This window comes from Camellia sinensis, chromosome 13, assembly GCF_055761805.1.
Source record: "Camellia sinensis isolate YWXY chromosome 13, ASM5576180v1, whole genome shotgun sequence".
Taxonomy (NCBI): Eukaryota; Viridiplantae; Streptophyta; class Magnoliopsida; order Ericales; family Theaceae; genus Camellia; species Camellia sinensis.
Genome location: NC_138973.1, coordinates 101,556,707 through 101,628,795, shown reverse-complemented (window position 1 = coordinate 101,628,795; position 72,089 = coordinate 101,556,707). Strand labels below are relative to the sequence as shown.

At 38.0% G+C, this 72,089-nt stretch overlaps 2 protein-coding genes, 2 long non-coding RNA genes and 1 pseudogene across 4 annotated transcripts; all 5 read right to left on the bottom strand.

Annotated features, from left to right (window-relative positions):
- Positions 1-5,100: 5,100 nt before the first annotated feature.
- On the bottom strand, positions 5,101-7,359 carry LOC114264348 (lachrymatory-factor synthase). The gene is given in 2 exon segments (XM_028204952.2): positions 5,101-6,160; positions 6,822-7,359. Coding segments are annotated over 2 exon segments (609 nt in total). The 5' UTR covers positions 6,888-7,359; the 3' UTR covers positions 5,101-5,617.
- A 136-nt stretch (positions 7,360-7,495) lies between these two features.
- LOC114264318 (lachrymatory-factor synthase) lies at positions 7,496-8,464 on the bottom strand. The gene has a single exon (XM_028204919.2). The coding sequence runs from the start codon at positions 8,316-8,318 to the stop codon at positions 7,803-7,805; it is 516 nt and encodes a 171-aa protein (XP_028060720.1). The 5' UTR covers positions 8,319-8,464; the 3' UTR covers positions 7,496-7,802.
- Positions 8,465-22,832: 14,368 nt separating this feature from the next.
- Positions 22,833-46,611, bottom strand: LOC114264347 (mitochondrial carnitine/acylcarnitine carrier-like protein pseudogene; annotated as a pseudogene).
- A 15,871-nt stretch (positions 46,612-62,482) lies between these two features.
- Positions 62,483-66,072, bottom strand: LOC114264317 (uncharacterized). Its single transcript, XR_003629940.2, has 4 exons — positions 66,023-66,072; positions 65,286-65,888; positions 65,081-65,211; positions 62,483-62,734 (listed from the first exon to the last, which is right to left on the bottom strand). It is a non-coding gene; the product is annotated as an uncharacterized LOC114264317 (long non-coding RNA).
- Positions 66,073-67,381: 1,309 nt separating this feature from the next.
- Positions 67,382-68,543, bottom strand: LOC145805932 (uncharacterized). Its single transcript, XR_014348249.1, has 2 exons — positions 68,252-68,543; positions 67,382-67,600 (listed from the first exon to the last, which is right to left on the bottom strand). It is a non-coding gene; the product is annotated as an uncharacterized LOC145805932 (long non-coding RNA).
- Positions 68,544-72,089: the final 3,546 nt, after the last annotated feature.

The window sequence follows — 72,089 nt, the reverse complement described above, 5'->3', positions numbered from 1 at the left end:
ATAAGGATTCAGGCTGAAGAGTGGTTGGCTGGAAAAACCAACACTTAGTCCTCTTCAGCCGAGATAAGGATTCAGGCTGAAGAGTGGTTGACTGGAAAAACCAACACTTAGTCCTCTTTAGCCGAGATAAGGATTCAGGCTAAAGAATGGTTGGCTGAAAAAACCAACACTTTGTACTCTTCAACTGAGATAAGGATCTAGGCTGAAGAGTGGTTGGCTGGAAAAACCAACACTTAGTCCTCTTCAGCCGAGATAAGGATTCAGTCTAAAGAGTTGTTAGCTGGAAAAACCAACACTTTGTACTCTTCAACCGAGATAAGGATCTAGGCTGAAGAGTGGTTGCTTGCAAAAACCAACACTTATTGTTGGCCTGATAGATTGGAAAGCTAAAGACCGGGATAAAGTATCTCGGAAAGAGAAGGTTATACTTCATTCAAACTACAGTTGGAAAGCAAAGTACATGCATAGAAGTAAATCGAAATAACAGTACAAAAGAAATTTCATTAATCATGCAAAGTCAAAGTACAAAAAGGGGACTTCAGCCCGGTTACCATTTCTTGTCAAAAAAAAAAAAAAAAAATACAAAGTCAGGCAAATAGGTCGTCAAGATCAGCATCTAGTTCAACTCGGAGCCCGATTTCAGTCAGGAGCATAGTTTCGGTCGGAGGCACGATTTCAGTGGGTTGCTCGTTAGTCAGGTCTTCCACCGTTGGCTCCACCCGAGCTGACTGATCGACGGGATCATTGACGACTGGGGTATCGATGGGCACGATTTCTTCTTCATCATCTGAAGCTTCGAGAAATTGTTGTTGAGTGGTGGCAGCTTACTCCGCAAGTGAGCTCGGTATGAAGTATTGAGGAGGATTGAAGACCTCGGTCTCAAGCCCATGACCGAGCTGCACTACAGCACCCCTCCACCCGTACTTAAAGAAGAGGTCCTTTGTAGCTTCACACTGCTTAATGTACAGGGCTTCACCTTCTTTAAAGCCACGGTCTTCCGCATCTTCCAGCTTCTTCTCAAGCTTGGTTATCTCGGCATTCTTTTTCCCTTCAAGCTTGGCTAGCTCGCGCAAATATTTGTCTTTTATCACAGCAACAACCTTTTGTTTGTCCGCCTCAGCCGAGCTAACAAGACCGGACAGACGACCATTCTCGGTTCGTAGCTCGGCCAGCTGCTTCCTGGTCTCTTCTAGCTTGGTGATTTTTTCAGTTACTTCGGCCATAGCCTGCCTTGTTGTTTTACGAAGCTCCAACACTCGCTTATGAGCGATATGGTTCTTTTGTATGGCCTACAAAGGGATGGAAAGAAACTTTTTTACATACGACCGAGCAGAAAGTTGTAAGAATTTGAAAGATAAGCAAGAGAGCTACTTACCGACACCATGGATTTTGTGGATGAGCGAAGTGCCTTTAGCTCGGTTAGGTGGTCGTGGTGCTCCATGTCAGGTGGAAGGCAAACACTTTTGGCTAGATTAAAGGCCATTAGGTGATCTTTTTCAGCGACCACCGAGTCTGTATCCCGTATAGCACGATTCTGAAAAGTGATTTTTGGAGCCCACTTTGAAGAGTTAGCTCGGTCAGAGCGCTCCGGTTGTGGGCTTCGTAGAGGGCTTGGTGGAGGAATGGTATCCTTTTCATCAACAAGGCATGGCTCGGTCGTGGAAGTCCGAGCACGCTTGTTTGGACGAGATGAAGAGGGTTGATGCGTCAGTAAGGCCACCACGGTCTCTTGGGGTAGGCTTGCTGGCGGTACCTCGGCTTGGTTTGTTTCGATCAAAAGGGCCCTCACAGCTCGTTTTTTGGCCATCTATTGCTCAGCAGTTAAGGGGATCAATCTGATTTGAGGCAAGTTTGGGTCCGGTTCAGGAGAGGCTTCCAATAAGAAATCAGTTACCTTGGTCTTCCGTTTGCCACTATATCGGTAGGTTGGTTAAAAGTCCAGTAGCTCGGTCCAACTTCGGTTTGGATATCACAGGGCGGCGCGAAGTATATTCAAGTTAGGGTAGTTGTATTGGGACTTGAGGAAGTTCGAATCTGCATAAAAAAGATAAACAGTTAGTACGGTTTAAGATGAGAAAATCGAAGTAAAGAAAGGCATAGTATGAGGCTGAAGTAACTCTACCGACTACACCCTTGTTCCAATTTATTCTGTCACCAGGGATCTGGGCCTGTTGGTCCTCAAAATTTCCAAATACCCAAAGGAAGTCATCATCATTTACGTCTTTATCCGGGGTACCCTTTATTATTTTTTCACACCGTCGTCTTATTCTTAAATAATAGACCCATTTATCTTCGGCGGAGCCTATAGAATATTGATGGAACAGCTCGGCTAAACTGAGATTAAGGCCAGCCTGGCGGTTTAGCTCGGCAATACCATTTATTATACGGTAAGAATTGGTGGAAAGTTAGGTTGGGCAAAGGTTGGTCTGCCTAAGGAATTCATAGAGGAGAGGCTGTACAGGGAATCTTAGTCTGGTCTCCACTATGGACAATAGGGTAAAGGGAACGAAGCCGTGTTTTTCCCATGGTATGATATCCAGGTCGGCTAGGGAGAGATGGATATCATTAGGGATGTTATAATCTTTTTGGAATTCGGCCATGGCGCCTGGTGAGTTAACTAAGAACCTATACTTTCCCATTTATGGTTTAAGTTATGAATAAATTAAACTGGAGTGTTAGCTTGGTCGAAGAGTGATGCTGAGTAGCTCAGTCGAGCGCTCAAAGGAGTGCTTGGACAGCCTAAGTCTGCAAAGTGAAAAACAAAGGTGTTAAGCACAGATCGATTGGACCATGCTAAAAGAAACAAAGGCAAGATAATTGAAGACCTAGCACGGCTATGTGAAATGCTACGGATCTTAGCTCGGTTTGAGCAAGTTGTTTGTTAGCCTGGTTGAGCCTCTAGGGGCAGCGTTCTTAGTTCGGTCCAAACTAAGAGGGCTGGTTTAGCCCCAAGCTGTAGCTCAGTCGTGGTTAAGGCATTCAAGCGCGGTATTGCGCAAACTTAGTACGGTTCGATAACTCGGCTAAGTGAATCAGAAGGTATTTGAGACCTATTGAAACTACGAGTAGGGTATGAAGTTTTAGGCCGGTTGTTTAGTTCGGCCAGGGTCGTACCTAATACAAATAGTATCCTAGCTCGGTTGGAGTGTGATTTTGGATCAAATGCAGTGTTTCTCAAGTTATTCGTGACATACGAGTGGTTCTATTACTTGGTGCTTCCCAGAAAAATGGAAGCAAACATGGTATGTATTTTGAAAAACATGTGAATACTAAACTATGTATTGCAAAAACAGTGCGAAATAAATGAAAAGGAAACAGATTCGAACCACTTACCAATTCAAGATAGAGGAACTGAAGAAAGGAGCGATGGCAGCAAGAACGCAAGTTTTGCAGGCACTGTGTTTGAGAAAAGAGAAAGCTCAGAGAAGAGGGTAAGAAGAAGGTGAATAGTGCAAGTGAAATGATTCAAAAACAAAGGGTTTGGTTTTGTGGAAAGAGAGAGAGAAATGGCGGGACTGTTCAAAAAACACGAGGTACGAAGACGGCATGACAGATACACGTGGCCAATAAGAGTTTGCCACATGTCCATGGAATGGAAATCGATTCAGTTACAGCGATTGAAAAGACGTTTTTGACCGGACAAATAGAGCCTAGTGTGAATTTAACTCGGCTGTAAAGTTAAAGAATTTAGCTCGATTGGTAGGCTAAACCTTTTTTTAGCTCAGCTGGTAAAAAGGTAATCCCTATTATGCTATACAGATGGAATTAAGGGGCAATTGAGAGGGTAATTTATATATAAATTGGGCCGAGCTGGGTAATGGGCCTCTGTGGGCCACAGTAAGAAGGGGTAAAAGGGTCTTGGCGTTAGCCTGGTCCAAGAGAGTCTTGGAGTTAGCCCGGTCCTAGAAAGCCTTATTGTTATCCCGGTCCAGGAGAGATTTGCGGATAGTCCGATCACAACACTCAGAGTTAGCCCGGTCGTGGCAAAATGCAGTTAGCTCGGTCAAACCTAGCCATTCGTTAGCACGGCCTAAGCACACTATGGACTAGTATGGTTTGTACAGAAGAAACCAAGGTACATGCAGTGAAAGATCAGGAATGTGATTCCTGGGAGGACTCTACATGGAGGAGTAAGAGTCCTACTAGGATTGTGTCATACGGAACCTATAAAGCCTCATAACATCACCTATGGAGAGGTAACACAACTTTGATTCTCGAATACACAGAGCTTTTATCTATTTGTCTATTTTGCTGACTTAGGCATCGGAGAGGTATCCGGCACACACCCGCCGGCTAGCTCACGTTTGTGTTTTCAGGGAGTAAAGTGACGTTGTACGAAGGAGGGCAGACTTGATCAACAGGATTATACGAGAAGGTTTTATTTCTTTCCCGTATACATAACATTGAATGTAGAGAGGGATTGTCAGGTTACTTAATTCTCACGTTTTATCTAATTAACATGGGGCTATAAATATGGCTTGATTTTTATTTATTTATTTATTTATTTTTGGCTTAGAATGATGTACAATATTTGATAGTTTCCAAGTGTATAAACATGGAATCAAGTGTATCTGCTTTGGTCCAAGATATTGAGCTGTCATACTGGATGAAGAACCAGATTGACAAGATCTCTTCTTCAATCTTTGCTGAAATTTTGATGATGTACACACTATATATCAAACTGCTAAAGATCACTCAACAAAACATTAATAATAATTCCAAGTTTCATTTACTAGGTTGGATTTTCTAATACTAGTTTTAGACTATAACCATTGATTTTTCAAATGGAATGTTATCTATACGATATTTTAAATGGAAGGTGATATCTTGATTTGATTATACCATTCTATTGCAGTGTTCTCTATTCCTGTGACAGATTCCACATGATTGGATGATGAGGATTATAGTATGTGAGCGTGCGTGCGTGCACACACACTATCTCCACTAGGAACTGAACATTATATCAAACTGCTAAAGATCACTCAACAAAACATTAATAATAATTCCAAGTTTCATTTACTAGGTTGGATTTTCTAATACTAGTTTTAGACTATAACCATTGATTTTTCAAATGGAATGTTATCTATATGATATTTTAAATGGAAGGTGATATCTTGATTTGATTATACCATTCTATTGCAGTGTTCTCTATTCCTGTGACAGATTCCACATGATTGGATGATGAGGATTATAGTATGTGAGCGTGCGTGCGTGCACACACACTATCTCCACTAGGAACTGAACATTTTATAAAAATGATAACAATTAGCTAAATATTCAAGAACATAATTGACACTTGAAAGACGAGCTCCTCCATTCACTATTTGCCGGGGCATGCCATAGAGCGCGAAATCATAGATAACAACCTAATCCTTGAACTTTCCTCCAGCCTTGTAATGGATCCACAACAAACGACCAATCCATTTCACAATCTGAACCTTCTGAGTCTCCAAAAGGCAAGAAATGAAATGAATTTGGTGTTATTATCCAAAATCTCATAGCTAAAGCACTTTGTTCAATAGGATCAAATGCAAGATGTGCTACAATTTAACAAGTGTTCAATTATTGTTGTTTGGATAAAGACATTCAGCACCTCATTATCGTGTCCAAACAAATGTCAATTTTGTTTGGCAGCTCCAAGAGCTTGTTTCATTCGCTGCGCCATGCCCTGCAGAACAGTATTGTAAAAAGAAACCAAGCCCTCCTGTGTCTGTCCCTCTACTGGATTCATAACAAATGACCAAACAATTTCAGATCCTTCTCCTTCAGTGCTTTTAATAGGCAACAACTTCATTGTTGCCATGTAACACTCAAACCCAATGTTGCTGTCCACAAACTCATAGCTCAAGCACTGCCCAACCCGATCAATATCTACCAACTTCTCCAATGCCCATTTTGAAACTGTTTCTCCCGAACCAGTATCGGATGTGGAAGCACAGTACCGGATGCAACCTGGTTCACCTGAAGTGCCTTCAACTCCATAACAAGTGTCTACCACTGAGACCCACTTGTGGACGTTGAAGAAGTCCTCCAAGAAAGGCCATATTTGGTCTGCCTTGAAACCTATTAGCTTGGCACTAACCCTGCCTTCCCACTTCTTTTCAACTTCAGTGGCCATGAATGAATGTAAGTAAGCTATTTGTTGCCCAGCTTCTTCTAGTTATAGAACAACATGAGCACCGAGTTACCAAAACATCCTCATTTGTCCACAGGCAAAGAGAGCATCTTTTGAAACTGACATGGGAATCGTTGTGATTGTAGAGGGGTTTTGGCATTTTTCTTTTGTAGCATCTACAAATTGGCCGACCAGGGAAGGTGCTAAAACAAGAAGGATAGTGCAAAGCAAACAACTGCAAGATAAAATAGTAATACACAATTGCCATTTGGTAAACGATTACAGTTTACTGCACAACTGTCCGTTCCCCGACTTAATTTTTAACCTACTTTCTAGGGATTGGGAGAATGAATCTGAGATGAACAGGTTCAATACACAAAGGCCATGTTTGTTTGGGTGGACATGAGCTTGGGATTGGACTAATAGTCCAATAAAATTATTAATCCGATATTTGGTTAAACAATTGAAGTACGGACTAATTATTTTAAACTTGACTTTTAGTTAAGATAGGATACATAATCCAACGGATTCGTAATCCCAGGACTATTAGTCATAGGAATGCTAATCCAGTCCGTCTAAACAAACATGTCCAAAAGGGATTTCCCAATTCATACTCATAGGCACTGATTTTGTTATATAAAATGTGCCAAAGAATCTTTTATTTGCTGATAATAAAATAAAAAAAACCAATGTGTCAAAGAATCACTGAATATAACAACACAGACAACAATTATGAAAGCAAAATGAATTCCCAATTCAAACTCATATGCATTGAATCTACACTTATCAATGTTTATTATTCATTTTCAATAAATCTTCTTATTTAAACATCTTAAATCATAGACAAAATAACATTAAATGAATCTTTTTCAGTGCAAGTAACAAAAGAATACTTCATCCACTAACCTCCTAGAGTGAGGTGTAGGAGTCCTAGCTATTTGACCTAGCCCCATTAGTTATAAATTTTATGCCCTTATTCAACATAAGTTATATTTACACTGAGTAGTCTTTCAAGTATTTTGATTTTTATTTAAAAAAGTTTAGAAACACATAAACCAAACATAGAGCCAAATACACAAAATATATGAATGGATAAAAGTTTACAAGATTGGGGTCCAATTATGGTATTGTAAAATCCTATACATCTAAGTATTTTCTATGTGCAATTCTATGTTTAGTTTTTGTGTTCTTTAACATATTTTTATTTTGAGATTGTTTTTTAGTTTTGGTACAAAAAGAGATTGTGACTAGGTATGGACAGATCAAAATAGGCGAATTGGGTGATTAAGATCTACGAACTGGATCTTGGAAGCAAGTGTTGTCTACTATACTATTTGTTGCCATAATCGTACCAACTTGACAAATCAACAAAAAAAAAAATACAAAACATAATCCAATGATTAAAAAATTAAAGTAAAATGACTTTAGGATTACACATTCGAAAATAACATATAAACCTCCATCATTAGATCTCCGTACCAAGATCATGAAACAGAAATACACAACTAGAAAACTTACTAAAATATATCTAATTAAAACAAACAAAAAAAAAGGTGATGTTTAAGTGAATAGCCTTGTATATGCCACTTTGAGAGAGCAAAACCTGCTTGCAAGACTCACTGATGAACATAACAAAAACTAGTACAACAACCACCAAATATGAGAAACAAGAACTTTAACAATGGCATCAATTACTTTCAATAGTAGCAAGAATAGCTTCCTCCATTCTTTGAGCCATGACTTGCAAACCTGACCCAATAAAACAATCCAAATCCTGTGGTTGCCACCCTTGTACTGGCTCAACCTCATAGCGCCACTCAATGTCACACCCCTGCTCCCCACGGGGCACCACTTTAACTGTCGACACATAAGAGTTGAACCCAACATTTCCATCTACTATGGAATAGCTAAAAGTCATATTTTTTGGATCGATGGATAGGAGTTTCTGCTTAGTCCAATTCACAATCTCATCACCACTGTTGACTGGTGTTCTAAAGCCAGAACAATAGCGCACGCAGCCCGGTTGGCCAGAGATGCCTTCAATAGGCAAGCAGGTGGTGAGAGTTGGAAACCACTTGTTTAGGCCAAAGAAATCTTCCAAGAGAGGCCATACTTGTTCTGCTTTGCTACCTTGTAGCTCCGCACAAGCCTTTCCTTCCCATTTTGGTTTCTTTTCATGGACCAATTGCTTAGAGGGATCCATGGGTTGGTCTAGCAATTACCAGATCAAGAATCAAAAAACTCTTTTGTTGTGTTTGCACAAGAGAAATAGGAAACTCTTGTGGGTTTATATAATAGCCATAAACCATGATTTAGGCATGCTACTAAACAATAGATTGCATGGAATTACTTTTGAATGATGAAGTACATGAATTTGTTATCCCAAGTAGGTAATTCAAGAGGGGTTAAATTGGGTTATTAAAAATGAATACACTATTTTTTTTTATATCAATTTAAATAATTGAATTTCAGCAAGCAATAGTAATAATAACAACAAAAGTAAAAAAGATAGGAAGAGAAAATTAAACACAGGGATTTATAGTGGTTCAATTTGCTGGGCCTACGTCCACTCCTCAAGGATCCTCCTCGAAAATTTCTTCACTATCAAACAAATTAATACACCACCAAGACTTCACCGAGCTTGTAGATTTTACACGTTTTACTCTTATCTGTTGAGTCTCACTCAACAATAAGGTGTCGTTTGGTAACACTTAGGTGTCGTTTGGTAACACTTACGTTTTCAGTTTTCTGTTTATATTTACAAAAATTTTAAAAACTCAAATAAAAACTTGTTTGATAAAATTTTTGATTTATAAATCAGTGGTCTCAGTTTATAAATTTGACCAAAAAATGAAAACACAAAAAATGTGTTTCCATTTTGAGTTTTCAGTTTTTTTTTTATCACCCAACATTAGCCACCATTTTCCACCACCGTCTTCCGCTATCACCACCCACCCTCCACCACCACCTGCCACCACCACTCACCACCCACCTGCTACCACCAGCCACGACCAGCCACGACCAGCCTGCCACCCACTCGCCACCACCACCTGCCACCACCACTCACCACCCACCTGCTACCACCAGCCACGACCAGCCACCACCCACCTGCGACCCACTCGCCACCACCACCCACCCCTTGCCGCCGCCGCCACCACCACCACCACCACCCGCCTGTCATCCACCCACCACCTGCCAGTACCATTCACTACCCGCCACCACCACCTGCCACTTGCCACCACCACTCACCACCCACCAGCCACCCCCTGCCACCACCACCCACCACTCACTACCACCACCACCACCACCCACTTGCTACCACTTACCACCGGCCACCGTCACCCACCCACCCACCACCACCATCCGCCACCCACCTGTCACTACCACCTACCACCCACCACCACCATCACCACCACCCACTCGCTACCACCCACCATCCGCCACCACCCGCCACCACCCGCCATCCGCCACCCACTTGCTACGACCACCTACCACCCGCCGCCGCCACCACCACCACCACCCGCCACCGTCACCCACCCACTCGCCATCACCCACTACCACCAGCCATCCGCCACCACCACCACCACTACCACCCACTCGCTACCACCCACCACCGTTACCCACCCACCCACCTACCACCACCACCCGCCACCTATCTGCCACCCGCCATCGGCCACTCACCACCTGCCACTCGCCATCCGCCACCCACCTGCCACCACCACCCACCAACCGCCACCACCACCTCCCACTTATTACCACCAGCCACCACTACCAGCTACCCACCACCCACCGTCACCACTTTCTACCACCGTCTTCCGCCGCCACTTGCCACCACTTGCCATTTCTCACTCTTTTTTATATTTTAAATTTTTTTTAAATATTTTGTCAATTACCAAACGCGTTTGTAGTTTATGTTTTTCTAAAAATAAACAAAAAATAAACAAAAACCAGTTTATAAAATTTTTGTAAATATAATCTGAAAACGTAAACGTTACCAAACACACCCTTACGTTTTCAGTTTTCTGTTTATATTTATAAAAATTTAAAAAATTCAAATAAAAACTTGTTTGGTAAAATTTTTGATTTATAAATCAGTGGTCTCAGTTTATAAATTTGGCTAAAAAATGAAAACACAAAAAATGTGTTTCCATTTTGAGTTTTCAGTTTTTTTTTTTTTTTTTACCACCCAACACTAGCCACCACCCGCCACCATTTTCCACCACCGTCTTCCGCCACCACCACTCACCTCCACTACCACCACCCACCACTCACCACCCACCTGCCATCCACCCGCCACCACCCGCCACTCGACACTACCATCCACCGCCCGTCACCACCACCTACTTGCCACCACCACTCACCACCACCATCCACCACCTGCCACCACCAGCCACCCACCACTCACCCGCCATCACCACCCACCACCCACCCGCCACCCACCTGCCGCCACCCACTCGTTACCACCTACCGCTCGCCACTGTCACCCACCACCACCACCACCACCTACCCGCCACCACCCGCCGCCACTACCACCACCACCACCTACCACCGTCACCCACCCACCCGCCATCACCACCCACCACCGCCCGCCATCCGCCACCCACCTGCCACCACCATCCACCACCCGCCACCATCACCACCACCACCCACTCGTTGCCACCCATCACCTGCCACCGTCACCTGCACACCCACCCCCACCTACCACCACCCGCCATCCGCCACCACCACCACCACCCACTCGCCACCACCCGCCACCGTTACCCATCCACTCACCACCACCACCCGCCACCACCACCCACTTGCCCGCACCACCCACACCCACCACCCGCCACCATCACCCACCAACTCACCCACCACCACCCACTCGCTACCACCCGCCACCATCACCTACCCACCCACCCACCCACCACCACCAGCTACTCGCCACCCACCGTCACCACTTTCCACCACCATCTTCCGCCGCCACTTGCCACCACTCGTCATTTCTCACTCATTTTTATATTTTAAATTTTTTTTAAACATTTTGTCAATTACCAAACACGTTTGTAGTTTATGTTTTTCTAAAAATAAATAAAAAATAAACAAAAACCAGTTTATAAAATTTTTGTAAATATAAACTGAAAACGTAAACGTTACCAAACACACCCTAAATGTCTCAGCTTTACAGATTTTCTCTCACAAATCACTCAATAAGGATAAGAGGTATTTCATCCTTCTTTTACAACAATTTTTTTCTTTCTATAAAACACAGATATGAAAGTGAAAGAGCAGAGAGAATGAATAATATCTTAGAAAATTTTAAATCTGAAAATGAAGGTGCTGAGAGTGTAGCAGAAGAATGATGAAAGAATAAAGCTTGTAAGTGCAGATTTTTTTTTTTTTTTTTTAAATTCGTTATTTTTCGCCAAGCAAAATACTTATTTTATAGCCGAGAAATATATCCGTTAAAAGAGGGACTCCTCTTTTAACTTTTGCAACTCAAATCATGTGGAGACGGGCACACTACTACAACTTTTTCTCTTTCAAATTACTCCCTCCGTCCCAAAATAATGGTCCTTTTTGGGGAATCCAACTTTTTTTGGTAGTACAATTATTGCATTTGAAAAAAGTTGATTTTCCAAAATTATCCTTTTGATAGTACATTTTTTGGGAATATCAATGCATAATTGTACTTTTTATGTTGTTTACTAATTTAAAAGAAGGGTAAAATAGGAAATTTATATTATTTTTGTACTTGATTTTTGAAGAGGGACTAATACTTTGGGACAATGAAAAATGGAATAAGGGACTAATATTTTGGGACGGAGGGAGTATAAGCCAAAAATAATTTGCATACGGAGACAGCCGCTACTAACGCAGAAGACAGAAGTGTCACGTGCTTCAGCACATGAATCAAATATTTCAAATGAATAATACTTTGGACCTTCAAAATTTTTGACTCCCTAGAATTCCCAATTGATTTGTGACCATTTATTATTTTTATTTATTTTCTTCTCTCTCCTCTCTCTCTCTCACAAAATGTGTGAGGGTGTAGGGGTTCTAGGAGTCTCTATCACCACGGATTTCAAAAAAAATAATACTTGAGACCTCTAAACTTTATGACTCCCGCAATCCCTAATTGATTTATGACTACTCATTAGTTATTTATTTATTTATGAAAAATGTTTGGTAGCTTGAATTTGTGTGGCCTGAATGACCCGAATGTCTTAAAATAATGCCGTTTTGAGACATTCGAGCCATTCGTACCATAAAAATTCAGGCTACCAAGCATTTGTTTTCCTCTCTCTCCCCTCTCTCTCTCACAAATGTGTGTGGGGGTGTGGGAGTCCTGGGGGTCCCTATCATAGCTGTTTTCAAAAGAATAATATTTGGGATCCCCAAAATTTATAACCCTCACAAACCCCAATTGATTTATGATCACTCATTATTTATTTATTTATTTATTTTGTTTTCTTCTCTCTCTCTCCACTCTCTCCCAAATGTGTGTGGGGGTGTGGGGTCCCGGAGGTCCATATCATAATTGTTTTCAAAAGAATAATACTTGGGACCCCAAAATTTATGACCCTCACAACCTTCAATTGATTTATGACCACTCATTATGTATTGGGTTAATTACAAATACACCCTCTGAAGTTTGCTTAAAATACAAATTGCCCTCTGTTGTTCGAAAAATTACAAATACTTCCCAGTCAAAATTTTTTATTTAACAAAATTAATTGAAAAAGTGAAATTTCTATCTGTTCACCTATACAATAATAAAATTATCTGAATTATTAATTGAAATAAAATTTTAACATTATAAAAAAACTGTTAATTAATTTGATGATTTATTAATAAAATGACCTATTTGTTATGAAATTAAAAACCTTAGGAGACATAATGTAATTTTTAAAATCACAGGAGGTAATTTATAATTTAAATAAATTTTAGGAGGTGTGTTTGTAATTTGTCCTTATTTATTTATTTGTTTTACCCACTCTCTCCCCCTCACTCTCACAAATGTGTGTGGAGGTGTGGAGGCCTTGAGGGTCCCTATCACAGTTGTTTTCAAAATAATAATACTTGAAACTCCCAAAATTTATAACCTCCATAACCTCCAATTAATTTATGACTACTTGTTATTTATTTATTTAGGGCTATTTTGGGAAGTTGGCTTTTAGCCACTTTTTTTGGTTTGTAGCAAAAGTCAAAAGTTGACTTTTTTGTCTTTTTTTCCAATGGGGAAGTTAGTTTTTAGCCAATGGTAAAATTACAATTTTACCTTCATGGGTCAAAATGTGTTACATATGTGAAGTTGTAAATATTTTAAATAAATGGGGGAAGTTTGGTCCTTTTATTATGATTTGACATCATAAACAAACATTAATCAAAAAAGTTAAAAGCCACTTTTTACCAACTTTCCAAATCATTTGTCTAAAAAAACTAAAAATTTAATTAAAAGTCAAAAAACTACTTTTTATCATCTTCCCAAAATAATCCTTAGTGTTTTGTTTTCCTCTCTCCACTCTTTCACAAATGTGTGTGAGGTCTTGGCGTCCCTATGTTTTCAACAAAATAATAATACTTGGAATCTCAAAAATTTGACTCCCACAATCCCGAATTGATTTATAACCAATCATTATTTATTTATTTAGTTTTTTATTTACCTCTCTCCCCTCACTCTCTCACAAATGTGTGTGGGGATCTTGATGGTCCTATCATAACTATTTTCAAAAGAATAATAATTGAGACTCAAAATTTATAATTCCCGAAATCTTCAATTAATTTATAACTATTCATTATTTTTTTTTTTTTTTGTTTTTCTCTCTCTTTCTCTCCCCCTATCACAAATGTGTGCGGGGGGTGTGGGGGTCCTGAGCCCCTGTCACAGCTGTTTTCAAAAAGTTAGACACTGACTTGTCACATTATTTCAACCATGAGAAGTGAGAGAAACAGCAATGCTATGTCCTATTAAAAATGACGTAAAGTACCACCAATAAGTTGATATTTATTTTTTTTAAAATAAAAAATGAAAAACAAGGCACAAAAATATTATGATAGTGGGTTTCATCTACTGTCACATCATTAATGATAACACTAATTAATGCTCCCACTCATTTTTCGTAAAAGAAATTGCTTGGAAGTCACCTGAAAATAATTTTTTCAAACAATAAATAGTGAAAAAATCTATTAAAATCAAACTACACATGGAAAGGACTGTAAAATGATGTCATTGTTATCCAACTTGAAGATCTTATACAAGCATAAAGCCAAACAATCTCATAAAAGATGGAAAAAGTAAGCATGTGTTTGGTATGGGCTTTTTCAGGCTTTTTTGGCTATTTTAATCACAAAAAATAAAATAGGCTATTTTAGCCATAACAAACAAAACATCACATCTAACCTATAATCATTACTTTCTTCTCTCACAAAAAAAGTTAAAAAAGTCAAAAAGCCAAAAAGCCTTTCCCAAATCAAACTTTTTAATCCAGGCTAAAATAGCCAAAAAAACTAAAAAGTCAAAAATCCAACCCACTTTCCAAACGGAGGCTAAAGAAAGAAATGAGAATGCCGTCAAAAGATGGCAACCCACCACCACATGGGCTTGTTGCCCTTGTTCCTCTTTATCATTAATAATAATATAATCAACATATGCAAGATGCTCAAAGACTCAATTAAATTCATATTGGTACACTACAATAACATCTATTTTAATATTTTGCGTCAAATAATTATATATTAAAAATTTATAATTTATTTAATAATATCTTAAACATTATCAAAATCAACAACAAAAAATTAACTACTAACCAACAAGAAGGCAAATAAGTTTATTACAAGGAACAAGTGATCTCAAGTTTTATCTCTCATGTTAGGAAGTGACCACTCACATGACACAGCACTCAGACCATCTCCAACGGTTCATCAGAGTTGATATCAAATTTAAATTTTGATGAAAAAGTCACTGTTCACAGCTCCAACGTTGCACCAAATCAATATCAGATTGAGATTTCATCAAATAATTCATCAAATCGATGACAAGATACTGATTTTACCAAAACACTGTTGGTGACCATTGGAGGGAGGACCCGGTCGACCAACCGGTTGCCCGGCCGGTTGACCAACCGGTCGACCGAATTCCTTTGAAATAGATAGGTTCAAACCGGTCAAAAAAAGTTCAAACAGACAAAAAAAAAAAAAAAATTTTGGCTTACGAGTTGACCGGCCGGTCGACCAACCGGTCGACCCACCACCAAACTGTTTCAATTGATGCATCTATGAGAATGAAAGCTGCAACTGGTAGATGAATCAATGAGAATGAAAGGCAATTTCAATTGGTGGGTTTTCACGCCAAAGATATTGACAGCAACCAAACAATTGGTGAGTTTTCATCAATTGATATAATTGGTGGGTTTTCATCAATTCAAATAATTTTAGAAACATAGCGTTCTAAAAAAAAAATTTATGCTTATCGGTCGACCAATCGGTTGACCCACGGGATTTGATACAGGATTTGATGCACACTGTTGGAGGTAGTGATATCAAATTTGATTAAATGAGTCATTTTTTACTCAGATTTAGTGAAAAAAAAAGTTCACCGTTGGAGATGCTCTCATTGAACTCTTTCGATATGAGTGTATAATATCATGTTAGACACATACAAAGCACGTTGTAATGTAACTTGAAATTTAATGATAAAAAAATAATAATTTAATTTTACACTTATCATTTTCCTTTAGACTTTTGAAATTTGTCTTATATTATATTTGGTTATTAATTTTTGCATTAAATATTTATATATGTGACATATAATAATAATAATTTATTCTTATATATTATGGGTAAATTATACTTTATCCCTTTATGTATCATCATTTTTTCAATTTAGCCTTTAAAGTTTAGGTTTTTTTTTTTAAAATTTATTTTTAATTTATTTATTTATTTTTCTTCCCATTTTGACACACTTCGGGCCTGTTTGATAATCATTTCGTTTTTAATTTTCAGTTTACATTTACAAAAATTTTAAAAATTGTCATAAAAACTTGTTTGATAATTTTTTTTTTATTTATAAATAGTTGTCTCAATTTATAAATTTGAGGAAAAAATGTAAACTCAAAAAATGAGTTTACGTTAATTTTTAAACAGAAATTTAAAATTTTGACTAACAAATTTTTTTTCAAATAATTTTTTTTTTCAAATAATTTTTTTCCAATTAATTTTTTTTGATTAATTTTTTTTTCAATTATAATGTGTATGATTCCATTGTCATAAATAATAAAAAATAAATATAAATATTTTAGGCCTGAGCAAACATATTTTTTAGTTTATGTTTTTAAAATTTTTCAAATATGTTGTTCAAACCAAACACGTTTGTAATTTATGTTTTTCTAAAAATAAACAAAAATCAATTTATAAAATTTTTATAAACATAAATCAAAACGTAAACGTTACCAAACGCTACCTTCATTTTTCAAGTTTCTCTCAATTTATTTTAAAAGTTAACTTATGTCCAAAATTAGATAAAAAATGACACATTGATAGTGATGTGACATAAAAATATTTTATTATATATAATTCATACTTCTGACACAAACCCAAACCCAATATAATAATATATTTTTTTATATTATGTGACAGTTAACATGGCATTTTCTATCTTATTTCGAAGAGAAGTTAGCTTAAAAAGTAAATTGGAAGAAACTTGAAACATGAAGGATCAAAATAGAAAAAAATAAATTTCAAAGGCTAAAGTGAAAAAATGACCAACATAAATGGAGCAAAGTGTAATTTATCCTATATGACATATAATAAATATAAAAAAAAAAAACTATATATTTCAATCGTATACTTTAAAAAAATTAAGGTGTCAACATGTTAGTGGGTTCTCACATGTATCAAGTAAACAATTTTAAGATATAAATAAAAGTTTACCATAAACATTGATTATACACTTGTACATCACTAGACTTGGTATTTGTACCATAAAATAGGATCAACCTCCAATTAAAATCTGTATTTAGGTGGTACATCTCATTAAGCAGCATGTAATTAGCATGTTCAATGTGATACAATATAATATAAACTATATGAAATTTGTAGTGGCATGTCAATTCACCGATTACTTAGCCATGTCAAATTCTGTTGCTAAAAAAATAGTGTATGACTGTGAAATCATAATGCAATCACTTAATCCTAATCTATATTTTAGGATAAGTTTAATTCATAATGACAGAAAGCATATTTTTAAAAGAGTCATGATAGAGACCCCCTCTAATCACTACCCTACAACCCCACAGACACGTGGCGGGTGGTGATTGGAGGAGTAAGAAAAAAAAAAAATGTAACCAATGAGAGAGAGGGAGAGTCAAAGGGGGTGGGAGAAAAGAGGGCATGAAACATTTTTGTTTTTAAAATGTTCAGTGGTACCACCATTTTGCCTGATCTTGAGAGTTTCTCATTCATGGCTTTGACATTTCACAGTATTGTACATAGTTTACCATGAAAAAGAAACTTGCAGAGGTAATTTAGGTCAAAGTTATAATGAAAAAACCAATAAAATCAGAAGGAATGTCTAATGTTCCCGAGATGTTTGCGTTTTGTATGAAACAAAAGCTTATGGCCTCCGCACCTTCCATTTTTGTAGTTCTTGCTTTTTATATATATATATATATATATTAACATCTGGACTATGCACAGGCATAAAAAAGCAATAAAAAAATAATTTTAAAATTAAACAGTAATATAAAATTAATTTAAAATATATTGAATAAACTTTTTTTTGTAGAATGAATTAAATTTTAACTATTTTCACGAGACTAACATGCTTTTTTATTTTTTTGTTATGTAATTAAATGTGTTTTAAATTCTTAATAAGAAATACATGTCATAGTTTAATGAGAGATTTATTTATAAATCCTATTTAGTAGACTTACAGTCCAATAAGTTCATAAAGTTTTCTAATATTCCATCAAATTCAATATGTTTAGATTTGGACACTCGGTTCATAAATCTAATTTTGAATTTTTTTTTGCCTAAAAGTCTACTTTAAAATACTGTATCTATAAAAACAAACTCCTATAAAATGACCAAATTACCCATGTATATATATATTTAGGTTATATGGTGGAAAAAGAAAATCAAATCTTACCTCTCTCTTCAGAAAATCAAACCCTATGTCTCTTCTTTCTCTCTCTTCATCTTCAATACCACTATCACCATCGTCGTCTCAACTGCCACTCTATTCTCTCTCTTTCTCTTCATTTTCGACACCACCATTATCGTCCTTCCCCTCCAATGTCACTGTGGCTATCTTAACTGTCAACGATCTCAGATTTGAAATAGATCTACGATCTCTAATTTGCTCTCTTCAATATGGTCACCGCCTCGATCTCTGATCTCAAATCTGTTGTTATTGTTCGAGTTGGTAAGTTTTCATGAGTGATAGTGATTGTCATTGGATAAAGATGGGGTGATGGTCGATATTTAAACAAGAGTCACAGTTACAATGGAGGTGGATGAAACTTAGGTCCATTTATATATAAGAACACAAAGCAACAGTAAAGCTTACTATTCTAATTAGTCTCTTTTTCCATTGTAGAAGACAAAAGAATGAAGTAATAAATTTTATTCTAATAAAAAATTACTTGGAGAGAATATACAAGAGGCCTTATATAGGCGTAAGAGATCTTGGAGTAGGCACCAAGTCAATACAGATATGGACAGGGAAAACTATGTAAGGAAAAAAAAATATTTATGAAAGTAATACAATTGGAAATAATACAACTCATGCCAACACTCCCCCTCAAGTTGGTGCGTAGAGATCTCCTATGCCCAACTTGTTGAGTGAGTTATAAAAAACTTTCCCGGACACTGCATGTGTCAATACATCGGCTAGCTGCTCCTCTGATTTAACAAATGGTATAGTCACCAAATTTGTATCTAGTTTCTCTTTGATAAAATGCCGATCTACCTCCACGTGTTTTGTTCGGTCATGCTGAATAGGATTGTTTGCTATTTCTCGAGCAGCTTGATTATCACAATAAAGCTGCATAGCATTCTGTGGTTCAAAACCTATCTCGGTAAGCAACAACTGTAGCCAGAGAAGTTCACAAATTCCTTGAGCCATACCTCTGTATTCAGCCTCAGCTGCGGAGCGAGAGACCACATTTTGTTTCTTACTACGCCATGTGACTAGATTACCTCCCACGAATGTAAAGTATCCTGATGTGGAACGTCGGTCCGTAATATTGCCTGTCCAATCCGCATCGGTGTATCCCTCAACCTTCAAATGTCCATGCTTTTTGAATAGCAAACCTTTCCCAGGAGCAGACTTTAAATAACTCAAGATTCGCATTATAGCCTCCATATGATCCTCACTTGGAGAGTGCATAAACTGACTAACAACGCTAACTGCATATGCAATATCAGGTCTAGTGAGCGATAGATAAATTAATTTTCCAACTAGCCTTTGATATCTCTCTTTATTAGTTGGAACTTGATTCGGATATATGCCCAGATGGTGATTTTGCACAATAGGAGTACTCACGGGTTTACATCCTAACATACCCGTTTCAGTAAGTAAATCCAACACATACTTTCGTTGTGACAAATAAATGCCACTACTAGAGCGAGCCACTTCAATACCTAAAAAATACTTCAACCCTCCCAAGTCCTTAATGTCAAACTCAGAAGCCAAATACCCTTGCAGCTTTTGAATTTCATCAGTATCATCACCCGTAACCACCATGTCGTCAACATAGATAATTAACAAAGTAATCTTACCATCCTTTGTTTTTTTAATAAACAAGGTATGATCAGAATTTCCTTGATGATACCCATATTTCTTCATGGCATTTGTAAACTTCCCAAACCATGCTCGTGGGGATTGCTTCAAGCCATATAGAGCCTTACGCAACTTGCAAACTTTCCCTGAGCCGTTAACTATCCCATAACCAGGTGGAAAATCCATGTATACTTCTTCTTCCAAATCTCCATGTAAAAAGGCATTTTTGACGTCAAACTGCTTCAAAGGCCAATTCAAATTAGCAGCTAAGGATAGTAATACTCTAATGGTATTCATTTTTGCTACTGGCGCAAAAGTCTCATGATAATCCACGCCATATGTTTGTGTGTACCCCTTTGCTACTAACCTCGCCTTGTACCTATCAATCGTCCCATCAGCTTTGTGTTTGATAGTAAATACCCATCTGCACCCCACTGGTTTCTTTCCGTGTGGCAGCGAGACTACATCCCAAGTCTTATTCTTCTGTAGTGCTGCCATTTCTATATTCATAGCATCTATCCATTTTGAATCCTTCAAAGCCTCCTCAACACTATTTGGGAACTTAACAGATGTCATTTGATTCACAAAGGCTTGATATTGTGGTGACAATCTGTGAGTAGATACATATTGAGCAATGGAGTACCTTGTTTTTCCTTCGGGTGAGAATCGATCAGGTAGATGGCCTCGATTCTGTCTTGGAGGCAACTGATAAGGTCTGTCAACAATGTTAGGATTAGTAACAATATTAATGTCTACGTCACTTACCTCAGGGATATCCATAGGAGCATGAGCAGGTACGAGAGAAGGGGAATCAACAACCTCAAGAGGAACAGCCGTAGGCTCAACAGGCTGCGCAATATGCGAAACAGAATTCGGAACAGAATCTGGAACAGCAGCAGAATCTAGAACGGCATCAGCGTGTGAAGTAGACTCAGCCACTGGTTTGTTGCACACCACTCCTTCTCTAGCTTCCAATGTAACCTCAAACCAATCAGGTGGTTCAAGTGTATGCAACTCCCCCTGAAGCACCGGGTTGGACAAGGTAGGATCAAAAAACATCTCATGTTCTAGGAATGTCACGTCCATAGTGACATAAAAGCGCCGAGTAGGAGGATGGTAGCATCGGTAGCCTTTTTGATGGGGAGCAAAGCCGAGAAAAACACATCGAATAGCGCAAGGATCCAATTTGCTCCGCTGATTTTTATGAAGATGAACATACGCCACACACCCAAAAATCCGCGGAGTAAGATTTAATATAGATGAAAAAGGTACATGATGTGCTAAAGCTTCCAGAGAAGTGTGAAAATCAAGAGTCCGAGAAGGCATTCGATTCATCAAATAGATAGCATGGATAACAGCATCAGCCCAAAATTGTTTGGGGACCGAAGCACCAATGAGCAAGGTACGAGCAATCTCAAGAATATGTCGATTCTTACGCTCCGCAACACCATTTTGTTCAGGAGTTTGAGAACAGCTAGTTTCATGGATCATGCCAATGTCTTGAAAAAATTGAGACAGCTCAGAATTAATATATTCCCCGCCGTTGTCAGAGCGGAACACCTTGCTAGGTAGTGAAAATTGGGTTTGGATCATCTTATGAAAGACTCGAAAAATTGGACCAACATCACTTTTATGTTTCATGACATATAACCAAGTCATACGAGTACAATCATCCACAAAGGTAACAAACCATCGAATACCAGCATAAGTAGTAACAGGGGAAGGACCCCAGACATCAGAGTGTATTAAAGCAAATGGAACCATACTTTTATTAAAACTCAAAGGATAAGGAACACGATGACTCTTAGCTAAAATACAAATATTGCACTTAAATTCAGAGTCCTTGACATTATGAAATAACGAAGGTAGTAACTTGCGTAAATAACCGAAAGACACATGACCAAGACGACGATGCCACAGCCAAATTTTTTTCATCTTCTCAGTGTCTGTCCCACGCACCTGATGAACCCGACCTGATGCAACATCATCAACATAATATAATCCCCCTCTCTTAGTACCACGCCCAATGATCTCCCGAGTCTGGATATCCTGGAGCAAGCAAAACAGAGGAAACATTAATACTATACAATCCAATTGTTCTGTAACTTGGTTGACAGAAAGTAAATTATTGGATAATGTTGGAACAAGCAAGGTATGATGTAGGGACAATGAAGGAGTAAGAGCAATAGAACCCGCCCCTGTAACAAGGTCAGTTTCACCATTGGCTGTAACTACTCGATCTCGACGAGGAGAAGTTTCATATTGAAATAGAGATTTATCGTAAGTCATGTGATCGGTAGCACCCGAGTCGATTATCCAACCTGTGTCACGATCCTTGGAGGAGCTTAGAGCTTTTCCAGCAGCATCTTTTTGGGAGTCTTCTGAGAGAGAGAGCTCAGAAATGAGGGACAAACCTGGTGCTAGATGACCAGAATGTTGCACAGTAGGGGTGGTTGGTCTTGTGGTTGCAACTGCTGCAACCCCAGCCAGAGTGTCGGTAAGTTTCGCATGGCTTGAACGTCTAGTCGTGCGCTCAGCTTTGAGTTGCTTTCGACGCTCCAAATACCAGTCAGGAAACCCATGTTTCTTAAACCAATTATCGGCTGTATGTCGAGTACCATTGCAAAATACACAATGCAAATCATCTTTGTTTTCAATATCAGAGAAACGAGGAGTTCGGGATGTCGGGATGCCAGGGGATTTGGATACCATGGCAACAGACGGAGTACCAATGGCACCTGCAGAAGAGAGCATAATAGTCTGTCGTTGAGCCTCACGGCAGATATATGCAAAGGATTCCTCTAAGCCAGGAAGTGGCTGGATTCGCAAAAAATCGCTGCGAACTTTATCAAATCCATCGTCCAATCCTGCAAGAAAATCATAGATACGATCTTTCACAACTTCATCCCGACGAACTTTTATATCCGTAGCACAAGTCATTTTAATCGGGTGACGCTAATCAAGCTCTTGCCATACGGTTTTGAGCTCAGCAAAATACAAGGGAATCGGACGACCACTTTGTTTTATACGAGTGGCTTTGCAGCGTAGTTCGTAAATCTGTGATTCATCCGATCCATCATAATACATTTGAGAAACACCTTCCCAAACGTCAGCCGCAGTTGGTAAGCCAAGAAAGAGACCAAGTAAATCAGGTTCCATGGTTTTCATCGACCATCCTTTAACAATAGCGTCCTCCTTTCGCCACTTTGCATAACCAGGATCAGATTGGTCCACCCGAGGAGTCTCACCTGTCAAGTAGCCGAACTTGCCTTGCCCGACAGCATGTAATTCCATCATCTGAGACCAAATAGTGTAATTGGAACCATTCAATTTGATTCCAAATGGAATAGCAGAGGAATCATTCTGGATAGTCACCACAGGATTGGAGTTTACACCAGTTGTTATAGCAACTTGCTGATTATTATCATCCATCACGATGATTGGAGTATGTAGAAGGTAGAGTTTGTTTGGAGATTGGGTTTTTAGAGCAAGCGAACCAAGATCTAAACTGGGTTAGGAACTTGCTCTGATACCAAGACAAAAGAATGAAGTAATAAATTTTATTCTAATAAAAAATTACTTGGAGAGAATATACAAGAGGCCTTATATAGGCGTAAGAGATCTTGGAGTAGGCACCAAGTCAATACAGATATGGACAGGGAAAACTATGTAAGGAAAAAAAAATATTTATGAAAGTAATACAATTGGAAATAATACAACTCATGCCAACAGTAGAATATGAAGTTCATATGTATATATATATATTAGCGGGCGACACACGCGATGTATGCAATTTAGATAACTAATAATAAAAATAAATAATAAAAAATTTAATATCATAATATGTATGTTACTTAAGTGATAAGTATATTATTAATAAAATCCAAAGTCTTAGGTTCAAAACTTGATTACGTTGTGTATAATAATATATATATATATATATATATATATTTTTATTTTAGCATATATAAAATTACCACGTGGCATGAGAAGAAAAATGCTTCACTAAACCAATTTAGGCCTTCACTTAATAACAGTATAAATATATATTATGAGAGGGTAATTTTTTGGGAAAGAATTGGGCCGAGCTGTGAGTTGGGCCCTGCGGCCCAAAGTATGAAGGAATCGGTAAGAAGCCGTAATGTTATTTCGGCCCAGTAGAGATGTAGGTACTCCGGCCCAGGAGAAGTGAAGTTATTCCGGCCCAGGAGGGGTGTGGTTACTCCAGTTCAAGAATGTGCAAAGCAACTCCGGTCCGGTGGCAGTTTGAAGTGAGTCCGGCCTTGCATTTAGTCCGGTCGTGACATATTATGGTTAGGTCGGTCAGAACTTGCTACTTGGAAGATTGATCTAAACACACCATGGTTGAACAGGGGAAAGCCGAGATAAGGAGTTGGAGGAGAAATCCGAGCTAAGGATAGTTCGGCCTTCTCGGTAGCTCTACATAGCCAGTTTTTATTTCGGTTAAATGGTAGTTCGGCCATGGAGGAAACCATCCCACTTGGTTTAAGCAGTGGAGGAGGGTGTAAAAGGATAAGCATTATCCTTAGGAGTATGAATCCTAGGAGGACTCTGCATGGAGAAATACAAGCCCTACTAGGATTGTGCCACGGGAAACTTATAAAATCCCATAAACATCACCTTGGAGGAGGTAATTGAACAATTCTTTCTGAGAACATAGAGCTTTGTCTATTTGTCAAGTTTTCTGACTTAGGCATCGGAGAGGTTTCCGGCACACACCCGCCGGCTAGCTCACGTTTGTGTTTTCAGGTGACAAAGCGACGTCGTACGGAGGAGCGTGGACTTGGTCAACAGGATTATACGAGGAGAATTATTTCCTCCCCGTACATATTACATTATATGTATATATATATTGGTTCATTGTTAAAACATGAGTTTATAGTGGGGGTGGATGAGGCTTAGGGCCATTTATATATAAGAACACAAAAGCAATATTAGAACTTACTATTCTAATTAGTCTATTTCTTCATTGCAAAATAGGAAGTTCATATATATATATATCTATACATATATATTACATTGTATATATATATACATTTGATCTGTTTATTTATTTATTTTTTGGTGCTTTGGAATTGAAGTTGTTCATTCCAGATTTGGATGCATTTGATGTGTGTGTGTTTTTTGTTTGTTGTTGTTGTAGTTGTTGATTGTTGTTGTGTTGTTGTTGATGTAGATGAAATAGATTGCATATATAGACGTTCAACAAATAGATATGTTCAACAGATTCATATGTTTGGTTTTACACATAGAGAGAAAGTAGGTTCAACAGACTAGATATAAAAATTGAATAAATAGGTCAACATATTTAACAGCTAAAAAATAAGATCAAAATTTGTACAGATCAAAATTATACAGATGAAAATTTGTACAGATAAAAATATTGAATAGATAAGAAATTGGATAGGTAACCTTTGGACAGATAGAAAATTTGCACAAAAAAATTTGAATAGATGGAAAATTTAGATAGAAAAAAAAACAGATAGACAAAAAAAATTGAACAAATAAACAAAAAAAAATTGAACAGATAGATAAATTTCAACATATAAACAAAAAATTTGAACAAATAAATAAAAATTTGAACAGATGGTCAATGAAAAGTCAAACGGATAAAAAAAGTCAAGAGTAAAATTAAAAACAAAATGTCTTCTAGGTCTTCTCACCAAACTATTTCACAAAGTATGGACCTCTTAAAAAAAAAAAAAAACGCTGGACTTAATGCCTTAAACAATTGCTAAAGTGGATTTTTCACAAATTTTCCCTCTATTCCATGAAATCATTTTTCTTGATTTATAATTTTTTTGGGACTATAATACCCTTTTATTTTATTTTGATAATACTTATTCTATGTTTTCCATTTATATTCTCTCTCTAGAAATTCCATATATATATATATATATATATATATATATATGTATATATGTATGTATCACGATGCTCTGTTCTATAGCTATCGTTCTAATTGGACCAAATCCAAGCTTAAAAAATCAATTCCCTTCTTTTTCTCACCAAAACCATTTCAATTTTCTTCTGAAATTTTCAATTTCTTTTGAAATTTTCAATTTCTTTGCTTAATTCCCCATCAAAACCAGTATGCTTTCATTTAGATCATAGTTAACACTTCAACAAGGCTTGTGCTCTATAGTTTGAGATCGGACTATTCTATGGAAACCTCATCCTAGAAATCCCAATATGTTCATGAGTTTACCGTTATGGTAATTGATTTGTGTGTGTGTGTGTGTATTTAGTATAGATATATGTGTATATATAATTTTTTGAGACTTGGAGTTGCAAGTGTTTTCGAAATTGATGAAAAATGTTGAGAAGAGTTGAAATTTGTAGAAAGTATTGTGAAATTGGTGAAAATTGATTAGTGTCTTGTGATATATAGAATTCAACCAAGGTTTGGAGATAGATTGATATGGTATTATAGTTTGTCTTATTTGTTGAGTATTTCAGTGAATGTGAATGTTCACACTCAATGAAGTCATTATTGTTGTGAATTATCAAATTTTAATATTTTACATTTAATGATGTGAATAGTACAACATAGAGATGTGAATGTTCACATCAGCATCGCATTTACTACAGTGCCCACTAAATCAATGGTTATGTGTACACAATAACAAGTTATTACTAGCAATGTGAATGTTCATAGTGTCTCTATAATACCAAAATAACATGACAATATCAACAATGCATTACTCACAAATTATAATCAATGTTAATATTCACATTAAAAAATAGTCATACTAGCACAAATAATAATGTGTTATTTTGGTTACAAACATATTGTGTACATAGAGATGCGAATGTCCACATTAATTTTGTAATGCAAATAGGTAGTCGTACTCAATGTTAATGTTCACACATTCATGTGTACGGTTCCATGAGAAGATAATATTGATAATGTTGTGTTGATTTAAATGTAGTTCATTAATTTATAGGTTAAATGGTATTATTGAATTATCTGCTCATGCATTTTTTCTTTGATAATATTGGGGCTGTTTATTAGCTGATTTTGTCTTTGCATTGTGTTGATTTAAATCTTTCTTTCATTTGTTCTTTTTTTTTTATTTTTTTTATATTCTAGAATGGGAGAGAGATTTTATCCTAAAGTGAGAGAGAGATTTTCTCTATATAATAAGGGGGATATTTTCTCCTGGAATGAGGGAGAGATTTTGTTCCTAAAATGAGAAAATTTTCTTTTTATTTATTTTTATTTTTTTATTGTATCTTAGTTTCAAAATGGAAACACATGGAAAAAGTTTAGAAGGGTGATTTGGTCATATTATCCAAAACAGAGCCTAATGGAATACTAAAAAAAATAATAATAATAAAATAAAAATATAGATTAAATGGAACATAAGTCTTAAGAAAGGATTTTTATAGGCCAGTCCTATTTTCAAGGGTTATTACCCAACAGGTCCTTAATAGAGACTCTTTTACCTATAGGTCTTGAACATTTTTATTTATTTCATTTTTGCCCTCAGATTTTTATACTCAGATCCGAACATTTTTTGTCCTTCAAGGGTTATTACTCTCTCTCTCTCTCTTTCTCTCTCTCTCTCTCTCTCTCTCTCTCTCTCTCTCTCTCTGTGCACATTTCTCCACCAATGACCATCGGCATCTCCACCTTTGTCGTCCATTGTCGCCTCCATTGTTGTCATTGCCAGCGACCTCAACCGGCATCTTTTTTCACTTTCACCATTGTTTCCACCTCCACCTCCACCGTTGTTGCTGACCACTGTCGCCTTCACCTCTATAGTCGTCGTCGCCTCCACCTCTAGATCTAGGATCTAGGTTTTTTGCCGTCGAGTTCTCTCTCTCTCTCTCTCTCTCTCTTTGTATATTGGGGAAGATCCTTGATAAATCTGTTGAAACTAGTGATAAATTTGTTTAAACCAGTGACAAATTTTTTTAAACTAGTGATAAATTAGTGATAAATTTGTTTAAACCAGTGATAAATTTGTTTAAACTAGTGATAAATTTGCAGTGTTGAGTCTAGGGGTAAAAATGAAAAACACTATTTGATTTTTTTTGAGTAGGACATGTTGGGTAATCAGACCGGCCTATAGGACCCGCCCGTATAGCTCCCCCTCTTAACAATGAGATTTACTTAAAAGGCTCATTTTTCTGTCTTCAGTCTTTAGACAAGATTAATTTATTTATTTTTAAACCTACACAATTGGAGCCTTTAAACAATGGGGGTCGGTCCTAGTGACTAGACTTATTTATCTATAAGTTTGGCTTATGTTTTCATTATTCCCAAAATACCCTTCCATCATCTTCTTCATCCTTATTTTTAGCACTGATATGACTCCCCTTCCTCTACCAACAACTAGTTTCAGTTTGTCTCCTACATTCGGTGATTACCTCCAATTGCCATAACAAATCACCAGAGATCACCTCCGATCTCCGGCAATAATTTTTTGGCGACATTTTCAGACGATTCTTTAGACATTTTTTTCTAGCATAACATAAGTCCATCTTTGTAATAATTGATTTTTTTTTTAATTTTAATTTTAATTTTTATAATCCAACAATACACCAAGCCCAACAATCAAGATTGAAATTTAGTTTAGTTTTCTCTTTTTAGCTTTTTTTTTTTTTAATCACTCAAATCAGTACTTGTTTTTGCTTTAGTTTTTTTTTGCAATCAAACATAGGCATGAATTGATTAGAAAATTGCAGTTACAAATTGGAGTAACTAGAAAACTGTACATGAGAAAACGGTACTTGAATAGTCTCATAAATATGAGAAGCTAAATGGAATTGAAATATTTTAAAATTAGATAAGGGCCAATTATAATTTTCACTTAATACACAAAAACAAACTCTCACACAATTACACACAAAGTGAGTGATAAATTTATCATTTATAAATTTATTCATTTTGTATGTGATGCGCCATCTCACTGGTTGATAAAATACCCACACTAACACTTACAAACCTATAATCTAAGTAATAAATTTATTACTGAATTAAGTGATAAATTCATTAGATCAGTTACACAGGTTTTACAAATGCAAATCTTCACCAACACACTATGTAGAGAGTCTCGATTTCATCTGTGGGGACATAATTTTGGGTTATCCACGTGACCTAGGTGGTTAGCCGAGGTGCCATGTGAGTAATTTTCATTGGCTGAGGTGTGGTCAAACCACATTTAAATCCGAAATGTTTGGATGAGGGACTAGAGTCCTAGATGATGACAGGCACTATATTTGGATAGATAAAGACTCTTGAAAAAGTTAATCCTAATCCAAATTGGAGAAGTCCTTGATAAGTAATATCCTAGAAAGGCTACGAGTCCTATGAGCTGAGACTTCTAGGGGTGAGGGCATTGATGATTATAAGAGGTAAGCACCCCCGTGGGTTCAAAGTACGCTTGTGAGCTATTTGTTTAGCCAAGATCTTTGTGAGATTGTTTGATTGACTTAATCATCGGAGTATTCCCGGATAGACAAGCCACTAGTCTTGTTTTTTTCTGCGTGTAAGTGTTGGGTTTCTCTATTCTTGTACATATTTACGGCTTAGTTTCCAGGATCTCGGCAAAAAGATTCGATTTGATTGTGAGGTCAAAATTCAATACCCACATCACCGGTGACCATGTACACTACCAAATTGGCGCCAAAGATAGTTAGGGATGTTTAGTTTCTCCCGTTCCATTTTGCACCTGCATCTCCCACCTTGCCCCGCACGAATTTTTCTCGCCTCAGTTAAGAAGTGGGGTGGAGACGGGTTTTACTTCCCCTACCTCATTCCACCCAAACCTCGTCCCAATTATATTTATTAAATATATTTATATGTATATAATATATAATTTATTTAGGGAAAATTAGTGAAACTCTCCTCTCCAACTTTGTGTAGTAGGAAAGGTCCAAGATATATATATATATATATATATATATATTTTTTTTATTAGCTAATTAAAGAAAATTTTCCTAACTCAGAGAAATTTCGCCCAACTCAGAGAAACATCAGTTCCGATTCAAAGAAATTTCAAAATTTCTATTTTGACAAAGAAATTTCAAAATTTCTTTGGTATGATCACAGAGAAATTTTGAAATTTCTCTGAGTCGAGACCAAATTTCTCTCAGTTGGACAAAATTTCTTTAAGTTAAATTTTATTTGTGAAAATATTGAGGGAATTTAACTATTATGAAAATATTGTATATCATTTATCTTATAAAATCTTAATATCAAAGATCTTAAACAAAATTCCCCATTTATTTATTTTTCATTATAATAAAGTTAAAACACTAAAATTTTAAATTTTATTAATTTATTTTCTATTTTATATAATATAATTTTCATCAAGTATAAATTTTTATTCGTAATATACTACATAGTCTATAATTTTTATTAATAGTTTTATTTTTCAACTTACAAAATTAACCCGCCCCGTTTCCGCTACCCTCAATTTGCCCGCCCTCAATATGATACGGGGCAGGGACGGATTTCTATAAATCCGTCCCAAACCCGATCTGTGATCATCCTCAAAGATAGTAGATCGACATTGAAAACACCTAGATCTGAATCCATTGGTGAAGTTCAAAGTCGAAGACAATAGATTGGTGATAGAGGAGGATGGTGACAGTGGCGATGTCGAAGATAATAGATTCTAGAAGTGATGGTGATGTCAAAGATAGTAAATCGGTGAAAAATTGCAACAACGATGGTGATGTTGAAGATGGTAGATCCAGTAATGACAGCATGGTGATGATAACGGTGTGAGCGGAACAGTTGTGTTAGCGACGACGACATCAAGGGAGGAGGAAGACGGTGGTGTGAGTAGAATGGTACTAACCGCATTGAAGGGGCACGAGAGAGAAGGAAGACGGTGGTGTGAGTAGAATGGTACTAACCGCATTGAAGGGACACGAGAGAGAGAGAGAGAGAGAGAGAGAGAGAGAGAGCATAAAACTTTTTTTTGGGGCAACACAAACAAATACAAAATTCAGATAAAAAATATAAAAAGTAAGGGTTAAAAAAAAAAAAACAATAGATAGGACAAGACTAATCTTAGTTGCAAATATGAACAGGACCTACGCGTGATTGAGTCTAATAAGTGGGACCTGTCAGTAATTAATAAAGAATAAGATTTATAATTTAGGCTATAGAAAAACATGTTTTCACTATTCATGATTGAGGCCTTTTTTTATTTTATATCAAAGAGTAGAAAAATATTTATAAAAATGAGAGGGTAATTTATGATCTGGAGTTGGGCCGAGGTGACGGCCGAACTGGTTAAGGGCCCAACGGTGTATGGGCCCGAGCTGATCAACTATCCGCCCGGAAATGGGCTGCCAGAACTTGGGCCGGGCAGAGTTGGACTGAGTGTGTGTGCCACCCCGGACCGTACAGAAACCGCTCGGCCAGGAAGTGACCGGTCAGACCAGGATGGTCGGTCCGAGGATGGTCGAAACCAGACAGACCGAGAGACCGGCGCCCGGAAAGGCGCGATCAGCCGAGGTAGTTGATTGACCGGCAAGAAGGCCAACCAAAGGAGGTGCCCGGGCTAGGCTTTTTCGAGATGCCGCCTAGCCCGGTCCTTCATGTGTTTGTCCGGCTAGGCGCATGGGTTTGAAGCATGACATGGCCGAGGTAGAGCAGCTCGGCTGCCGAGCTCCAGCTGTGAAGTCAGGCAGTTGAGGTTAGGTGGTGAATGGCATGGTTTATGCTGACAGATGGGATAGCAGAGCCACGTGTCAGGAGATGACTGGGAGTGGATATGGGGCTCAGAAGGTATAAAAGCATGTCTGCGCCCCCCATACGCAGGACGAACACATCTGTAAGGATTTCTTACACTCAAACACTCTCTCCCTTCTCTCTATCCATCCTAAGGTGTGTGCTAACTTGACCGTCGGAGGGTTTTTCCGGCCACACACCGCCGGGTAGCTCACCATTACTTGCTCGCAGGTGATCGGACATCGACGGAGCTTGGAAGAAAGGAATACGGGCTTGCCGGAATATTTGCTCCCCGTACAATTGGCGCCGTCTGTGGGAAGTTTTCAGACAAAACCTTGTCTTCCAGGCTTGTCTGATCGCCGTCCATGGCGAACAACGACGAGTTTCCGTTGTCCGCCATCGACGGAGCCACCCCGGAGTATACCCGAAGGAGAGAGGGACCTCCTGCCGTCCATCCAATGGCTGACTTGGGGACGCCCACTGGAGGACAGTCAGGAGACGCGCGGGATAAGCGCGGAAGGAGTCATGGTCATTCACGGAGTCCAGACGGTCACCGGCGGAGGAGAGACTCGCACTCCAGGCGACTGGAAAACAAGTTAAGGGACCAAGACGCTGTCATCAGGCGGATGGCGGCGGAGATGGAGGATCTTAAGCGGCATGTCAAAGGGAAAGGTGTAGCTGGAGTGGGAGACCACAGTGAGCGCACCCCATCCCGCCGGACAGGCGATCAGAGTCAGCGACGTACTCAGTCCATTTCCATCACCAGGAGTTACCAGGTTGGTGATTCCGACGTGCATGCAGAAAAGTCTAGCGCGCAAGACAGCACCTACAAACCCTCACGTCCGGCGACGACGTCGAGATACTCTTATTCTGCTCAGTCAGAGGATCTACGGGCGGTATTAAAGGAGCGTGCTCGCCGGCGCGAGGCTCAGAGAATACCAGCTTTCCAGCGGCTGTCCTACGGGGTTGACGCCAGCGAGGAGGTCGGAATGCCTCCGCCCCGCCAAGCAGTGCCACTCTTTGAAGATATGGACTTGGCTAGGCTGAGTGCCACTCCTTTTTCCCTGGAAATAGAAACAACACCGCTTCCGGCAAGCTTCCACCAGCCCAAGTTCACACTTTACGACGGAAAAACCGATCCGTACATGCATGTGAGCCACTTCCGACAGGTTATGGCTGGACATCGGCGCAATGACAGACTTATGTGCCTAATCTTCCCGTCAAGTTTAGGCGAGCTAGGCTTAAAGTGGTTCGAGAGGCTGCCGGAAGGAAGCATACAAAGGTGGCATCAGTTAGCCGAGGCGTTTGTTACGTGCTTCAAAACCAACACAAAAACTCCAAAGGAAGTCGATCACTTGCTGAGTGTCAAGATGGAACCGTGCGACACACTGAAGGCATACAATTCAAGGTATTGGGAAACCTTCAACGAGATCCTGGATTGCCTGGTCAACCTTGCAATCACGCAATATAAGTGTGGTCTCCCGGTCGGACATAGACTGCGGGACTCGCTTACCATGCACCAGCCGACCTCCATGGGCCAGCTCATGCAGCGCATCAATGAGCACATCCGAGTAGAGGATGACGCGTCAGCTTCCACCGTGAAGGCCACTCCGGTCGGAGCAGACAAGAAGACAACAGGCAAAGTGCACGCAGTTGGGCAAGAGTCCAGCCGCTCAAATGACCGAGCAGAGGAATCAGACCGAGGTTCAAATCGTAAAAACCGGGGTAGAGGACGTCGGAATGACCGGGACGATTACCCCCGAGATGACGTTGAGGACGCAAACAGGAGAATGAAGGCGAGGACTGGCATAACCACGGTCTTCAAGATTCCAATCTATCGCATACTTAGTGAAATCCGAGACAAGGAGTATGTCCGGTTTCCTGCTAAGTTGGGCGATGGACAAAAGGGCTACAATCCGCGGTATCGTTGTACGTTTCACCGGGAGAGGGGCCACCGGACTGAGGATTGTTTGCCTTTGCGACAACACTTGGAAGAACTGGTTGCGGCCGGGCATCTGGACCTTTACATCGATGGCGGCGTGAAACCAAATCAGGCTCCGGTCGATCCCAGGGGACAGGATGACCGAGATGCACCCCCACAAGGAGTTATTAATGTCATCCACGGCATCGTGGAACCGGAGCGTGTTTGCGAACTCCGGGGCATGATCAAGAAGGCAGAGCATATGAGGGAAGTTTTGTCAGTACAGCCTGCCATCAAAAGGGGGAAGACAGAAGAGAAAGACGTGATTAGTTTCACCTCAAGGGATTTAGAGCGTATCCAGACGCCGCACAACGATGCTCTTGTAGTAACACTACGCGTCAAAGAATTTGATGTTAGACGGATCTTGATCGATCAGGGAAGCTCGGTCGAGATCATGTATTATGATGCGTTCAAAAAGCTCAAACTCCGTGAGACAGACTTGGCTCCGGCCACTTCGCCACTGGTCGGATTTAACTCGTAGCCGGAGTGGCCATTGGGAAAGATTATCCTGCCGGTCAAAGCAGGATCCGTGGTCAAGCAAGTGGAGTTTTGGGTGCTACAAGTGCCTTCAACATACAACCTTATCCTTGGAAGAGGATGGCTTCACGCCATGCAAGCCGTAGCATCGACCTACCACCAGGTGATGAGATTCCCCTCGGCTATGGGGGCAATCGAGGAGATTTGGGGTGATCAGGTCATGTCCAAGCAATGCTTCGTGGCGGTCAACGGAAGCCGGGCTGCCAAAGGATTCGTTCAAATGATCGAGGGACCGGAGGACCGGAGTGTCTTGGATGATGTTGGCACCAAAGCCGAAGACAAGGCTGTTGAAGAATTGGTTAAGGTGCGGATTGATGCCGAGCAGCCGGACAGATTCTTTTTGCTCGGTTCAAGTCTCTCGGCTATGGAGAGAACCGAGATGATTGAGTTTTTGATGGCGAATATAGAAGTCTTTGCATGGTCGCCCTACGATATGCCTGGCATTGACCCAAGCTTTATCTGCCATCACCTCAATGTCTTCCCTGGAGCAAAGCCAGTCATCCAGCGAACAAGGAGATCGGCGCTGCATCACGCCGAGGTAGTAGCAGAGGAGGTAAAGAACTTGCTTGAGGCACGAGCAATACAGGAAGTGCACTACCCTCGGTGGATTTCCAACACGGTAGTGGTGCCTAAGAAGAATAGAAAGTGGCGAGTCTGTGTCGACTACAAGACAGTCAACCGAGCTTGTCCAAAAGACAGCTTCCCTTTGCCGCGCATTGACCAGCTAGTGGATTTGACGGCTGGACACAATCGGCTCAGTTTCTTGGATGCGTACCGCGGCTATCACCAGATTGCCATGCATGGGCCTGACCAAGAGATCACCTCTTTCACGACTCCAAGGGGACTCTTCTGCTATCGAGTTATGCCCTTTGGTTTGAAAAACGCCGGGGCAACCTTTCAGAGGATGGTGACCAAAATGTTCGCTCCTTTGCTCGGCCGGACAATGGAGGCTTACATCGATGATATGGTGGTAAAGAGCCAACATGAGGCAAACCATTTGTCTGACTTAGCCAAGATGTTCGCCATTCTGAAGAAACACAAGCTGCGCTTGAACGCCTCGAAGTGTGCCTTTGGCGTGGGATCCGGGAAATTTTTGGGATTCTTAGTCACGAACCGAGGCATCAAAGCAGACCCTACTCAGCTCAGAGCCGTGCAAGAATTGAAACAGCCCAGCTCGGCTAAGGACGTGCAGCATCTGGCCGGGATGGCCGCCGCGCTTAATCGATTTATAAGCCGGTCATCAGATCGCTGCCGCCCTTTCTTTCAAGCATTGAAGTCAAAGTTCTCATGGGATGACGAGTGTGATCGAGCTTTGGCCGAGCTTAAGGATTATTTGTCTTCTCCGCCACTGTTGGTTACACCAGAGCCAGGTGAGGAACTCTACCTTTACCTTGCCGTCTCCCAGCACGCAGTAAGTGCGGTGTTAGTCCGGGCTGAAGGAATCAAGCACCTCCCAATTTTTTACGTAAGTAAGACCTTGCTGCCGGCTTAGACGAGGTATTTGCCGTTGGAAAAGCTTGCGTTGGCACTAATGATGGCTTCGAGGAAATTGGCACATTATTTTCACGCCCATACCATCGTCGTACTGACCGAGTTTCCCCTCAAGGCCTTGTTTGAACGCGCTGACTTTTCAGGCCGAATTTTAAAATGGGCGGTCGAGTTGGGACAGTTCGATGTGAAGTTCCAGCCGCGCACCGCAATCAAAGCCCAAACCTTGGCCGATTTTGTTGCCGAGTTCTCACCTAGCACTCATCCGGTAGGCCCGGTCGACATTGCCGAGGCAGATGATGAGACGCACGCATTGCCAACCGAGGAACAACCAGTTGAAGAAGGAAGCGCCCCGGAGTTAGTGCGCACCATCGACATTCCCTCAGTTTGCACGGTCATACCACCCGGCGATGCGATGACGGAGTTGTGTATCACCAACCCATCCACTCTGTCCGGTACCGCATCACCAAGGGGGGAAGGAATGGTTCCACACAGCTCAGAACTTGATGATTCGCCTACGGACTTGGGCATTCTGAACCAATTTGCTGAGTCCGGTGCCGAATCATCAAGGGGGGAAGGAATGGTTCCAGAGAGCTCAGAACCTGCGGCCGGCTTCTTACCGCAACCTGACGATTCGCCTACGGACTTGAGCATTACAGACCAACTTGCTGAGTCCGGTGTCGAATCACCAAGGGGCACTGAATTTGAACCGGTCAACACCAAACTTGACACCGCACAGCCGAGCAGTTGTGATCCCACTGCCCTTCGCAACTCTCAGGACCCATCTGACTGCTGGAAGCTTTTTGTGGGGGACATGTGGAAGCGTTTTGTTGATGGAGCGTCCAATCGCCATGGTGCCGGCCTAGGTATTGTTCTTATATCCCCGGATGGCCTAACCATTGAGCATTCTATCACACTTGGCTTCCCGGCGTCTAACAACGAGGCTGAGTACGAGGCGCTTCTCGCCGGGCTCAAGAGCGCAATTCAAATGAAGGCTGTCGAGCTCCTGGTATACAGTGATTCCCAGCTTGTGGTTAACCAAGTTTCAGGGATTTATGAAGCGAAGGACGATAGGATGGCGAAGTACCAAGCTCTGGTCAGGGACCATATCAAGCAGTTTGAGGCAATCAGAGTCCAACGGATTGGCCGGGAAGAAAACAGCCGGGCTGATGAACTCGCCGGCCTCGCTTCCATGGTAGATAGTACGTCTCCAAACCCCCTGTTGATTGACTTTCTTCCGCGGCCGAGCATTGAAAACGCCGGGCAGACGGATGTACTCTGCGCCGAGCTTGGTCCTTCTTGGATGGACCCCTTGATCTTGTTCCTCAGAGACCGGACTCTTCCAACAGACAAGAAAGAAGCACACAAAATCCGGGTGAAGTCAGAGCGGTTTTGGCTCTCTCCATCTGGCGCGTTGTATAAGAAGTCCTTCACCGGTCCTTATCTCAAGTGCGTGCACCCGAATCGTGTGGGGGCCTTCTTGTTTGAAATTCATGAAGGCATTTGTGGCAGCCACATAGGGGGCATGTCCCTAGCCTACCGAGCTATTTCGCAGGGATACTGGTGGCCGTGCATGCAGGCCGATGCGCAAAAATATGTCCGCAAGTGCGAAAAATGCCAGAAATTCGCCCATCAGATCCACCAGCCTGCCAGGGAACTTCTTCCCCTCACCAGTCCTTGGCCTTTCACCATGTGGGGGCTAGATATAGTGGGACCGCTACCAACAGCACCGGGCAACCGAAAATTCTTCATCGCGGCCACAGATTACTTCACAAAGTGGGTTGAAGCTGAGCCCTTGGCAACCATCAAAGAGAAAGACGTGAAGCGATTTGTCTGGCAGAACGTGGTCACGCGGTTTGGCGTCCCCAAGATTTTGATCTCTGACAACGGCACCCAGTTTGACGGCCGCCTATTCAGAGGATTTTGTGAAGATTTGAAGATAGAATTCTACAACTCCACCCCGGCCTACCCGCAGTCCAATGGTCAAGCCGAAGCATCAAACAAGACTATACTAGATGGGTTGAAGAAACGGCTGGAAAAGGCTAAGGGCAAATGGGCTGAAGAATTACCTAGCGTCCTTTGGGCATACCGAACAACCCCGCGACGTTCGACCGGGGAAACTCCATTTGCTTTGGCTTATGGCATGGAGGCGGTCATACCTTTGGAAGTTGGAATGCCCACCCTTAGAAGCGAAAGTTTCGAGCCCGAGCTAAATGCCGAGGCTATTGCCTTGGAGCTCGACCTAGCGGAAGAGCGCCGGGAGAAAGCCCTCATCCATGTGGCCGCCCACCAACAAGAGCTCTCCAAGAAGTATAACAAGACAGTGCACCCCAGACCGTTCAAAGTTGGAGATTGGGTTTTGAGGAAGATTATGGGCAACACCCTAGTGCCAGGAGAAGGCAAACTAGGCGCAAATTGGGAAGGACCCTACAAGATCACTGGTCTGGCTGGCAAGGGGGCTTACCACTTGGAGGATCTAGAAGGAAGAGCCATACCCCGGCCATGGAATGCGGCCAACTTGAAATTGTATTATTTTTAAGCTTTTACTTTCCTCTTTTTGTAAAGAAATTTTTTTTGGCTTGCAAAGCAGAATGTAATTCTTTTTGTCAAATTATAGAAGTAATTTTGATTTAGCACTTGGATTATTGTTTTAATGTTACGGGCCGAGATGATGTACTCCGGTTGGAAGAGTTGGTGTTTTGTCCAACTTTGGATTCCCAACCGAGATGATGTACTCCGGTTGGAAGAGTTGGTGTTTTGTCCAACTTCGGATTCCCAACCGACATGATGTACTCCGGTTGGAAGAGTTGGTGTCTTGTCCAACTTTGGATTCCCAACCGAGATGATGTACTCCGGTTGGAAGAGTTGGTGTCTTCTCCAACTTTGGATTCCCAACCGAGATGATGTACTCCGGTTGGAAGAGTTGGTGTCTTGTCCAACTTTGGATTCCCAACCGAGATGATGTACTCCGGTTGGATGAGTTGGTGTCTTGTCCAACTTTGGATTCCCAACTGAGATGATGTACTCCGGTTGGATGAGTTGGTGTCTTGTCCAACTTTGGATTCCCAACCGAGATGAGGTACTCCGGTTGGAAGAGTTGATTTGTTTGACTTGGTTCCAACCGAGATGATTATTCCGGTTCAAGAGTTTGTTGTTTCGTTCTGCCTAAGTACTTATGCATTCCGGTTGATTTTTACCGAGATATTTTGCTGAAGAGGAAATACCGTGCAAACACTAGGCAAAAATTTGAAATTTTCATTGATAAGAAATTCATTACAAAAGGTGGGGACCAAGCCCGGTTACATCAGCAGTGTTGAAAGCAAAAATACAAAAGAGAAGAAAATTAAACTAGAGGGGATAGATGTGTGAATTCGTCCTCGCCGGCCTCAAGGTCAATGGCTGGACCGGTATCTTGGGCACCGGGCTCCTCATTGCCGGGCTGCTCTTGCACCTCGGCCACTTCTTCCTCAGAATCTGTCTCCCCGTCCCCATCTTCAAGTCCCTCCTCGGCCTCAGCCTGTAAAGCGCTGAAAACATCGTTGGCATATGGCACGAGGTAGACCGGTAGTGAAGCTTTGGGAGGGTTGGCAAAAACGTCGGTGTCAGAGCCCTGGCCGAGCTGTTCGCAAGCGGATTTCCAGCCAGCCTTGAAGTATATGTCTTGTGTTGCAAAGACTTGCTTCTTGTAATTCTTCTCGGCCTCGTTGAAACCCGCGTTGTTGGCAGCCCGGCAAGCTTTTTTCTCCGACTTCTTCAAGGTATCCACCTCGGTCTGGAGCTCGCTTTGTTTTTTCTCGGCTGCATTCAGTTGACCGAGCAGCCTGTTATTATCAGTGTTGGCCATCTCAAGTGAAGCCTTAGCCCGGCCGAGCTCTGCTTGAAGGCTCTCGACCTGGCTGGCCGTGTCGTTGGCTTTCTGCCTGAGCCGGTGGATGCGCTCCAAAACCAGATGTTGTTTTTGAATGGCCTGCAAAAAGAGAAGTTGATTAGAAACGGAACCGGGCAAACACTTGTGAAATTTTCAGAAAAACGTCGACTTACCCTAGCCATAGACTTCACTGACGATTTGACTAACCGAGTGTCAGGAACGTGGTCGCTGCCGACCACGTCGCTCGGTAGTAGCAGGGCTTTGGACAGATCGAAGGCGAGCAGATGCTCTTTGTCAGCCTTGATCGAAGCCGTTGTCGGGATATCTTGACCCCGGTGCTTCAAATGTGGGCGCCAGGCCGGCACTGGCGCGGGCGCGTCTGTTGGGTGCTCGGTGGTAAGCTCGGTGACTAGCTCGGCGGACGGGTCTGCCCGAGCTCTCTTCCCGGCGCGCCTTGCAGAGGGTTCTCGGCTGGATTGCCCGGCGGATGAAGTGGCAAGGGCGACCACAGCGCTACTGGATTGGCCGGCGGCTGGCGACCGGGTTACAACGCTCGGCAGCTCGGCGGAGGTGGCGGTGAGAAGATTCTTGATTCTGCTGCGTTTGGCCATCTCTTGCTCCTCGGTCAGCCGGATTAGCGGGACGTCGGGTAGGGTTGGATCTGGAGGTGGCGAAGGAGCTCTGAGGAAGTCGGTTACTCTACTCCGGCGCGGGGCAGAATACCTGTACGTCGGGGTATAGCCGAGTAAATCGTTGCAATCCCGGTGACGGTACCTAAGCACGGCCCGAATTGCTTCGACGTTGGGGAATTGGTAGTTGGCTTGCAAGGCTTGGATAGCTGCAAAAGAAACAGGGAAACCGGTTAGTTAAACTAAAGAATTAAGTTCACCGAGCAAGTTTGAGTGGCTTACATGAAGAACCGAAGTCCTTGCTTATGAACTAGCCCGGCACCTCGACTGTTTCGTAATTGCCGGACACCCAGAAAAAATCATCGTCGTGCATATCTTTATCCGGGGTGCCGGTTACGATTTTTTCCTTGCCCGGTCTTATTTTCAAGTAGTAAGCTAGGCCGTCACCGGTGTGGCCCATTGTGTATTGCCTCAATATCTCGGCTAGGCCTAAGTTGGTGCCTAGCCGTTTGTTCAATTCGTGAACGCCGTTGATTATTCTATAAGTGTTGGTGGACACCTGTGTGGGTGCCAGCCCGGTGCGGCGGAGGAACTCGGTTATAAGAGGGTTGAGCGGGAAACGAAGGCCCCCTTCGACAATAGACAGCACGGTGAAGGGGCATTCCTCCCTACCCCAAGGCGTGGTCTCTTCTTCGGCCAGCTCGAGATGGACGTCGGCCGGGACGCCGTACTCCTCTCTGAAAGCGGCGAGCGCGGCCGGAGTATCCACTAGAAAGCGGAGTTTCCCCATTTTTGGCCGGCTTAGTGTATCCCGGCTGAGGGGTTTGGCTCTGGGTATTGGATGTTGCCCGGTCCTGAGAGCCTCAGGAATGACAGTGGTCCCCTTGGACTCTGCAGGAAAAGGATGGCAAGTGTTAAGTGTTAGCGCGGTCGCGCGAAAGGTGCTGGATTTTAGCTCGGTCATTAAGGGTGCCAAACCACCTCGGTTGTCTATTCTATCTAAGGAGCCCGGTTGCCCAAGCGGACCAGATGTTAGCCCGGTTGAACGGCCAAGTCCTTTTGTTATCTCGGTTTTTGCTGGGGTTGAAACAAACATGTTGTTTGCCCGGTTTGGTTGGTTTTTTGGATCAAAAGAAGGCCCAGAGCCCGGTTCACCCCAGTTCTTCAGCGTTCTTCAGGAAGACGAAGAACACCAAGAATAGTGGGGGGGTTTGGGACGGATTCTATGGCCTTTGCCCTAAATGCTACGTTTTTGTACCCTAATGTGTGTAAAATAAAAGAAAATGGCAACAGAATAAAGGTGGGATGACTTACCAAAAAAGGGGAGGGCCTAATCCCACAATCACGAAGAATGACAGTCGAGCTTGAGCTTCAGAATCGTCACAAATGGAGGCAGCAGTAGGAACAAATGGAATGGTGGGGGGCGAGTATACATAGGCGAAAGAGGCCGCCAAAATTCAAAACTCTGGCACGGGCGGCGGGTTGGCTGCCCGATGACCAATGGCAGCCCGCCACGTGTCCCTATTTATGGCGACGTCAGGACTGAAACGACGGGTTGAAGAGGCGAAGAGCCGGCCGAGCTACTTCTGGAGAAAAGATGTCAGCCGGGGAATATAACCGGGCAAGTTTGCAGACAATTATGTCAACTAGCCCGGACGAGGTTCGGCGTCTTGAAGACCGGAGAAATGTTATCTCGGTCGAAGTGAGTAATCCCAGTCACGCTTTCGCGGACGGAATTAAGAGGCAATTGAGAGGGTAATTTATGATCTGGAGTTGGGCCGAGGTGACGGCCGAACTGGTTGAGGGCCCAATGGTGTATGGGCCCGAGCTGATCAACTATCCGCCCGGAAATGGGCTGCCAGAACTTGGGCCGGGCAGAGTTGGACTGAGTGTGTGTGCCACCCCGGACCGTACAGAAACCGCTCGGCCAGGAAGTGACCGGTCAGACCAGGATGCTCGGTCCGAGGATGGTCGAAACTAGACAGACCGAGAGACCGGCGCCCGGAAAGGCGCGATCAGCCGAGGTAGTTGATTGACCGGCAATAAGGCCAACCAAAGGAGGTGCCCGGGCTAGGCTTTTTCGAGATGCCGCCTAGCCCGGTCCTTCATGTGTTTGTCCGGCTAGGCGCATGGGTTTGAAGCATGACATGGCCGAGGTAGAGCAGCTCGGCTGCCGAGCTCCAGCTGTGAAGTCAGGCAGTTGAGGTTAGGTGGTGAATGGCATGGTTTATGCTGACAGCTGGGATAGCAGAGCCACGTGTCAGGAGATGACTGGGAGTGGATATGGGGCTCAGAAGGTATAAAAGCATGTCTGCGCCCCCCATACGCAGGACGAACACATCTGTAAGGATTTCTTACACTCAAACACTCTCTCCCTTCTCTCTATCCATCCTAAGGTGTGTGCTAACTTGACCGTCGGAGGGTTTTTCCGGCCACACACCGCCGGGTAGCTCACCATTACTTGCTCGCAGGTGATCGGACATCGACGGAGCTCGGAAGAAAGGAATACGGGCTTGCCGGAATATTTGCTCCCCGTACAAAAAATATTAAAAGAATTAGTTTAAATTATCAGCTATGTAAGAAAGTTGAACAAACGCATACAGACAAACTTAATACCATCAAACACAATATTGATACAATAAAAGGCCCATCATAAAATAAATTAACAATTAAATCAGACTAGACAATAATAATTAATCCTGCTTTTGACAATGATTGCTCATGATCTCTCAATTGAGAGTGTACATGAGCAACTCAGAATGAGATTTTTTTTCTTCTTCTTCTTTTTGAATCTTTAGACAAGAAGATTTTATGTATTTGTCTATTTTTTGGGACTTTAGGTACGAAATATATTTTTCTAGTCTTGGATCTTGGGGGCTTAACTGTTGAGTCAGGCTAGAAACCCTCCCTCTGTAGCAGAAAGTGATTATCTCTAACTCAAAATAATGCCCATTTGATAATATGTTCATAGTTTTTGTTTATAAAAATTTTGAAAACTGTAAGTGTCTATTTTTTTATCTAAGAAATTATAAATACTTTATAATTTTACAAAATTATTGTAACAAAAATGAAGAAGTTATTTTTTCTTAATTAAAAGAAAAAATTATTTATTGCTCTTTCTCCCACCCCTTCCAGCAACCACCCCTTGCTCATCACCATATCCCCAACCTCCTCTAGTAATCACCTTCAACCATCACCTCCTATGGCCAGTAACCAGCTCTGGCCACCATCTGCGGCCGTCATCAATCACCTCCTGCCAACAATCACTTATGGCCACCCCCCTCACTTGTTTTCGAAACAAGTTTGTAAACAAGTGCATGTACCAAATTTTTTTTTTTCTGTTTTCATTTTTATCAAAAATAAACATAAACATAGCTTACTATTTTCTGTAAACAAAAGCAGTAAGCTGAAAATGTTATCAAATGGCAATTGTGTAAAAGTACTTATTACCAAACGACAATTGTGTAATACTACTGTCTCTTGCAGTTTGTTTGTATTACCCTGCTTCTTGTTTAGAAAACTTAGTGGTTCCACAAAATTGATGTAATAATTGATGTTTAGGGAGAGAGAGAGATAATCAATTATGTATATATTGATGTATTATTGATTGATGTATGTTATTTATTACAAATGGTGAGGGGCTCCTTATATAGGAGATGTAGTGGAGTAGGTGGTAGTAGGTGGTAGTGGTAGGTGTGTAGTAGGTGGTAGTAGGTGGTGGTAGGTGTAGTAGGTGGAGTAGGTGATGGTAGGTTTTAACAGCCTCCCGCAAACTCAAGGGGGATAGGAACTAACCAACTTGAGTTTGGAGAGAGTAACAAAACAAGAAAATAATCTGAAAAATAAAAAATGGATAGGAGACACTGTATGGTCGTGTCAGACCGTTGTAGAAGACAGTATGGTTATGGCAGACCGATGTAGAAGACACTGGCTCGTGTCGGACCGATGTAGAAGACAGTTTATGGGGTCATGTCGGACCGTTGTAGCAGACAATGTTGTGACAGTTGTTGTGACAGTTTACGGAGTCTTGCTGGAGCCTTGTAGAAACTAACCGGAATCGATGTTGGGACAGTTTACAGAGTCTTGTTGAACCCATGAAGGAGCTAACCGGAATCAATGTCGGGACAGTTTACAGAGTCTTGTCGGACCCTTAAAAAGTCGCACCCTCAAAAGGTGTGCCCAATCTTTCAAAAGGCGTGCCATCAAAAGGCGTGCCCAATCCATAAAAAGGCATGCCATCAAAAGGCGAGCCCAAGTCATAAAAAGATGTGCTGGACATGATGGCGAGGCGCGTTACCACATTGGCTTGCGCGCCCGTTTTGTCGTCTGGCATCAAGTGGCGCGCGATGCGCGTGTCTGCCTTGGCTATTTAACCAAGACGGATGCTGAGGCTGAGGCAGAGGCTAAGACAAAAAACTGGCTAAAAAACCTCTGAGAAACTCTTCGTTGTCTTGAGAGAGATACTCTGTAACACTCTGTAACCAACCCTTCTCTGAAACACTCAGCAACCCATAACATGGCCTCTTCGTCCCGTAGTCTGCTCACTCTCTTTCCCGACCTCAACGAGTCTACAAGAGAGGTAACTGGGGCGGTTGCCCGTGAACCTCAACCAAGCGCCCTTGAGTTTGCTCTGTTGACCTTTCCTATGCGGTCTGTGGAGCAAAGAATGGCAGCGCAATCAGATATTGAGGCGAATCAGTATACATTGAAGTCATGTGTTGAAACCATGACTGCGGTCACAAACTTGTCGCACTAGCTGCAGAGTAGGACAAATGAGGTGCAGCAGTTAAATGCCCAACTGGCTTTGCTCCAGCGCATGTATAAGGATGCGCGAGCAGAGATATGTGTGCTGAAAGCGGAAAACAAGAAGCTGAAGCGGAAGGCCACCGTGATGTTCCGATTTGGAGATCCGCCATATGCTGCAGTGGAGGAGCAGCGGGGAGTGAACGTGCTCGGTGGCGTGGGAAACACGGAGGCAACACCATCAAGGGCCGCGCAAGACGGAGGCAAGAAGAAGAGACCGGCGGCAGAGTAGAGAAGAAAAATCCCGCCTGTGGATGAGGAAGGTTGTTTTTTTTTTTTTTTTTGGTTGTTTTGGGTTGTGGTGTAAAATAGTGATCGGGTTTAATCCCAACAGAAATAAAACAAAGAGTGTGAGATGTGGAATGTGTTTGGTGTTGTTTTTGTTTTGTTGTGTTTAATAATAATAATAAGAATAAAAAATAGATAAAGAAAAGAGAGAATATTTTTGAGTGGAGGATGTTGGGGGCGATGGTGTAATGTTCAAAAAGAAAAGATAAAAAATAAAATAATGGTTTGAAAAACCAGTGATGGTGTGTGAATCTGTGAGTGGGATGCAAAATGTGAAGTAAAGGGTTGGAAAGTGGACAAAGTGGTGGATGTCCTTGAGTAGAGAGAGGGAGTGGGTTGATTAAAAAAAGGATTGTGGGTTTGAAAGTGGAAATATGAGATGAATCTGCATTTGCTGGAACACTTCGAGCCATGGCAGGTCCAAAAACCTTGTACAAGCCTTTCACTCCCTCCGAGGCCACAATCTTTCTAAAAGCATCAATCGAGCCAGAAAACTTGGGATTTTTGTAATCATCAACTTGAATTACGCTCTTGACAACATCGGTTGGGTAGACAGAAACCCAGAAGGAAGCTCCAGCCAAGCCTCCTGCTATAATCAAAGAACCTCTTCCCAACTTGGATGTGTCTTGCCCTCCTACAAGGTACTGCTTCAGGGCTTCGTAGACGCCAAACAGTGCAGCATTTCCAGGAACCTCTCGTGCCATAGTGGGAATTAAGCCCTTGAAGAGACCTCTCATACCGCCTTCTGATCGGAGAACATGCCTTGCCACGTCCATTGGTCCTGCATACTTCACTGCCACGGCAGCTGAACCAGAATCTGCTAGAGCACTCTGTGCTTGCAACCTGCACTTGATCAATTCAGTGGGGCAAGCCAAAAAAGAGACGGCAACTCCAGCCCCAGCCCCAGCAATTATCTGCTTTGTACAGACCACTTGGGCCTTCTGATGCTATCGTTTTTCTGACAGCATCCATAGCACCCGAGTATTTCAGAGGTTGACCTGGGTATGGTGTGGGTTGGCTTTGGAGTTTGACCTTGATCGTATCAAAGAGGTGTCCAACAATCAACTGCGCTGCCCCACCAACAGTCCCAGCAACTAGGTCCTTGGCTACGTCACCCATCGTAGCCGATTTTTCTTGACGCGGGTTGAAATTGCAAGGAAAAGAACAAGATCGAACCGAACTCCCTCTCTCTCTCTACCATGCAATTAGGTATTGAATCAGTGTGTCATTGTGATGGAAACCCAGAACAGAAAAGAGAGGACTTGGATGCAAATGAGGTTTGTAGAAGTGAAATGTAAGGACAACAAACACAAATATACATAAAAGATTGATGAGAGAGAAGTCGGATGCGACAAACTACAGTGGTGGTTGGTCGAGACTGAATTTCACTCAGATATATAACAGAGAGAGAGAGAGACGTGGGTGGGTGAGACGCGAACTAGAGAGCTAATCTCAACCTTTCTCTTCCCTCCAATTCGCTGGAGAGAGACAGAGCAATCAACAACTAAATGGTCTCAGATCATTGACCAAATGGAGGATCAAGTGGCTGCAATTCTCCAAGAAGAGAGGGAAGAGATGGAGTGAAGGCATGTGTAGAGGTCCGGCGGGCGGCCAAGGCGAGGCTGCCGCCCGCCGGTGAAGCAGAATTATCAGTGCACGAAATTCCCGCTTAAGCGGGGTTTGGGAAAGGGTAATTAATGTACGCAGCCTTACTCTCACAAGCGGAGAGATTGTTTTTGCGACTCGAACGCGTGACCACCAGGTCACCAAGGAGGTAGTTTTACCGCCACGCCAGGTCCGCATTCTGCCAATACTTGTCTACAATCACATATATTCCCACATTAGTCTAAGAAGATTCTCTCTTGCCTATGGACAAATTAGGATATTTTGGTAATTCCATGCTTATATTGTTCTATAACAAGAACAAGCTAGGCAATAGACAGCTTAATTTCATTCATTTATTCATGGCCAGTGAAGTCGAAAAGAAGTGGGAAGGCAGGGTTAGTGCCAAGCTAAACTGGTTTCAAGGTAGACCACATATGGCCTCTCTTGGAGTACTTCTTCAAAGTGGGTCTCAATTGTAGAAACTTGTTATGGAGTTGAAGGCACTTCAGCCCAACCGGGTTGCATCCAATACTGTGCTTCCACATCTGTTACTAGTTCAGGAGAGACTGTTACAAAATGGGCTTTGGAAAAGTTGGTAGACATTGATCGGGTTGAGCGGTGCTTGATATGAGTTTGTGGACAACAACATTGGCTACGGATCGGACTTGTTGTTGCCTTTTGAAAGCTCTGAAGGAGAAGGGATTGAATTTGTTTGGTCAGTTGTTTTGGATCCAGTAGAGGGGTGGACACTGGTGGGCTTGGTTTCTTATTATGATTCTATTATGCAAGGCATGACACAACGGATGAAGCAAGCTCTTGGGGCTGCCAAAGAAAATTGACTTTTGTTTGGATTGTAATAAGTGGTGTTTTAGAAAGTTAGTAAAAAGTTGATTTTTTGATTTTTTTTAAAACTTTTTTAATTAAAAAAAAGTAAGAAGATGATGCGCAAAAAAATCAAAAACCAAAAACCAGTTTGCCAAAACGCCTGTCTTTTACTCAAAAAGGACATGAAGGTGCACTGATAGGGCCGACCAAACCCTCAAGGATTCCTAAAGCAAAATCTCAATAGGAGGTTATTTTATATTTGAATAATATTTATATAAAGTTTTGGGCCTTTTTTCCATAATTTTTTTTTTAGTTAGACCTTAGGAGTTGGACAATTTTTGGAATTTCAAGAATTCCCTGGTGGGTCTGGGCTTTCTTGGAGTTGGACAATGGGTCTAGGAAAGTCCCTTTAGTAGGTTGAATTTTAATTAAATTTCAGAGTGAGAATCCTGTGTTGAATTTTCAGTTGGGGTATCTCAAATATTTACTCAAAAATTTCAAACCTATTTTGTGATTTTCAAATTTATGACTTAACCACTAATAAACTTTTTGCTCAAATTTATGCTCAGATATGATCATATCAAATAAACTTTTACTCGAGTTTGAACTATGAAACTCCAATCCTATAAAAAGTTATGTTTGGCATGGGCTGAGGGCATATCAAACCAAAACCCAATCCAACAAGAAGCAAAAAAAAAAATTTAGGTCAAAAGATAGGATAGATAAATCTTATAAAAGCAATTCTACAAGTACAAAACTATGCCAGACTGCCAGTTTACCGAACATTGCATAATTATGTCAACTTTTGTCAAATATATCTGATGAGCAATTAAATCATAGTTACCAACCCAACGGGTTGTAGCATTGTGGTAAGGCCTTGGGGTTTAAGCCTCAAGGTCACAAGTTCAATTTTTTCATTGGGCCAATCTCCGCCTGGGCGAAACACTGTTGGTTAGGAGGTTAGACCTTAAGTTATGTTGGACCTTAAGTTGTCTAGTCAGCACTTGGTGTGGATCCAATGCTCCCCCGCTGTGCGAGTCCTGACTTAAGCGGAGCTTGTCTTGGGAGGTCGGGGCAAGTTCTCAGGTTATAGTCTCCTCCTTGAAACTCGTTTTTGGAACAGAGAATTACACAAATAGTCCCTATATATAGTTTGGGGCTTGTGTCACCTTGGTCCCTGACTTTTTAATTGTAACACATTTTATTTTAAATTTTGAATATTGTTTCAAATAAGGACAATTGAAGATATCATTAGATTTTTCAAGGGTAAAATTGTTAATTTGATAAAATATAAACTAATTTGACAAAAATAAATGTCAAACAAATATTTTTGGATTTTTAAAAATTATTTCTACCTACTAAAAATAAAATTATGTAAAATTGATAAATCTTTTAGACGTTTATTTATTTTTTTTACCAAATTTATTTTTATTATGTGTTTGGATGATCATCATGTTAAATTCATTTTAAAAAATTAATCATGTAATTTTTATTAATTTTACATAATTTTATCATTGGTGGATAAAAATAATTTTTAAAAAATTAAAAATATTTTTTTGACATTTATTTTTGCCAAATTAGTTTACATTTTATCAAATTGATAATTTTACCCTTGAAAAATCTAGTGATATTTTCAATTGTCCTTATTTGGAACAAGATTCAAAATTCAGGATAAAATGTGTCACAATTGAAAAGTCAGGGACCAAAGTGACACAACTCCCAAACTATAGGGATTATTAGTGTAATTTACCCAAATTTTAAAAGAAACTTACACATTTCCCAAAACTAAGGCTACATTTATTTCGACATAAAATATTTTACATAAAAAAATATTTTTCTTATAAATTGATTTTACACACAAAAAAGATATTTTTGTTTTTGTTTTTTGGCTTTTGATTGACATTTGAAACAAAAATATTTTATTGCCCAAAAGAGAAATTTTTATTCAATAAAAGTTATTTATGTCTTTTTGGTAAGCTAAGATACTTATTTAAAAAACACTAAATGTGTTGAAAAGATAGTGAGTGATAGTTAAATTTGTAAAAATTGACTTATGAAATTTTAAAAGATAAGTTATTTTTGATAAAAATGATGCAAAAATATTTTTCTTAAAAAATGTTTTACTTACTTTTTTTTTAAACCAAACAACGGAAAATGAGCAAAATATTTTTGACAAAGACATTTTACGTCAAAATAAACGGAATCTAAAACAATGTAAAAACACTTGTTAGAAACTCTTAAAACTGTATTTGGATCATGAATTTGGATAAAAATTTAAAAAATGAAAAGAAAAAGATAGATGAAATATGAATGAGATATAACTATATTTCATTAATTTTTTCCTTTTTCCTTTTCAAATCGATATCAAAATTCATGATCCAAACGCAACCTTAGAAAACTATATGAAAAACTCCTAGAAACTTGTTTCTCATAGTTTTTGTTAGTGTTAAATACATAAATCTTGTGTATTTTTGGTCTCTGATGTTTTAAATGTGTCAATTTGACTCTCAACATATTAATTTTGTCACTAATCATTTCCGTCTACAATTGATAATGGAAGTACGGGTATTTTTGTCAAACCATCTATGATATTGAATAAGTTGGAGACTACACAATCGAAACATTAAGAATCAAATTAAAACAAATCACATACTTTAGAAACAATTTTTCTCCTATTTTGCTAATTCGTAAAAGGACCTTAGTTGTTTGATGAAGCAATTTATTCCTCATATATCCTGTGCGAGAATATAATAATAAGAAAGGGACTTATTGAAACTATTAAAATCTGGCGGTTGGACAAAAATGCTCTTACTTCCATTATCAATTGTTGACGAAAACAATAATAGGAATCATTCAGTGACAAAATTAATTTGTTAGGGATCAAATCAACACATTTAAAATATGGGAGACCAAAATGATAAAACACACATACTTTGGAGATTATTTGTATATTTAACCCTTTTTTATTATTTTTTTCTTCCTCATAAATCTTATTGTTCAACAATAATACATAATTGTTATAATAAGTTTCATAATTATTTGGTACCATTAGTGTTTTAAATTATCATGAAATTATTCTAATATTTTATATTCTTTTCTTAAGGTTGCTGAATTTTTTTTTATTTGATCTTATATATCACTTAGTGTTTCCTATTTCGTGTAATATTTTCGGGCCATGTTTCAACTTTCTATTCCTTATATCATTTCATGCTTCCCAATTTTATTAACTATGAATTTAACCCCGTGATTGGTTTTAGGTTATCCTAGTTAGGGCTTGATTTTTCTATTTTCTGTAATATTTTTGGATCATGTTTTACCTTTTTGTTCCTTATATCATTTCCTGCTTCAAGTTCTTATCAGCAACTTTGAATTAAACCATGGGATTGGTTTTAGGTCACCCTAGTTAGGGTTTGGTTATTCACAACACAAACCCTATAATTGGAGTATGGATATATATGCATTACCATTCAATCTGTAAGTTGTGTAATGTTGACAAGAATATCATTTGAGTAAAGCTTACCCAAGTAGAGACTTGGAAAGAACAAAGAAACAACATCTCCAAGTACATTGCCAGTAAAGCCGCGGACCACCAATAATTTAGGACTCAAATATCTAAATTAATTAATTGTATGGCCTCTTCAAAGGGTCAAAGAAAAACAATCAAAGTGGTGGTTGGATTGGTGGAAATAAGTGGTTCCTGTTGGGCTTGTTTGGACATAGCTCATATTAATTTGTCATCTTCATTACAATGGAACTCGAAGGCTGTGTTAGGATACAAAATTTCGGGTGTCATTTATGGAGCGAAAGAAAATTAAAATGGAAAAATGATAAAAAAAAAAAAAATTATCTTATATTTTATTCATATTTCCTTTCATTTTCTGTCCCTCCACAAATATTTTCTTAAATTCAAGATCCGAACATAATTTAAATAATAAACTAAAATAATCCTAGAGTATATATAGTTCTCATGTCTCACATACATCACGTAATTATTAAGCCAAAATCCTGAGGGGTATGCCGGTAAAACGAATCAAACTACTCGATCTTGACTCCTATTCAACATGCTAAAAACTCATTTGAAATTGACACATCATGTAAATAAATTAAACTTAAATATACTTTAAAAATCATTACGTTATCAAGACAAAACTAAACAGTTTACTACTTGAATCGATAAGGTTATACCCACTATAAAAATTAGGGCATTGATCGGGAGGTCCTATTTGAATAGTTCAACACCCATCTAATCTCAACATAAAATACTTGCACTAATTAGTCTTATATATTTTTAATTGTTATCAAAAAAAAAAAATTGAAAAAAAAATTTAAAGACTCCCAACACCCCCAAACCATTGCTGGACTTTCATCTGACAATCACCGAAGATTTGCCGAAATGTTCAATAGCACCGAAAATTCGCTGGAGTATTCTAAACCACATCCTCTCTAACACCACAAAATACGAAGAACAAAAAAACTCTTTATCATGCAGAGTACATAATTTTCAGTTCAAAAAACTTGTAAGAAATTAGAGTTTAAATTTATTACTTATCAAACAGCATAAATTTACAATTTTAAAACTACAAAAATTATCAGTTTGCTTGCTTGTAATTTATCAAAACACAATTTCACATGGAGATCTCAGATCAGCCGTTTCTAAGGGTTTGTAACTTCTCAGTTTATTAATATTTGCTGAATTATTTTTGTTATTTTAATAGAGTGAAAAAAAAGGCTAAAGTCGTAAAGAAAAGTATAAACGTATCTTCAAAACTACAAAATTTTGTAATTTTCACCGGTGGTAACTAAAACTCAAAAAATATTTTTTTAGAATTTGAAAAATTTCTCATTAAAACAAGAAAAGAGAAGTGTTTAGTAGAGAAAAAAAAAATAAAAAAATTGAGGGATTGAAGGAGAGAGACAACCATTTTTGGTTTAGATCTGGCAGGATCTAATGTAAATATACTCAGATCTGCACTAAATTTGAATATTTCTGTTAGGTTTTATTTATTGGCAATCCCATTTGACAAAACTCCTTTCAGTTGTATTTATTTTCGCACTTTTATTTCAGTGAGGCTATGAGTTTATTAGATGCGAATCCAAACCCGAATCGAACCATGCAGAGAAGTTTGTGATGTTAATGCTTTCAAGATTGCCACTTCGCTGATTATTACGGGGGTCGAGCTGCCCGGTCAGCTCGCGGCCGAAGCAAAATGCAAAATTGCATTCAAAATTGCATGTCCGTCGTTGCTCGCTCGAGCCAAGGAGTTCTCGCTCGAGCCAAGGAATGCACGCTCGAGCCAAGGATTGCGTCCATACAAAAACCTGAAAGAGTGTATTCCTCGCTCGAGCCAAGGATCTGTCGCTCGAGCCAAGGCACTAGTAGAAATCATGAAAATAACACTGCTCGCTCGAGCCAGAAAAGCTTCGCTCGAGCGAGCCTCAGAATCCGGATTTTTTCAAGGAGTTTGTTTTCTTCCAAATCTTGGATTACTTTTGGTTCTCTATAAATACTTGGTTTTCTCCCAAAACTAAGTGATTGATTGAAGTCCTCCAGATCTTCTTTTTGGTTCTTAAAGTTTATATCTGGGGATATTTTGTTTGTTTTCTTTGATGTTTTTATTGAGTCTTCAACTCATGATTTAAAGAGAGTACATCAAAGGTTTGTTTGCTATACACAAAAGAGAGAGTTATTCTTCAGTTGTGAATTCTGAAGAATTCGAGCCTGAAGCTTTGGTGGAATCCGGAGTGGCTCATCAGAAAGACAATTCTGTGGTGAAGATGGGGTTGGAAGAGGCACATAGAGGTTGGTTCAATTAGGCGTTGTGGATTCGCTAGGTAATTGAGAGTATACCTGTGTAATTCCTTTAAATCTTCTTAGTGGATTGTTCTTGTGGCTGTTGCCCGTGGTTTTTTTATCACAGTTGGAGGTGTCCAATTGTGGTTTTTTCCACGTTAAATCATTGTGTCTCTTTGTCTTGATTGTTTGATTGGGATTGTTATATTCTGCTTAAAATTGATACATAATCACAAATCAACATCTAGGGGATTTCTAGATTTTTCAATTTCGATGAATCTTGTCTTGTGTTGACCAGATCCGAGTAAATCTATGTCAAGAACATCGTTGGAAACTCATCTCCTTCGCTGTCAATAAAGGCAAAATAAGAAGTCGGTGGTCAGTGGTCGGTGGTTACCAGTGATCCTCAATTGATAGTGGTCATTGGTCGCTAGTCACCGGTGAGTGTATATCAAAAAGAGAAAGAGAAGAAGGAATACGCCTTAGAACTTTTGGATCTACACAAAGAGTTGTGAAACTAAGTAGAACACAGGTTCTTCCCACAAGAGTTACAGGTAATTTGCCCATAAAAAATTAAGTTACTCAAGTTTAGCCTATTATTGGCCCAATTAAAACTCATAGGAGATCAACTCAAAAAATAATAATCTAAAGCCTAAATGCAATTTAAAATTCGTTAAATTTTCAAGATAAATAAGTTACTACTCAACTCAATATTCATTTATAGCTCTACTAAGGGGTAGCTTTAGGAGAGAGTAAATAATAAAACCTTTAATCATTTCTTCACCTCTTAGTTAAAATTCATAACTTTTTATATGAAATCATATAATTTCAGTAACCCAATTGGTTTCAACTTGCATTCTTGATTAGCTTAATATCTCCTCTTAAGTATTTTTTATTCTTTAATTTTTGTGTATTGAAAGCTTCTAATTTGAGGACATAATGGGTCTGCTTGTGCCACATTAGTCTCTTTAATTTAGTTTTGGTTTCATATTAATTTTGATATAGTCATGGCCAAGCACAGCCTTCTTTTCGTTCTCTATTGTCATAACAATATAAATACATAGAATCAACATCAAATTTGAAGAAGATTGATTGATTATCAAGTCGACGGTTCATTTGTAGGCCAAGAGGGGCCCAAAATCATCGTAAATGGACGGCAATTGACAGTCGCAAAATAGTCTCTAAATAGTTTATTGGAGAAATACTGATTTAGTGTAACGTTAAAAAAAATTAATTAAGATCAATGATAAATTTTAATATTTGAAGTCTTAAATTTTTTTTTTATGAATTTATAATTATTTCGAACAGATGTGGTTGAATAGTAATTTTTCTTAATTTATAATGTAGAGAGGAAATTACAAATTAATGCACACAATACAAAAAAGGGAAAATTATTAGAAACTTCTATACGAGAATCAATTATTTCAATCAGTTCCATGAATTTTTTAATACACTGATCATACCGTGAGATCGTATTTTAAATTTTGGTATGATTTGGTAGACGTTTCTACCCTTCCTTATTGGGGGGACGTCATCTTAGAGAAGTTGGATTTAATTTTTGGATCACGTTTCCGTCACTTCAATGTAATACTCAAACATAACACTTCAACTTCACACTCCAAAAAAAATTTCTTAATGTATTTTTTTTAAACATAACACTCCAATACTAAAAAAACTCATTAATATATTTTTCTTAAACGTAACACTCTAATACTAAAAAATTACTTAGTATACTTTTTCTAAATATAACACTCTAACACTAAAAAATTCCATAGCGTACTTCCATAATGTAACTCTCTAATGAAACACTCCAATGTAAAAAACTCCCTAGTTTACTTTTTTCAAAAGTAACACGTATGCTTTTCCATAACGTAACACTCTAACGTAAAACATTAAAAAAACCTTAGTGTATTTTTCCAAACGTAATGCTCCAACACTAAAATATTCCTTAGTTTACTTTTTTCAAACGTAACACTCTAATGAAACACATTAAAAAACCTATTAGTGTACTTTTTCTAAATGTAACACTTCAACGTAAGTTCCCAAATGTAACACTCCAATATGGTGGGCAAATGAGTCATTACACATCCAAAATGACTAAATATATCACAAGAAAAAATATGAGACTATATGAGTTGCAAGATCAAAATATGAGATTTTTTGGTCAATCTCCCTACAAAAAAGGAGAAATTACTCTACAATGGGATCTTGAAAAAGGGTCCAACTTGTCTCTAGTTGGAGATCAAGATTGGACTCGTCTAGTTCGCACTGTGGGTCCACTTTTGGGTCTCGCTTCGATGATCCGAACTATTTACATTGTATGGTTCATTTTTAACATCATCTATGTAAAAAATCAAGTCGATCGGATAATAAAAATCACGTATTTGAATCAGTTTTATATGAACCGTTTATTTTTTAACTGTTCATTTTTTTTAATACAAAACTGATTCGAACATGTGATTGCCGTTATTCGATCGACTTGATTTTTTTACATGAATGATTTACTCAATGAATCTTAATATGTGAACGATTTGAATCATCATAGCAGAGCCCAAAAGTGGGCCCTCGATACAGACTAGACGGGTCCTGTCTTAATCTCCAACAAGAAACAAGCTGGACTCCTTGAAAAAATCATTATATATGCATGAAAATATTTATAATTTTAATTATTATTAGTAATAAAATTTATTATTAATTTGTAATTATTTTTGAGATTATACAGCGATTTGAAATTTTTTTCTAAAAAAATAATAATTACAGTCTCGTGAAGTGCAACACTTCCCATGTAAAAACAAGACAGCAAAAATTACACTCCAAAACGATTTTCACCTGCTAATTAATAATTTTCCCATTTGTCGCCGAATAAAAATCTCCCTTACGCTATGTTTAGTTGAGAGATTTAAGAAGAAATTTAGAAAGAAAAAGAAAAAATGTATGTAAAATTAGGTGAAATACAAGTATATTTTATTTATATTTCACCTACCTTTTTTATTTCTATTTCTAAATCCCTCCTCAAATTTTCTAACCAAACACAACGTTAATATAAAAGTCAAATTATGGATGACATGACAGTAGAAAAGAACATCACCGAATTTTTTGGATTTTTGATGTGAATGGAAAATGTAACCAAAATGAAAAATTACTTATATGCATTATTATTTTTTTTTTTTGAGTAATTGAATAAAAAATGATTTTTTTTACTAATATCTTTTTTTTCCCCCTCATTTTTCTTACCCAACTAAAAAAGTGAAACTTAGGACTTGTTTGGCATCTTATCCGGTTTTGTTTTCATTCTTCTTGCTTTTGAAAACTAAAATTAAAAATAACCATCATTTTCATATATATATATATATATATATATATTTCTTATGAAAGTAATTTTAACATTTTTATTTTTTATAAAGGGTGTGTTTTTAAAATGATAAAAAAAAAAAAAATCCCTAAACTGTTTGTCAAATGAGTTTTTTCTTTATTTTTTGGTATCATTTCTTACTTTTTCGTTTACAAGAACAGAGAAAAAAAAAAAAATATATATATATATATATATAAGGGAAGATAATGAAGTAACAGACGTTAGGGATTTTTTTTTTTTTTTGGAAAATCTAGATCCAAACATGGTCAAAGAGTAGGCGTCTGTACAAACAAATAAGTAGGACACTAGGATCTAATAAAAATTGGGTACAAGTATGTCCAAGCTAGAATCCTCCAATCACTTGGGCATTTCATGGTAGATAGATACTCCATGCTAGATTCAACACAAAGAGTTTAAAATTATTTTAAGAACACACTATGTCCTCCCATTAAAGCAAAAGCCAGCTCTCTACTTGTGTATATTATTGAAAAGTTGTAAACATTGATGGCCATTGGGCAAACTTTTTTTTATGTTTGTTGTTATAGTTTACTTTAACAACAATGTTACAGGGTCACAATTTTTGTGACCATAATAACTTAAAATTGTTAAAATAATATCATTTTGGGTGCAAAACATGCCAAAACGACGTCGTTTTAATAGTTTTGAGTCATTGTGGTCACAACACAAAAATTGTGGCGCTCAAATATTTTCCTTACTTTAATTAGAAAAAAGGAAGTTGAAAATTAGAGATTAATTTTATTTGCTTTTTGTTTAATGTTATGTCTGTTGTTTGTTTCAGACTTTTTTCATTTAAGTTTTTTTTTTGAGTCTCCACTCCCTTCTTAATTGATCTCTAACCAACATAATAGACCTGTGTTTAATGTGTGTCTCTGTACTTTGTTACATCAATCACATAGACTTGCCAACCTGTCTTTAAATTTTGGGAGAATTGTATTTCAGTTTAAAAAAATTAAAAATAATTGTAAAACTTTTAAAATGTAAGAGGATCACAGAGCACAAACTTCACTTGTACTCCCGTATTTTTTTAATCTGATCTTTATTATTATTATTTTTTTAAAAATGAAACTCAATCCTTTTAAATTAAGATCACCTCCTAAAACCCTACAATTGGTTTGCAAATAGGATTGAGTTTGTTTTTTTTAAAAAAATTGGAATAACTTATCCTGTGATGAGTTATTTTGAAAATGATATTTTACTTATTTTATGACGAAAGCCTTATATTGGATGAATTGTTCCCTATGAAAAAAAAATAATTCTGCCTATGCAGAATAAATCTACTATTATTAAAATGTGAAAAATCTATTATATTTTTTACTTTTTTTTTTAATTCTAATTTTATCCTCTCAAATTTATTATATATTTTAAAAGTCATGAAGAGTCTTATATAAACAAATTATATCTTTATTTTTTGAGTTGAACATTCAAAAATGATATATCTACTTTCAACCATTCTATATAAATGTAAACAAACTGTCTCCCTTCTTATCACTAAAAAAAAAAAAAAAGAAGTCGTCTTTTTATTTTTTATATTGATGATGATTGAATAACAAAAAATATTTACTATTTCTTATTTCCTATGTCTACTTCTATCCTGATATACATAATATTTACAATTGTCCATCATAGATCAAATCATTGTGAATAATTTTGGTTAAACTTTAAAAAATTTAAAAATATTTACAAAAAAGAAGCTACAGATTAATAAATAAATAAATAAACAAAACCTAAACTTTTAAAATTGCAAAAAAAAATTTGTTAGCATTTTCCAAAACGCAACAGTTTTTTTAGCAACTTTGTCTTAAAAAATCTCTCTCTCTCACACACACACACACACACACACACACACACACACACACACACACACACACACACACACACACACACACACACACAAAGTTACTATAAAATTAACCAAAATATAAATAAGAATGAATTGGTGTCTTAAACTTGTGATAATATGTAGGGGTGAGCATGGTCCGGATTGGACCGGATTGTGGTAAAACCAGGACCAATCCGTTATCTACGGTTTCTAAAAAATTGGAACCAATCCAATCCGTTTAAATCATGGAACCAATCCGAACCAATCCATTTAAATACGGATTGGATCGGTTTAGGACCACGGATTCACATAATTAAATAACAAAAATATATATATAACACTTTAATTTCATAAAAATATAAACATAGCGCTATATTAGTTCCACAATAGCAACATGTTTTTTATAATAGCGACATACTGTTTTAGAATTTAAATAACCATAAGAAAACTGGTTTCACCATAAGTATTTAGACCATTACAAATTAAAACTAAAAACTAACAAACAAAAGTAATAAAAGAAGATATTATACGGTTTTTGGTTTGAGTTTAGATTTTATATAGAATAAGAGAAGATACTATGGGGGAGGATGTATAATAAAAATATAGACTATTTGTATACGGTCCGGATCGGTTCCAATCCGGAACCGTGGGGTTCAATCCGGAACCAATCCGTGGACTACGGATTTTTAATTCTTCAATCCAGAACCGAACCGCGGATTCAAAAAATCAATCCAAACCTATCGGATTGGACTGGACTGGATCGGATTACGGATTTCACGGATTCCTTGCTCAGCCCTAATAATATGGGAATTATTGTAAAGCCAATCACATTTCAATCCCATTAAATATATGGGACAGTTACGTGTAAATGTTATTAGGTAGACTAATTATTCAATAGGTTTTGTGAAAATTAATGGTATTTTTTATCAAATATTATTAAAAAATGTCAATAATTGTTAATTTTTAGCGATAGTTTAAAAATTTTGTCACAAAAAATGTCATTAATTATAAGTTTTAGTGACAGTTTAAAAAAGATTGTCACAAAAAATATTACTAATTTTCAACTTTCAGTGACAATTTTAAAATTTTGTCACAGAAAAAAGTCACTAATTGTAAGTTTTAGTGACAATTTATAAAAATCGTGACAAAAAAATATTAATTGTCAATTTTTAGTGACATATATAAAAAATCGTCACAAAAAAAATATTTTTAACTATAATTTTATTAAGACTTATTTTCAATAGGATTTGATGAGAATTAAATCAAAGTATTAAGACTTATATATATATATACAAGAAACGAAAAGAGAGAAATGCAAAAGAAAAGGTATATGTATTATTATATAAAATCAATATCCAAGTTAGTGTGGTTGTTAATTAATTAATTTTTTTAAATACTTTTAAAAGCAGTTAGCATTATGTAATTGTACACCAACAAACTTACGAATCCAGTAACTACATATTTTTCAAGCTTTTTTAATTTTTTTTGGTGGCTAAAATAACATTAAAAGACAAAATAAACTAAAATAATTAATAAGATAAAATCTCACATCAAACCCATTATCATTTCACTTTTTTTCTCACAAACATTACATCCAATAATAAAAAAATCTAGTTATCTTTCCAAATATAAAAATTTTAACCTCCTAAAATAATCAAAAATTAAAATAACTTACTAAAATAACAACTCAAACACCCACATAACAACTACATATTTTTCTAATATATATATATATATATATATTGTGGACTGTTGTGCTTTTTGAATCATGGTCCAGGCCCCAATTAAAGAAGGAGCTTAAAAAATAGTGACAGAGAAAAAGATGTATGGTTAAGTGGGAGGGAGGAATGGTGGACCATTCACCTCCACAACTATGCAATACCTTCTTAGAAATATCACTTCTTCTAGAAGTACTTAAAACACTTGCCCAATTGGCTTCCCACATTATTTTAACCATTTCGAAAACAAAAAACAATAATAATAATAATAATAAATAAATAAATAAAAACAACCTCTAGAAATTCATTTTCATCCAAGAAGCACATTACATGATGAAATAAAGGACTAACCATAAAAGGCAAAAAGGAATGAGCCTCATAATGCCTGCACAGTTATCAACATTTTAATGATTTTATCTAAAGTTCTTTACATATCATTTTCAATTTATTTACTTACAATAACCTTAATATTTACTTAGTAAAAATTATGATTCAAGAATTCCATATAGGTCTGAGACTTATAAAAATAAAAAATAAAAAAATGAGACACACCTACTCTATAAAAGTTGTATCAATTTTTGTATTCTTACACTTTCTGTGTTGAATACATCAATCAGTTTCAAACCTAGCAGTGATATGTATATCACTATGACATTGAGAAAGAGAGATTACTTACCTGTTAAGGGAAAAAACAAAAAAATATAGAGATATTACTTAAAATCTAGTTTTGACTGCATAAAGATGTGAGAAATTATAATTCACTAGTATCTTTTCAAAATAATTATAAATTCATAAAAAAAATCTAACACATCAATTATTAAAATTTATAAAATTTACCACTAATTTATTTATTTTTTTAAATTGACGTTGAATTATTATTTTACCACATTAAGTCTTTACAATCCAAACTCGAACAAGCTTTCCTAAACAAGTTTATTGCGGTTTGTAATCCCAAAAGTTTTGTTGACGGGACAGTCGAATTTAAATTGCAAGTTCACTCCAAATAATTCGATTTTTCATAGATGGAGTGATCAATGTAACAATTTTGACTCTATGTTTGACACTGCCATATCATTACATAAGTATCCAAATAAAACATATTCATATTTAAAAATGAAAAATAAAAACTAATTTGTATATGATTTTTATATAAATAATTTTTATTTTTTTATATGATTCTCTCTCTCTCTCTTTGTGTGCCAAGAATAATTTTTGAAATTTTGGAAATAATTTTTGACTTTTATTTTGGTCAAGATAGTTTCTATTTTAAAAAAAAAAAAAAACTTTTTTTTTTTGGTTGAAAACTCAACCAAATAGGCAGACTAACATATAAAAATCTACATATTAAACTGTTCCCTCTCTCATATAAAAAGTGATGAAGTAATTAATTTAATTAGTGTGTAGGTTTTTAAATGTATGTAATATTAAGAAATAAGATATAAAAATAATTTTATTTTTTTGTATATCCCTTAATTATAAGAATTCGCATTAATATATCACTGCAGGAAATTTGAGTTTTAGTGGAGTTTTTAAAACGTCGCTAAAAGCCCGAAAAACACCCATAAAAGTTGAACCAATGTTTAATATTTTCATCACTAATACGGCCGCCGCAATAGCTTTACAATGCTTACAAAATGATGCTAAAAATAATAGACGACGATTTTTAAAACGCCGCAAAATCTTTGACGTCCGCTTCAATTTCCATCACAAATTGACGTGTGACGTCATAATAACGTCATTTAGTGGCATTTTCCCAAAAAACGCCATTTTTTTTTTGTTTGCTTTGGATATCCTGATTCTAAAATATTGCCTAACCTAATTAATTTTTTCGCTCCTTTCCTGATTCTGAAATATAGCATAGCATCAAGGTAATCACAATTTTTTAATATCTAATATATTGTAATCAACACATTATACGGAGATGGGAAAAGTGCATAAAAGTACTCAACTCGTCCATGAACCAAATTAATTGCACATTTCATGAGATTTTTACTACACAAAATATGTGTACTCCTCAGTCCACGTTCTTGTTGGCGTCAAACTTCTCTTGGAACTTAGATGCCTGAAACAATCAACCATTATCGACTAGATTAGACATTAAATATATCATGTAACGCCCTCAAAATAATACATAAAATCCATCACTTTAAACATGCATTGATATAAAAGAAACCAATCATTTCTATTCATCAGAGTACCTTTTCACACTGTATTACATGTTAACAACAAAAGTAAATGCCCTATGGGCTTACAGCTTTCCAAGTCAACACCTGGTTATATAAAAGAAGAGTACTAACTCTATACAAAATAAGCCCTTGGCTTGATATACATGTAATACAAACAAAATAAACAAAAAGAGTCTTCAACTCTCATCATCATCCAAGCTATGTCCTTGGAGGTGGCATACTACCTGTACCTGAAAATAATGTCCCATAAAGGGTAAGCCAACGCCCAGTAGAGATATGTTAAACACAGTATGAGCAATAACTAAGACATTAGCAATTGATAAATGTTCAATTTCCATAAACCAATTCATAACTCATTTCCATTTTCATGACCACCATGCTCATGTTTCATTTCAATTTCCATTTCTTATCAATTTCACAATTTACATCAATGGCTTAGAACCTGACCAACCACTTATATGAGACAATGACTCATATTAAACACTTCCTATTTTACAATAGATAAACATACTAGTTGTATCAACACCTCACAGATAAGCATACAAGCTGTATCCACATTTCAACAGATATGCATATTAGCTATATCAACACTTCCAATGATAAGCATACGAGCTGTATCAACGCTTCCAAAGATAAGAATATGAGCTATATCAACACATTATCTGACAAGCATATGAGCTGTATCAGTGGAGTCCATCCCCTATCTCCTCCTAAACAACATCCGGTTTAGAGGTCCATCCCCTATCTTCCCTTAAACCGTGGAGTACATCCCCTATCTCCTCCCACACACACACAACGTATATACACAAAGGTCATATACACAATCAATCAATACATAACGTTAATGTATTTTATCAACCGTCATACTCTATGACACATCCAATTGATTAGTTTTAGTTTGCCTAATCATCATGCATTGTCTACAACAATCAAAACTACCCTCCACCGGTAGCCCAAGCAATTGTTTCTAAACAGATAATAAAAGCTCCAACAGATAAAATATCAATGCTTTCAAAAGTGAGCGATTAACAAATCTAACTCCACTATTCAACCATATAATGAGACAATTTCATTATTTCCAACTCAATTCCATATAACCACCATTTTCTCAAATTAATCATATCAATTAATTTATACAACCAATTAGGGTTTTCTACCCCATTTCCCAATATTGACCCAATGGTCTATATTTCAACAACCAACATCAATAATACCCTTTTGAACCCAAAATACATATTATGAGCCCAAAATCACAAAACCCTCTTTAACACATTTTGAAACCCTAAGTCCCAAAATCAACTATTTAAACAATAAGCTCAAAATCTAGGCTAAAACTCATAAGAGTGAGTAGGAATCCCTACCTCAAAAGTTGACACCCAACGAAGAAGATGATAAAAACGAAGTTGCTTCAAATCACAAGTTTCTCGGATCAAAAGATAGCCCTCGACGATCAACAACTTTTTTGTAAAGGCCAAAGGTGAGAAAACAACTCCAACTAGATCAATACCTAGAGAGAATGCAAGGTTCTAGAGAGAGAAGCTCTCAAATGGCGTTTTGGAAAAGTAAGAGAGAGAGTGTAAATGTAAAAAGTGATTTTAAAATGCCCAACTGTCAACTAATATACGACATTCCCGCTCGAGCGGAGAACACAACGCTCGAGCATCAAGAACAAAAAAAAACTAGGTCCGCTCGAGCGCAATAAGACCCGCTCGAGCGCCAAGACACAAGAATAAAGTACATCCGCTCGAACGCGAAAACCAGTCCGCTCGAGCGTAGATTTCCCCCTCCCAGAACTTACACCCAAAGGTACTACCCGCTCGAGCGCCAATCGCTCGAGCGTAAAGAAACCCGCTCGAGCGTAAAAATCACACCTGCAGAAGTTTTGTAGGGACAAGAAAAACTGGGAGCTTGCAATCGCCGCTCGAGCGCAATAAGACCCGCTCGAGCGGACCTCCTAAAAACTGGGCAACAAAGAATTGAAACCAAAGCCTAACCAACCTGTAACAACTCTGCCCAATACATCCTAAAACTCAGTCAAGTGGAATTAAAGGATGACAACAAGGTGTACCACTACCAACATCACGGAACCGAGTCCGAAATACAACAAAACAGTAAAGGGACAACCGGGATCGCTATGTATCAAAAAAAGCACTGACTAGAATGCTATAACACACTAAAAGATTTGTGTCAAAGTAGTGATTTAGGAATGAGAAACTATATCTATATTACCAAGAAATGGAGAACACATCCCAATGCAATATCAGTTCTTCAATATTCAATCAATGCCCAAATTTGACAGTTCCTCCAAAGAAATATGTAGGCAAACCAAACCAAACCAATAAATTCCAATAAGAAAACAAATATAAACTAAGAATAAAATCCTAAACAAATTCAACGTCATTAATAAATTCAAATTCATAAATAAACTAAAATTCTAATCTTTCATTTTTTTCAACCGACTTCTTTTTATTCTCCATCAGTAGTGAACCATCAATATTGCTTAGTTATATTGACTACCATGCTAAGGAAACAAATGATGTTGAAATGAGACATTTATGGAAGTATAAAAAGCATACCTCCAACCTTTTCCATTGCATTAGTTGATTCCTATGATTATTGACTTCCTCTTTTGCAGACTTAAAAGAGTATCATCTTGAAGCAACCTTTTAACCCCAACAACTTCTTCAATAGGGGACACTGTAGGAATCTGTGAAAAATCATGAGGTTGAAAATTTAGAGCTAGAATAATCAGTAGAAGATAAGATTAGGAGTAGTTCTGACCTTGAATTTAGTAGACTCCAGTGGCCTTCTTTAATTGAATTTGTCTTATCTATTTCTTCTTCTTCTTCTTCTTCTTTCCTTTCTTTGATATGTGAACCCACATTTGACAAAAACAAACAACATGAATAAAATGTCATAGTGAAAATTTCATAATTAACTATTTACTCACTTCCTCGAACGAATGATGGCAATTAAACGATGAGGTATATGCATGGGATTGTTGTTGGAATGCACTTGTGTAGCAATTGGTGCAACAGGCCCACCCATGGCCTGTTGAGACTCTAACTGCTCTATTCGTGCTTATTAAGCTTGGATTGTGCTTTGCATCTCCATTTGTACTTTCTGTTGGTTAAACACTGCATCATTCATCTCCTTCATTTGTATCTCCATTTGTGCTTCATATTGGTTAAGTTGCTCTTGGACTTGCCTTTGAATGAAACGAGTTTGTTCTTGTGATTGCCTATATCCACCTCCAAAGACATCTGTCGGAGAAAGACCCAATCTAAATGTTCAAACACGACCAGGTCACTCAGGCCCTAGAACCTGTGTGATAATCTATTCATCTATAGCATTGGATTGCGCCTCAAGCTCCTTCATTTGTGTCTGCAATTGTTAATTAATTAATATAGCTACCAATAATTTCGCGCGCGCGCGTGTGAGAGAGAGAGAGAGAGAGAGAGAAAGAGAGAGAGAGAGAGAGAAAGAAAGAGAGAGAGAGAAGCAACCATGCCACATACCATCAATACTTGGTTTGTTATCCTTTGAGTACCCAGCCATCCACACCTCTTCTTGTTTGTTTCCTATAATTACAATTAAAATTAAGTAACAAAATCAAAATATGCAATTTTAATTTGAAATATAAAGAAACTATATACCTTTACTCAAATAACTGAGAATGATTTTCTATCAATTATGTGATTTAATGTCTTTTTCTTTCGAATTTTGTTTTTTGTACCTTTTTTTTTCCTATTACATATGAACATAAACACAAGATAATTTATTAATTAACAAACTCATCTTATGAGATTACAATAGAGTTCAATAAACAGTTCAAGACCAGAGTGATCCAACTAAGACTTTTGTTCCACAATCTCTATATATCTATATACATATATGTAACATAGCTAATAAGGAAATTAAATAAATTTAGAAACAACAACTGCCACCAATTAAATTAGCAACATTAAATGAAACATGTGCCTTCCGAGTGCCAAAATAATAGACTAAGCTTTGCCATTGATGCTCATGTACTCTTCCGGGTTGATGAGTTAACCTATCAACATCATTGTCGAATGGCATATATTTCTTTTTTTTTTAACTCCGGCATTCCATTCTCTCCATTTTTTTTTTCTAACAGATGCCAAAACAAAATTTTTCATTGACTCGTCTGCATTGTATTAACCTACAAATAATTGGCAACTTTAATTATTAAATGCCCAGGTAGAATGTAAACTCCCAGTGAACAAACCAGAATTCAAATAACAAATAACAATCTAAACAAAAAACCTATTTTATTATAGATAGTTGTTCCACATAAAGAAACCACCTCAATGAAAAATTAGTCTACACCATCAAGATGAAAAATCACTCTACACCATCAAGATGAAAATTGATACATTTGAGAAAAGGGAATTAATTTGTCATTTGTGAGGAAAAGAATAGAGGAGGGGACATGCTTACGCCTAGCATGAATTGTTTAGGAAAATCATGATTTGGACATGTCGAGAAGGGGATTGTGTTCATTTCAAGTCCCATGTATTTGGTAAGTTTTCCTAACTTTCATTCCATAATTTGACATGCCACAACCATTCTTCCTACCAATTGTATGCTTGTTCTTCACAATTCCTTGGCTTTCCTCTCTAATCAAAATTGTATATTTCGGTAACATTCAAATCATATACAAATCTTCAACAAACAATTCTTGTATTTCTTGCTAACTAAAAAAGATATCCAATAAAAAGATAACATAACAACATACATTTCCAATTTCGCCAACATGAATCATTCCCAATATCTTCCTGATTTGAAAATTACTATTATTATGGAATATGATTGGCTTAATAGAAACAATGAGAAGTTGACTAAAATAATTCATACCAGTTGTAGTGTCATGTGTTAAACCAGTACTTGATGATGTACTAGGCAAGCTACCTGGAGGATACCAGGACATGGGTGGATCAGGTATGATGTGGGTACTCTTCTTTGAACGATCATCTAAATTCCCACTATAAGAACTCTCAGAGCTCGAATGTCCTTCACTAGAACTTTTAGAGGCTGAGTGTTGCCTTCGCCTAGAGCATCGTCTATCTGCCATGCTATTTTATAGAAGACCACATGCATAAGTGTAGAATTTTATGGGTTAGCAATGAATATAAAGTACAATAAATACAAATAGAAATACAAAAGCCAAATGTTATACCTCTTGGGCTTAATTATTTTCAAAAATGGAAACTACATGGGCTAAATTACTAAGTTGAAACTGCTACATAACAACAATGATTCAATTAAGCACTGCTATACATCCAAATGATGCAATCATTTTTAACTAAATATAACTAATGCAGAGACCATATATATGCAAATATAACAACATGGATTCTTAAATCAAAACATGCTAAAACATTTTTAAGAAGTTCAGCAGAAAGATTTCTATCAGAGATTGCTAAAACATGCACAAACACACACACACATACACACACACACACACACACGCACACGCACACATAAAAATTGACAAACCAAAACAATGAACATAAATATCAGAGGAAGCACATATACATATATATATATCCCAAATATATTTGAAAAAATCAGAGATCTGAGTTCATAGAAAACAAATGTACACACACACACACAAAAAAAAAGAAGAGAAGCAATCAATTGAGATGTAAGATATCAGTTCAACTGTGTACACTCTTCAAAAAAAATAAATAAATAACAAATAAGCTAAATGAATTGAAACTTACAAAATCAAAAGAGATGAGAACCAAAATTGGAAGAGAAGCACAAATCTGGAGAACCAAACTTCAAAATCTATAATCAAGCAAGCGAGAAAGAGTGTGTATGGCCCTCAAATCATCGACAGATCTAAAATTGAGCGAGAGAGACTGCTTGAAATCGAGCGAGAGAGACTGTGTGTTTGAAATTGAGCAAAAGAGAGTGAGTTTGTTTGAGAATGAAAATGAAAGTGACAATGAGAGTTAGAGCTAGAGCTTCAAATCGAGGGTTTTGGCAGAGAGAGAGAGAGACCAAGTTATGGAAGAGACAGAGAAAGTGAGAGACATTTTGAAAGAGACAGGGTTTTGGACGGTGTCAATAAATTGACCCAATACGACGCCGTTGATTTGAGATAAGAGACAACGTTTTCAAAACGTTGTGTTTAATTAACCTATAATGGCATTTGCATAAATTCCATAAACAAAAGTTGCAATATACCGTTTTTCTTGTAGTGTATTTTATTGCTATGTAAACTTAGTGGTGTTCATGTAATGATTTAGTTCGATTTTAAGGTAATCAACAACTAAATCAATCCTTATGTTTCTAGAAATTTCAAAAATAAACTGAACCGTAAAACTTTTGAAATCGGACAAAACCAAATCACAAAAAATGATTTAAGCTGCTCAGATTACTTTTTTCACTCTTTATTTTTTAACACCCCAATGAGAACTAACATAGTATTTTCTCATTAATGATAATATCATGCTTCAGAGTTTTTATTAACCTAAATATAATTAAGGTAAACTACTAATAGGTCCTATTAGTTAGACTTAATTTCTATCAAGCCCTATTAAAATCGTCCCTAAAAATAAGATTTTGTAACGATTTTTTGCATATGTCGCTAAAAATTGACAATTAGTGACTTTTTTGTCACGGTTTTTATAAATTGTCACTACAACTTACAATTATGATATTTTACTATGACAAAATTTTCAAACTCTCACTAAAAGTTAAAAATTAGTGACTTTTTGGGACGATTTTTTTAAACTGTTGCCAAAACTTATGATTAGTGACCTTTTTTATGACAAAATTTTGAAACTGTCGTTGAAAATTAACAATTAGTGACATTTTTTTAATAGCATTTGATGAAAAACGTTATTAATTATCATATGACTTATTGAATAATAATCCACCTACTAGGACTTACACGTAAATCCCTCAAATAATTAGGCATATTGTATTCATCTCAATAAATAAATAAATAAGTAAGCAATCTACTCATCTCACACCTTCACATGTTTATAAAGAGAGTTGCTATTAGCACTTACCTAATTTTTTTGGATTTCCCAATTCTCACTTTTTTTTTTATATTACAATTATACCCTGAAGTAAAATTACATTAAATGAAAACTTTTAATGGAACACCCACCTATCAAATAAAAACAATTAGAATGATACTCTACAATATTGTATACCCACCTCCATCCCCATATATACGTATTTCTCACCAATCTAAACCCGAATTGTATTCTTTTTCAGTTCCATCCTAAACCTATGTATTCATCTTCAATGAAAAACATTTGAAACCACATAATTAGTTAACGTTTTGTTCGGTGGTTTCAAATGTGTTTGGTGTTCTAAATAAGTTAACGTTGCAAACAATTCTATTATAGACTTTGTGTTTCCACATATGGTCATTTTTACCATTCGTTGATACTTATAAGGCAATGAAGGACAATGACAACAAGTCTGATGAAGTTGTCGTTGCATTGTTAATTTTATCGATCTTACATTAACGGTTCTTCATCATTTTCGATGGTTTCTATTTTGTTTGAGCTTGTTTGGTACTAGTTCGCAGACTATTAAGGTTTTGTTTGGTAACATAGTGCTGAACAAAAACATTTGGTTTGGTCTATAGGTTCCGAACAAAACCTTTATTTTTGGCACATTTCAACCGAACATAATTTTTGACGGGATGAAGAGATTTCTGTCAGTCACTAATGTCGACTGAGAGACTTCTAAAGAGTCAAAGAGAAAATGATGAGGGTAGTCTAGAGGCAGCAAGCACAACAACAGCTTCGCCATTTGCGGTGATGGCAGGAAGGGAGGTAAAGACGGTAGACTGGGCGATAGTGTTGTAAAGCTAGGCCTTGGTCATCGTAAAAGTGAGAGACAGAGAGAAACACACCAGATTTGGAAGAAAAAGAAGAAAAAGAATGAGAGAGAGAGAGAGAGAGAGAGAGAGAGAGAGTGTGTGTGTGTGTGTGTGTGTATGTGTGTGTGCGCGTGTGCAAAATTATGTGGGTGTGCACTTGGGTGTGATGATACTATGAATAGAGATAAAATTGGTATTAAGTGAAGTATTCAAAGAAATCTTATTAAAATTTAAGATTTAGGGTGAGGGTTCAAAGAAATAGAGGTTTCAAAGAATTAAGGTAGGTGCTAATAGCAGCACTTGTTTTATAAATAAATAAATAATAAAAAAGAAACAACAAAATAGGTAACAAGTGTACTTTCTATCATCGGTAACTCATTAATTGTACGATTGAGATGTGAAAGAGTGATTATCTGGTGTGTGTGTTTTTTATCCGGAAGAAAATTTTAATTGCAAACTCAATAAAAGATTGGATGAATTTGGTATAGTAGTATCATAAGATCTTAAAAAGAGAGAAAAATCTTCATAGAAGAAAGGATCCAAGCCTCCATAGAGGAGAAGAAAAGACCCCTACAAAGGAAGGAAACAAACCTCTACACAGGAAGGATTATTACATCAACAAACTAAAAACATAAGAAAATCAAACAGAAAAGAAATTAGATCTTAGTCACCACCAAACTCATTCAAAACTCTGCTACTCTGCAACCTTCAACTTGGAATCTAAAGACTTTATGTCTGCTGGTCAAGATAGAGCATTGACGTTAAAATGGTCGCCTAGCGTCAAATAAAGACGTTATCCAGTGTCAGCCTTCAGACTGTAAGAAGATTTGAAATCAGATATTAAAATTTTAGGCTTGAGTGTGGATAATGTAATACGATGATGGTCGGATTGATGAGACAACTATCAGATCAGATCTGGAGGAGGATTGGAGATAGAGAGAGAAGAGAAAGAGATTAGAGAAGTGAGAGAACCATTGGCGTCTCCCTCTCGAGATTGATGAGCATGTTGTGCTTATATGGCACAACACAGTGTTGTAGCGGCCATTTGGGCCTTCTCTCGAGCCTATGTCGTTGATCCGAACTGTTTATATTGTAAGATTCGTTAAGTAGATCATTTATGAAAAAATCAGATTAATTGAATATTTGTAACTTCAAAATGACATCATATTTGTTTTGAAAAAAAATAAACAGGTTAGAATAATTTTGATAATGTATTTTGATAAAGAAGATATCCAGAACTGCAACAACTATAGAGGAATCAAGCTAATGTGTTATATAATGAAAGTGTGAGAGAGAGAGTGATAAAACGTCGATTGCAAGATATAATAGAGGTGCCAGAGAATCAATTTGAGTTTATGCCTAGTAGGTCAACAATGGAAGAGATTTATCGTTTAATGAGAGTAATAGAAAAGTATAGAGACAAACAAAATAGAAAAAGAAAAGAGACATTCATATGTTTTTATCGATCTTGAGAAAACATATGATAGAGTGTCTCGTGATATAATCTGGTGGTTGTCAGAGAACAAAGGGGTGACAAAAGGTTACATTGATGTGATTAGGAATATGTATGAATGTGTGGTAACAATAATTAGATCACCCACTGAAGAAACAAGTGAATTTCCAATTACTATAGGGTTACACTAATAATCAATTTTAAATCCTTATCTTTTTATTTTAGTTATGGATGAGTTGACAAGAAATATTAGATGATG

Coding starts and splice junctions, on each gene's coding strand:
- LOC114264318 (XM_028204919.2), bottom strand. CDS start 8,318: ATGGATCCCTCTAAGCAATTGGTCCATGAAAAGAAACCAAAATGGGAA.